This window comes from Mizuhopecten yessoensis, unplaced genomic scaffold, assembly GCF_002113885.1.
Source record: "Mizuhopecten yessoensis strain PY_sf001 unplaced genomic scaffold, ASM211388v2 scaffold10803, whole genome shotgun sequence".
NCBI lineage: Eukaryota > Metazoa > Mollusca > Bivalvia > Pectinida > Pectinidae > Mizuhopecten > Mizuhopecten yessoensis.
In genome coordinates this window covers 152860-224948 of record NW_018408729.1, presented here as the reverse complement: position 1 = coordinate 224948, position 72089 = coordinate 152860, and the positions used below count along the sequence as shown (strand labels likewise).

Below are 72089 nucleotides of genomic sequence, written 5' to 3'. Positions count from 1 at the left end.
GTTTCATCAATACACATGGAACCATACATCAAGTTGTTCTTACTGTTTCAAAGTTATAAAAAGTATACATACAATCTAACAGTGAACACAGAAACACTGGTTATATGATCACAGGCTTCCTTTATCTGGTCGAACAAAATTAAACATATTTATAAAACTGTGGTCAGACCACTGACTCCTGAAACCCTGTGTATTTCAGTATTGAGGATGCCAAACAGAAGTCGGAGCATGATAAGATGATGAAACATGCTGAGGAGAAGAAGAGGGATGTACGACAGAGGATTGCTCACCTCCGGCGACAGTTCAAGACTCTGTTGGAGCAGAATGAGAACCTACCCAACCATCTCCAACTAAAGAAGGACGTGAGTACCTGTTATACTCAGTTTTAAGGCCAGTAACAGATTATACTTAGTTATATTTACATTTGCATGGCATTGTCACTATATAGCCTCTTTGAAAGCTGTGTCATTGATGGGACTTTAATTCCCATGCCGCACGAGACATAATTACCATGCCGCACGAGACACAATTCTTAGCGTATTAATTACAACACTGACCGGAACTACAATATCCAATGTAAATAAACATGACGGCTGCTGAAATATATCGCTGGGCATTGTGAGATTTGATAATGTCATTGTAAATTTATGTGCAAAATAAAAAATAAGATAAAAAACACTTTTATTACAACGAAAACAAGACCAAGGTCTGCAATATCGTACAAAATGCACATCGGTTGAAATCACCAATGCCGGCAATGGAAACAATTTTAACGCTCATGCAATTTATCAGAAATATCGTCTGTTACACTGCACTGATCAACAGGGGTTCGTTACAAATGTCTGAAATACACATATTCTATAGACCTACTGACACATATGTTACAGACCTACTGATATGAGTCACAGCACACATAAACATTCGTCATTTCAGACATTTGTAACGAACCTGTGCTCCGTCGCAAGATCACTCACTTCAAACGCTATCAGTTTCACGCGTCTCGGATCCACGGTTCCTCAGTTTCAGACGACATGTCAAATAACGATGCTGTTATAGAATCTACCGACTGTTGTCGGGTTCCCATACAATCAACAAATACATTCACGCCTGGATTCTTCACAAAATGAGCAAAGAGAAAAGTTCGAATTAACTTCCAAAAATAACTCCCTCGTGGAGGTCAAGGTCCCATTCACGGTGTTCACTGTATTTATCCATGCGCGAAATTTGTTCCGGGGGAAAATCGAAACAATTTCAAATCTAACTTTCAGCTCAGATTTCTATTGAAAAACTGGAATCACCCTATAGACATATCATACGCAATTGTATTGATACTAAATTGTGGAATAAATTTGAAGTGTTTGTTAAAATGTCAAAGTACTACTTTGTTTGCCAATCAGAATGCGACAATACGCTGTTCAAACTATTGAACGAAATTGTGTGGACTGTCGATAAGGCGGGCATTTTTAATTTTAATTATAAATCATAAGTTAAAAAAGAACATAAGAGGCAGAGAAAACGTAAATATAAGTATTGAACTGTTTTTGTATGATATTTATGATCTAAGCTAAGTTTTAAGGCCAGTAACAGAGTATAGCGAAGACAGATGGATACCAAACTATCAAGATAATGCAGGATTTTTTTATGGTCACATTGTCTAAAAGGTTCTACCGCCAAATATGATACAGTTTCTTTAGATTAATTATTGACTGAAGCAAAATCTTTATAACTTATTATTATAATCTCAATCCAATATGTCCATATGTATACCACCAATGGATCGGCTGTAAGCCTGTTGTCCAATCCTATGGCAGTGTAACATTCTTCTTTGTCAATAAAATGTGTTGAAAATAATAATGCAGGATTTGAATAACTGCTACAATACTTGTTGTTTAGGTTTGTGTTGAGATTCTGTATTTACAGTAATGCAACATTTTGCTTAAAAATACTGTCATTGTTTATATAATTACTCAAACATTTTCCAAATATTTCCAGGAATTTGAGATGGACAGAGAAATTAAATATGAACTCCAAAGACAGAAATCGGAGAGGATGGATATTGTGAGGAGAGAAAGAGCCTGGGAGTCGGAGAAACACCGCATAGCTCTGGAAAAACTCCGCAAAAGGTGAGACTTGGAAAAAGAATACATTGTCTTCTAGAAAGAATGATGATGATGGCTGAATAAATTGTTATGTTATTTTATAGCCGCATGGCTCATTGCAAAGACGTCGTGTAAATACCACCCTGTATTTATTCATTTATCTGCACATTGCGATGATTATCTGCTTACTAAATGTATAAAAGTGATTGTAAAGCTTTGTTTTTGTTTCACGATTATAACTAATACTATTATCCATATGTTGTAAAGCGCTTTAGAGTAATTTTACAAATTATATTGGGCGCTATATAAATGTTGTAATTACGATGTTGTATATTATTATATAAGTTTAATACAGCGAGTTTCACTGTATCAAATGCTTCATTTCTATTGTTCATTGTATTTATCTTTCTGTCAAATCAGATCACAGTATTAAAATCGCTCATGAAGATAACTTCCAATGTATACCCTAGTAAAGTTTGTCCGAGTCCAATTTGTGTAGTCTGGTTTATGGAAAGCACAAACATACCTTAACAATTTCAGCTCGGGTCGAATCAGTTGCAGATTTTTTAACAGGAAAAAATAAAGAAGAACATAATTTAAAAAAAAACAATATTTGGAGACAAATTCTTTTAAAATTTATTGTTTTAGATTCTGATTCCAATGAATTCTGTTCTGTTAAATTGATATTTATCACAATAGTCAATGTTCCTCATGTACTGTGACACTCTGTAATATGTGAGGTATGGTTCAGCAGGTTTAAGGTCAATATTCCTTGTGTACTGTGACACTCTGTAACATGTGAGGTATGGTTCGGCAGTTTAAGGTCAATATTCCCTGTGAAATGGGACACTCTGTAACATGTGAGGGGTTAAGGTCAATGTTCCTCATGTACGGTGACACTCTGTAACATGTGAGGTATTGTTCGGCAGGTTTAAGGTCAATGTTCCACATGTACTGTGACACTCTGTAATATGTGAGGTATGGTACAGCAGGTTTAAGGTCAATATTCCCTGTGAAATGGGACACTCTGTAACATGTGAGGGTTTAAGGTCAATGTTCCTCATGTACTGTGACACTCTGTAACATGTGAGGTATGGTTCCACAGGTTTAAGGTCAATATTCCCTGTGTACTGTGACACTCTGTAACATGTGAGGTATTGTTCGACAGGTTTAAGGATGTAGTAGAGTGTGAGAGGATAGTGGTGAAGGCGTTTAACACCAGCCACGAAATAGCAAGCTTCCGCGCGGCCAAACTCTCCGACGACTTCTACACACTGAAGGCGGACTTTGAGCGACGGAGGACACAAACCATGATGAGGGATGACCTCACTCGGGATCCGACCCGTGACCTCATGACAGGTAGGAACCACTCATGGCAAAATCCCAGACATACTGATCAGCAGAATTTTAACTAATCCAGACAGTTAAAGCAGAGTGCTGATCCATCAGAATCTTTTCTAAAATTATACGTAAAGAGTCGCTGTAGATTTGAATTACAACCGCAGGTTATGGAGGCTTACTGAACACTGTTCTCTAATTCGGGATGATTTTCTCAACACATAAAATCTACCACATATAAGTTATTTCTGTAAGTCTCAGATATTGTGTAATTTATTTATAAGTCTGGGTGAAAACGGGAATTCAACTCAGTGGAAATATCCACATGTATAGTAACAATTTAAATGTGAAAAATGTGAAAATTTTTATATCCTGCTTTAACAAAAATGAGAGATATCAGCATTTCTTCATCAGAATAAATAATATAGTTATCAAGTGTAAAGTTTAATATTATAGGGAATTACAATATGAAAGAAACACCTTATACACAAGAAAAATGATGCCGAAAAGCAACTTGTTAATTGAGTTAAGCTTCACAGGTACTAGTTATTACCAGGTGATACTGATGTATGTGTTATTGGTCTGTAGGTCAGACACGCCACACGGACCTGGCTGGTGAAGGAGAAAAGAAGGACGACCAATCAGGGCTCAAAGTCACGACCACCTTGAAGGGCAGCATGGGCGAGCGTATCTCCAAGGCTCTATATAAAGTGGAGGAGAAGAAGAAGAAGCGCGCCGCCAGGAAGGCTCAGGTTGGTCCTGTTAACCTATAATGATAATACTTACAGTGTAGGTCTAGGTTTGAATTGGTGTATTTAAGGATGTGCCTCTATTTGCATAAGGATGAATGTATATTGGAGGCAGTATGTTTGTGTATTTGTGTAGGGCGGATCTGATGCCAACTTTAAGAGTGCTACCTCACTGAAATGCCATGTCGAAGGAACTCAGCATAGAATTCATCTCGGTCACATCATACTGACAACAGGTTACCAGTCATTGTGATTACCCTAAATAGTAAACCTTTAGCATGGCGTAGCAACTACATACTTCTAGAAAGTTGGTATGTCCTGGCCTGGGGACAGAACCTATTGTCTTCATAGTGGGGGTGAACATTTTTGCTGTAAAGCCAAAGGTCAAGGTCAATATTATAACCATTCCATCATATTGTTAGCCAAAGTTATGATTACAGATTTTGTATGGTGAGTGTGATCCTGGTTGTAGTGGTCTGATCTGTACAACACCAAGCCAGATGACGACTACGAGGATCCTGCCGACGTCTCGGCCATTAAGGAGGCCAAGGACAACATGGGTGACTACAAGCTGAAGACTGCGCAGGATTACGTCGTCCCCGACCACCTGAGGATGAACGTGGAGAAGGCACGAGGACGTCTCCTTATCCTCAAGGACATTGTGAGCAGTTACTCAATTTTCAGTACAGTCAACTCTCAGCTATTGGGGAGGTGCTTTCTTTAAGCAAATTCTGGAATAGATAAAGATTGATATTTTTTTTTTTTATAAATCCCATGTTATTGTAGACTGAAAGAAAAACTTTAATAGATGAAGATTTATATTAGTTTGTTTTATAAATCCCATGTTATTGTAAACTGAAAGAAAAACTTAAATAGATAAAGATTTATACTTGTTTGTTCGTTTGTTTTATAAATCCTATGGTATTGGAAAGTGAAAGAAAAACTTTAATAGATAAAGATCTATATTTGTTTGTTAGTTTGTTTTTTAAATACCATGTTATTTGAAACTGAAAGAAAAACTATATTATGATTGGTTAAGTCTGAAATTTTTTTTAAGATTTAGTATAGGTCCTTATACACAAGGTTAAATTTATGTAGATGAGATAAAACTATTGTATAAATTTTGGTGCTTAGGTCCACTTAGAAAGAACAGGTATCAATTTAGCAGGCCTGTCTGAATAGATCTGCACATAGGTTTTGAGCAGTCATGTCTCTCTATATCTGTATGTGTTAACTGATAGAACAACTATATTTGAATATTGCTACTGTCTAAGGTACTCTCATGTTCGGGTATATTCCATTGTACTTTAGGTTAAATTTATTAAGATGAGATAAAATATATGTATATGCCTTGGTGCTTAGGCCCACTTGGACATAGTGAGTGTAAGTTGGACCGGCCCGTCTGAATACGGCTGTACATAGGTTTTGTATCGTGTCTGTCAGTATCTGTATCCTTTTTGACACCAAGTGTATACAATCTCTATCATTAGGCGAAATGTCCCGGGTCGAGTGACGTATGAAATATATAATTTTGTCACATCCTTGTACAGATAAACAATGCCGCACGTTTGATACATACATTGTTTGTTTATGAAGTAAAACTTTGATATGATATCTGTATGTTGAGAATATATTGTGGTGATATTTCAGATCCATGAGCAAAAGTACCACTTCAACCTGCGCCTGCTGAGCCTACGCGACAAGAAGCTCCACGTTATAGAGGAGATTAAAGAGCTGATTGTAAAGTTGGAGGATATCCAGACACACTTACCCCCGGAGAAGTGTAAATCTATTCCTCCAGTCCCTCGTATGTACCCCGTGGAGACACCCGAAAAGTAAGTACCCCATGGAGACACCTGAAAGTAAGTACCCTGTGGAGACACCCGAAAAGTAAGTACCCCGTGGAGACACCTCAGAAAAGTAAGTACCCCATGGAGACACCTGAAAAGTAAGTACCCCGCGGAGACACCTCAGAAAAGTAAGTACCCCGTGGAGACACCTGAAAAGTAAGTACCCGTGGAGACACCTCAGAAAAGTAAGCGTTAGTTCCAACTTAATTTCGTAATCAACAGTTTCAAAATGTGTTGGAGGTCTCACATAGAAGTTGTATGGTGTTTGTAATTAGTTTGGAATGCAATGTCCATTTTGTATAGTAAGTCATATTTAGATGTTATAAAAGCTAATATTTATAAAAGTGGTAAGTACCCCATGGAGACATCTGAAAGTAAGTACCCCGTGGAGACACCTCAGAAAAGTAAGTACCCCGTGGAGACACCTGAAAAGTAAGTACCCGTGGAGACACCTCAGAAAAGTAAGCGTTAGTTCCAACTTAATTTCGTAATCAACAGTTTCAAAATGTGTTGGAGGTCTCACATAGAAGTTGTATGGTGTTTGTAATTAGTTTGGAATGCAATGTCCATTTTGTATAGTAAGTCATATTTAGATGTTATAAAAGCTAATATTTATAAAAGTGTTTGGGGCAACTTTTATCTTGTACCTGATTCATTGAAAGAATGGTTTTTAAACTTTAATTTACATAAAGTATGTAATTTATAAAAGACAACCTTTAAAATTAATTATAAGAATTTTGAAGTGCTACTTTTCTTGTGAATCAGTTTTATTCTTTATGCTGTTTCATTAGTGCTAAGATCTTTACATTAAAAAAAACACTCAGAATATATATTAATTTGAAAACGAATGTGCTGTCATACCTGCCATAGAGACCACCTGTCTTTTTCTATTACCTAATTTTGGGTGGGAAAGACAGAAAAAATGAAAATTCTTGTAAAATAGTAGAGATGACTTTATTTCTGCTTCACAGGAAACTGGAGTACACAAGAGAAACACTGGTAGCCTTTAAGAAAGAGAAGGACGAGGCTGCAGCAGCCAAAAAAGGAGGAGGGGCCGGAGGATTCGGGGGTTTTGGAGGAGGATCTGACGACAAGAAGGTGAATGTCGGTCTCCTGGACCCGTATTCATGAAACTGTTCTCATACTCAAGCGTGGATTCTGTGCTTAAACCAACTTTCTTGTAACTCACTTAAATCATGTCTAACGATCTAAAGGTCAATTCTAACCATTGAAAACAGTATTCAGCTTTAAGTCTCATTAATTTTTTCCCAAATCATGACATAATGATATTTTATTATAATCTTATAGCCGAAACAAGACTTTAGGCTTGAGCACAAAATCCATGCTTGAGCACGAGAATGGTTTCATGAATACGGTTCCTGGTGTTTCTTTTGTCTCCAGTGAGGGCAGATGTATGGTCTTGGTTTTGTCTCCAGTGAGGGCAGATGAATGGGGCTGGGGGCCCTGGTGTTTCTTTTGTCTCCAGTGAGGGCAGATGTATGGGGCTGGGGGCCCTGGCGTTTCTTTTGTCTCCAGTGAGGGGAGATGTATGGGGCTGGGGGCCCTGGCGTTTCTTTTGTCTCCAGTGAGTGCAGATGTATGGGGCTGGGGGCCCTGGCGTTTCTTTTGTCTCCAGTGAGTGCAGATGTATGGGGCTGGGGGCCCTGGTGCTTCTTTTGTCTCCAGTGAGGGGAGATGTATGGGGCTGGGGGCCCTGGTGTTTCTTTTGTCTCCAGTGAGGGTAGATGTATGGTCTTGGGGCTGGTTCTCCTAAGTTGTTTTATTGTAGCATGGTCACTTGACCTTCCTCAATCGGGCGTGAAACGGTATTTGGCCACCTGCCCGATCACGTGGGTTTTCTCCAGGCATTCTGGTTTCCTCCCATATTACGACCCCCTGCATGCTTCCATCAGGGCCAACAAGGATGATTTATATAACTTGGAAAAACTGATTTCATATTTAACTGTTATAAAATAAACAAAGTTTGCTTTATAAGGTTCTGTTCCGAACTCCCACAAGTGTGTTGTGTGCTGTAATTACATACGTTGAAGGGTACACATACTGTTCTGTTTTCTACTTTCTAACTCTATATAACTTTTAATAATTGGTATCATTATCTGGTTTGAGGGAATGGTAACTTTATATAATATCATGTATGTTTGTGTTCTGATTAACACACATTACCTTTTGAAAAACTGTTGATTATAAATCAATCATTTAAACCAGTCCATTCTGACCTGTACATATGACATCATTTGTTACAGGGAGGTAGACCATCCCCAACTCCGGGTCAGAAACACGCCGCCTCGTCCAGTGACGTGAGCAAGGGCAAGTCCAGCGAGGATGTCACAGAGGGTGAACCAGAGTTATCTCCCCTGGAACAGCAAATGATGGTGGCTGAGGAAATCATGTGAGTTGATTGGAAAAAGGAGTTTTTTTTACCCAAACCCAAATAGATTTGATACTGTGTGAATATTGCATTTTTGTGTCGCCTGCAACGGGAGGCGCCATTATAGGTATTACTTTGTAGGCGCCATCGTTGGTTGAGTCGTCCAAAGCAAGGCTTCTGTGCAATAACTTGAGTTTCCTTTGTTTGATTGAACTCAAACTTCGAACACATATTGCATACTAATAAAGCTCAGATGACTTCGCATTTCAGAAGTTGACATGCATTTTTGGTGGAGTTATGCCCCTTTTATTGCCAAATAAGGTGACTGTATAGTGAATGCAAGATTTTTTTGATTTTTTTTTAATCAATTCTTTTAAAATTTTGTACGGTAATGCTAGAAACAATAATGTTCGACTTATATTACTGGTTTTTCTGTCAAGTTTCAACTTTTTGTGTTTTGGCATATTACACTTGACATAGCAATGCTGTTAATCGTTTTTGACGTTTATTTTTTCTTGTTTACTCGATAACTCAAGCCAAAACACTTTCCTTACTTAAAGCACTGAGCAGGTGACACATCATCCTCGATATCCAGGGGTTACGCTCACTTTCACTCTCTAGAGAGCGTAGGTGATCGTAACCCCTGGAAATCGAGGATGGCGACACATCCACTCCTGTGGAACTCTTGTATCGTCACTGTTCTTATTTTTCTATTTTTTTCTGTGAAAAGGAAACCTAGCAAAAATATTTTTGATATCTTAGATTTAGTCTAGTTTCCTGTCAAATTACATATAGGAAACTGAGAACTGGATCCTGTATAATAAATGGAGTGCAGATCTAACAAACACTGAACAAAGAAACCAATTTACAACCTTGCCTTGTCTTTGACACAGGATGCTGTATAACCAAGACTACCTGCTGAAGAAGATTGATGAGCTCCTCAGCGACTTTGATGCGGAGCTCCGACTTCTCCGACACGACAAGTTCAGACTTGACATTGTGATGAAGAATGCTGATCTTAGGTAGGAGATGTTTTTTTAACCGAAAATACGTTTGTGAAGTCATAGCAAGGATTTGTTTGGAATTACCTTACTTTTACAGAACTAACTTACACATATTTATTTTAGGAAGAACAGATGCCTGTATAAAGGATGTTTTGTTTTTCAGATTTTAATGGACGGCAACTTAATGAAATTATTTTGAGGTACAATTAAAAGTGTTTGATAGCCAACAAGATCTTTAACTTCTGGTTTATTACAGAAATGTGATCTTGGTTGACATTTTAATTTATAGACAAGTGACATTGATTAAAATATTTTCTTACCTAAAATGTGGGTTGCGGACAAATAACATCAGTTAAAATTTTGATTTATGGGCAAATTGGTTGACCTTCTGGCTTGCATACAAATGACCTCAGTTGACATTTTGACTTACATTTACCTGTTAATTGTGTTACAGATATATGACCTTGGTTGACCTTTTGACTTATCTGGGTGTTTTTTTACAGACAAGTGACCCTATTTGAGGAGTTTGTGTTGCTGAAGGAGTTTGAGAAGAGAGAGGATGTGCTGGCGGCCAAGGTCACAGGAAAACAACAGGAGAAACTGGACATGCAGCTTAAGGTGGGTGTTGGTGGACCATTCGTCTGGCAATATTCTTTATTTATATTATTATTTCTCACAGGTCTCTGCTTCACTCATTAAGTGAGATAAAAAATATACTTGAATCTTTAATAAAAAAAATCTTATATTTCAAATATTTGAGTGTTATACCCAAACGGATGGCAATTGGTAAATTATTGCAGTACAGTATAATTAGGCTATAACAGAGATGAACATTTTTCAGCTGTTTTGCTGACTTCAGACTTTTTTCAGAATTTTAATGTAATACAGAACTTGACTTTTTCCCATAGAAAGGATTACAAAGTCTGATTTCCAGGATTTCTGTTTGTTAATAATTTTTTGTCTCCACTGTGATGTAATATGACTGCTGTGTTGTTACAGATCATTGATGTACAAGGCAAGCTGGAGGCAAAGAAGAAGGAGATAGAAAAACTGCTGGAGAAAGAACGTTCACTCAACATCACCTTCCATGGATCGCTCGGCGACAACAACAAATTCTCTGACTACCTCTCTAAAGTCTTCAAGAAAAAAATCAAGCGTGCCAAAAAGAAGACAACAGACGAAGGTTTATAACACTGTCAATTATTTTTGGGGATCCGACTCTTTTGTCTGTGGTTATTGTCTAAATTGTTACTTCACTCTAAAATCATTGTTACGGTAGACTGACCTCTGTCTGTGATTCTTATCTGAATTAACTCATTCACCCCTGAAATTTCATAATGAACTATTCCAACCATTGAATTGGAGGAGTTCAAATGTGTCTTCAGGGATGAATAAGTTCAACTTATTCTCTGATAATAAATTTGCTTTAAATGTATCAAGTTATTATATTATAATATATATATGTGATACAATCAGAGGGTGGACTTTTTTGTCACCAACACATTAAGTTCTGAACATGAATCTGAAATAGAGTAAATAATGGATTATTCAAGCAGTATCAATTCTCATGTGAGTATAATAGGTTTATGTTTCTGTAGACAAAGAGCCGGTAGCTCTCTTGCTATAATGAAGTTGATGATGCCATTAAACTTTTAGAATTAATTTTCAGACTTCTGATTTACTGCTAAAACAAGTGATTTTACTGTAAAAAAAACCTTGATTTAACTTTAAAAATAAACATTCCTGAAGGATCGGACGATGACAGTGATGAAGACTCGAGCGATGACGATGATTGGGATGAGGACGAGGATGACGAGGACGAGGATGCTCTAGGATACGACCTTGACATCTGTCCGTCCGGCTGTGACCAGAACCTCTACGACAACACCTGTCAGATGCGTGAGAAGCGTTTAGACATTGAGGAGGCGTTGACTGAGGAGAAGAAGAACAACGAGGCCCTGAAGAAGGAGCTCGACAGCTTCAACAGGAAGGCCAAGGTCATCGATGCTGGACTCAAAACGGCAGCCAATGACTTGGAGGCATTCCAGGTTTGTGTTTATTTATTGTCGTCTTTGAATGTACAACAATTCTTTTTGGATGCTTTTCAGTTTTGTAGTTTTAGAGTTTAATATAAATATGGTATAGTGTCACTACTAATTGATTGTTTTTCTATGACAGCTTGAGAAGCAGCAGAAACTAAACGAGTTGGATGTGATTGTGACGCTGAAGCTGCACCAGATCCAGTACATGTTGAACGGCCAGCTCCCTCAGGACCTGTCTCAGACCCTTGTGTTTGAGTCCAACGGTGTCGTAAGGCTACAGCAACGCATCAAGGAACTGGAGCACGAAAAACATGCTCAGAAGAAACATATGAGGTGAGTCAATCTTAACCCTTTCACCCCTATGTCACTTTAGTAGACTCTACCATGCATTGATCTAGATGAGTCCATTATGGTCTACAGTGAAAGGGTTAATGACCGTGAATTTAGGAAACGTGTGAATATCAAGGTTTTCTTTTTACACAAGCAATGTACATACCAAATATGTCCCAATGTTTCAAGACCAACTGGTCTCTTCGTCTGACTGAGTAAGCGATGTGTATTGGTGCTCACTAAGTCATTGGTTGACCAAGAGACCAGTCGGTCTGGAAATGTTGTGACACGTTTGTTACATGTTTTGTTTGCGTAAAAAGTTAAACCTTGATTCATACATATTTCCAAACAGATGAATCTTGTTGAAGACAGCATGTGAGTTAGGTCAGCCACCAGTTGGTTGTCATCTGAGGGAATGGAATAATATATACCGAGGGTATCACTGTCACACTCGGCTTCGCAGCAGAGATCTTCTCTGTATCTATCTTTCAAAGACATGTGATAGCTGTGATACTAGATCATATACAGGGGTATATTGTGTGGAATGCTGGAAAATTAAGGTTTGTTGTAGAATGTTACAGTAGGCCATTCTTCTGATATAAAACCTGGTTTTCTGTCTGACAGAGAGTCGAAGCGGAAACACGTTCAGCTCATCAAGGACCGTAAAGTGTTTGACAGTAAGATCGGGGAGATGGAGTCGGAATGTGACAAACTGATGGTAGATAAGTTTGGCTGTATCGTGGACCTGGAGAAGTTAGAGACGATAACGGTGAACCGACAGATAGAGGAGCTCAAGGAGAAGCTACGAATCACGGAGATACAGTGTTCCGAGGAGATAGAGGAATGGAATGTGAGTAGGCCCGGGAATACCTTCATGTTCAAAACCCCAACATAACAGATATACGTCGCCTGGGAATACTGTCATGATCAAACCCCCAACTTAACAGATATACGTCGCCTGGGAATACTGTCATGTTCAAACCCCCCAACTTAACTGATATAATAAGTCGCATGGGAATACTGTCATGTTCAAACCCCCAACTTAACAGATATAATAAATTGCCTGGGAAAGCTGTCATGTTCAAACCCCCAACTTAACAGATATGATAAGTCGCCTGGGAATACTGTCATGTTCAAACCCCCAACTTTACAGATATAAGTCGCCTGGGAAAACTGTCATGTTCAAACCCCCAACTTAACAGATATCATAAGTCGCCTGGGAAAACCGTCATGTTCAAAACCCCAACTTAACAGATTTATGCTGTGGCTGGGATATCCTTTACAAAATTGTACTCAGCAACAAAACCGCAAAACAGCTTTTTATGAAGGTTACTTGAATTTGGTTGAATAATGCACAGGAATTGATGACACATAAAAGGTACACCAGAATCAATGACATTGATAACCTGATCATTTTGAATTATTTAGAGAATGACAAAGAATATTTTCTGGATGTGCTGTACAAAGTTAAATCACTGGAAGATCTTTTCATTAATTTGTGAAGTTGCTTATACAAAAAATGTACAGTAGAGTCCTTCTTTCTAACTTTTCTGCATGGAGTTTTCAGACATTTATAACGGTTCATAACTGTTACAATGTTAAATGTGACTGCTGTCTGTTTTTGTAGGAGAAGATCGTTGAAAGGAAGGACAGAATCACGCACCTGATCCGAGACAACACCCGGAGATTAGACCAATTATGTGTTTTACTGAATGATAAAAAAGAGTACGAGTCGTCACTGGATGTCAGACAGGAGAGCTCGGTAAGTTTATGATATGTCAGACAGGAGAGCTCAGTAAGTTGAAATGTCAGGCAGGAGAGCTTGGTAATTTGATATGTCAGACAGGAGAGCTCGGTAATTTGATATGTCAGGCAGGAGAGCTCGGTAAGTTGAAATGTCAGACAGGAGAGCTTGGTAAGTTGATATGTCAGACAGGACAGCTCGGTAAGTTGATATGTCAGGTAGGAGAGCTCGGTAAGTTAAAATGTCAGACAGGAGAGCTTGGTAATTTGATATGTCAGACAGGAGAGCTCGGTAATTTGATATGTCAGGCAGGACAGGTCGGTAAGTTGATGTCAGGCAGGACAGCTCGGTAAGTTGATATGTCAGGAAGGAGAGCTTGGTTAGTTAATATGTCAGACAGGAGAGCTCGGTTAGTTGATATGTCAGGTAGGAGAGCTCGGTTAGTTGAAATGTCAGACAGGAGAGCTTGGTAAGTTGATATGTCAGACAGGAGAGCTCGGTAAGTTGATATGTCAAGTAGGAGAGCTCAGTTAGTTGATATGTCAGACAGGAGAGCTCAGTAAGTTGATATGTCAGGTAGGAGAGCTTGGTTATTTGATATGTCAGACAGGAGAGCTTGGTAAGTTTATATAAACAAATCAGATCACATGTTACATACAGTAGACTTATTTAATAGTCTCCAACACTTGTACGAGGTTAATAATAGGATGTTTAGAAGAACTCACTCAGTTTTTACCTGTTAGACTTATAGTCCTGAAAATTTATATGTAAATTGATAATCATGTAAAAGTCCTAACTTTCTCATCATATAGCATTTAGTCTAGATTTTATTTCCAAGATTAAAGTCATATACTGGCTTCCTTCACCGAAACAAAAAATCAATGAAAAAAAGAAGTTGTGCACAGTTCTTGCAGTCTATCAGTCACTTACACACTGTTTCCTGATGTTCCAGGGTGAAGAGTACAGTGGAGCACGGAAGGCAGACATTCGTGAGAAACAACGTCTGATACAACTCGTCCAGCTGCAGGCTCAGGAAATAGATGCTCTCAAGGAAGAGATTATGTTGCTGTCGAGGAAAGGCGGACACATTCTACCTCCCGCCCAACCCCCGCTACCGCAAACTCCACAGAACGTGCGAACTATCAGTAACTAGGCCTAGTATCATTGACAATGTGGTTATGCCCGGTATGTGGATGTGATATAAAAAAACAATTTACGAAGGAACATTCTGTTCTACAAAAAAATGAAATGGATGCATAACCGTTTTTATACCATTTGTTACACATTCAGTAGGTTGTAAAGGAAAAAATCTAATTTATGAACAAAATGTTCAGATCAGAAGCAAAGTTTTGTTAAAAACTTTTGAGTTTACTACAAAATAAGTTTCTACTTAAAAAGAAAAACCCTTCCAAAAAAAATCAAAACTGAAATTCAGTTACTCATATTTTCCTAAACATTATCTGTACAACTTCACTCCATATGGAGACTTAAACAGAATTACTATGAACACATATAGACTCTGTCCCTATTTCTGCTTTGATATCAAATCCGTCCATTTTAGTGTTTATAATTTATATCTTTGATCAGACACAAGTACTTCTGTATATTTCATAAATATTTTTGTTGAAATATTACTCAAATTTATATTTTAACAAAGAATTAGCCTCCACAGAATACAGATTTTACTGACCTAGAAAATGTCATTCAACTCATTTCATGTATAAAAGACAATATCTATATGATAATGCATACTATATGGAAAACGAAAGTTAATTTGCTTTTAGCATTCCAACCTGACTGTGATATAGATATGTACTGTTGATACCACATATATCTCTTTGATGTATATGATGTCAATCACCTGCAGTTTATTTATGATATACATTGTACTTATGATTGTGCTTAATTATGTAAAATAAATGAAACAATAAATTAGAATTGCTTTGTTGATATTATTTTGATTTCGTTTCAGATACTAAAATTGACATTTATGCTCTGAGAAATCTGTCAACCTTTCCAATTTAGACTTATTTAAATCTTCTATGTTATCTCCTCTTTGGGAGAGAACAGGGTATTTTATTGGATCTGTCTGTCTCCACTAGTACCACGGACTTAGATAGATCTTAATGGCGGGTTTGAAGCCATACAATAATTCAAGTTGGCAACGGTGTAGGTTCACTATAAACTTTAGCAATTTGAGACATTTAACTAGTATTTGACACAACAAATATGATAAAAATAAAGACAGAAGTAAATCAAAAATCAATTACTTTGAACTCTGGTAAATGTTACGGTACAGGATTCCCCAGAATGTATAACTTTTCAAAGGCAATAAATGTCTACGATGAACCTATGCGGAAGAGGCAGTTGCCCTTTAATCTAATTCCGTGCTAGTACTAACTGTTTTATAGATTTCCGTAATCCTCCTAACTGTGGTCCAATTTTAACAAAATCCGGTGTACACGTTCATAGGTGTAATTGTCAGTCTAAGTTTGACTGATAATCTTCATACTTGCCAGGGGGNATCTACACCCTAGGGGAAATAACACTTGTAAAAGATGACAGCTTTTGAGCTTTCAGATGTAATCAGCAGAATTTAGAAAATAAGAATAGTTAATTGAAAATGCTTAATTTTAGAATCCAAAATCGCGAATCTCCTTCCTAAATAGGATGAGTTGGCAGATATGAATATAAGTCGCCCAAATTATGGTTCTATTTAACAAAATTCGATGTATGTTACCTATGGTTGAGTTTGCTAGCAGCCTCCACAATTAATGAACACTGATAGTATCTACACAGCAAGCCAGTATAGTTCCCTGGTATGTCTGGGTAGAATTCTCCATCCAATCGGACTTAAAGACTGAAAACCAGTTTATGTTTTGTATAGAAGTACTTAAATACTTTTCAAAATGTTCCAAAAATTTCATTCCGTGCTAACACCAAACTTTTCTCCAACCAGCCACACTGTTGGAGATAGATAAAACTAATTACGATGGAATGTTCAGAAACATGTTAACTCTAGTGTAAAATATACTGTATAATGTTAATTATAATATCGACATAACCTGGCGTACCTATTCATATGTAATTAACCAGCAATGCTTTCCACGTAACCGCGCAGCCTAGTTGAGAACTGCCTGTTAGAAATACCACAGAATCACGGAGATGCGATTCCTCCGTGGAAAGTTCTGGAAGAACTCCATGTAACAGTCTGCCAAGTCTCCCGCTACACCGAATAGTAGGGTGTCGGGGAATCGTCAGTCAGACACACGGGGTCTAGTATTCTTTATCACTAAGATTTCTAAATGATAGTTTTATTTACGAGATTTTACACAGAAAGTGTCTTAACAGTCCTTTAAACGTCGGTATTTTGCTGGTGTATCGTCTGGCGGGACTTGTGTGCTAAGGATATTTACGCTGTGCATGAAGACATATTCAGAAGGAATTGAGTTTGATCAGAGACGCATATGTCTCTGATTTGTTATGATTAACTAATTATTTTGAAGTAGTATTTAAGACATAATCAGCATATATGCGTGTGGTATGGTAAAAAAATATAACGACGATTTTAAAATACAAGATTTTTTTTTTAACAAAGGCCTCTTTGGGCCATGCAGCGTTTTCGAATCCCGATTTTGTTTGTGGTATACATTTTTCCTTCATTTAGCGTTGTGTTTTTAAATTGGCGATTGTCTGGTGATTAAAACCCACCACAGTATACAAAAATATGTTTGATGACATGAATAAGAAAATGTCATTGACTGTATCGTCGTGTCTACTTTAAGACGTTACAATGATCATCTCGCCAACAAACCGATGTCACAAGCGGACCGAGTTGTTCAAAACACTGGCCTAAGTTTTCCACGGGATGAGATACAGTCATTCCGGATTTATCGTATCCGGAATTTTTTGGCAACATTTCTTGGAAGTTCGGGATGCTGCTATATGTTTGTGTAAGTGACAAAAACCGTTTCCCCTCAGGTACAGCAGTTGACCTGGCCCAATGAGTATACATTGTGTAGTTTGGACAAAATGCACTATGCATTTTAGGGTTGACGCTAATTTTACAATTTTCTTTGATCATATATGCGCATTGACACAGTCAGTCGTGCCGACTAATCGGTTCGTCATGCCAGAGCACTGTCGGTGAATTGAAACAGTGCTTTCTATGCATACTGTTGGAGGTCATCTGTACACTTAAAATTGATTGTAAATTTTGAGCCAAATGTATACCCGCTGTGTAGCGGATTATCATCTCGATTACTAAAGCCTCGTTTTGAGCAGCCATGTCCAGGTTGCTAAAAAAAACGTTAACGTCCACCACGTGGTTAGTGAAAAATTCAAACTGTTGCCACTAAAAACGTGGTTTCAAAGCAATATATGCTCAAAATTCATCATTCTGATCTGACATAACAAGTCTGTAGCAGTGAAATGATGTCAGATGTTTTTGATTTTGTTGTATTAGAATACAAAAAAATCCCCCTAACCATTGTTTAAACTCTAAGCGACCTTTAACAAACCTGTATACTCGTCACCATTTTTGACGTTGCTTCAGTGGTCATGTTGTGCCAGTTAGACATGGACATATGTGAAAACGTTGAGGTGTGTAGATGTACATGTATTCCTGTACCTTCACTCTACTAAGCCGATTCGTCCAAGTGTTGTTAAATCTCCGGCAGGGTAGAATCTGTATTTTGTTGTCTTTAAAATATATCAAGGAAGTAAGTACTGAGCAGACAACGCTTCTCAGTTGTTTGTTTGTTTGAGTGGTTAAACGTCCGCTTCACTACCCAGAGGTTAATCTCCACAGATCGTACAGCGATGGCGTTATAGCAATTTTATATGCTGACGATGCTGTATTCTCCTTTCTGATACACGATAACAAGGAAATTAGTCCTGAGCAAACGATCGTACAGTGATGGCGTTATAGCAATTTCATATTCTCACGATGCTGTATTCTCCTTTCTGATACATGATAACAAGGAAATTAGTCCTGAGCAGACGTCACCTTTCAAAGATCGTACAGTGATGGTGTTATAGCAATTTAATATGCTGACGATGCTGTATTCTCCTTTCTGATACATGATATCATGGAAATTAGTCCTGAGCAGACGATCGTACAGTGATGGCGTTATAGCAATTTCATATTCTCACGATGCTGTATTCTCCTTTCTGATACATGATAACAAGGAAATTAGTCCTGAGCAGACGATCGTACAGTGATGGCGTTATATCAATGTAACATGCTGACGAAGCTGTATTCTCCTTTCTGATACACGATCATTTCCTTACTATATGTATCCTCTGTTAAGGTAACATTTAAAACAAACTCATTTGTTTTCTATTCCACTAATTGCATTCTTTGACACGTTGGTAATTTTCTGACATTGTTCTGCTGCTGATTTGTATCGAGAGTCCATCTTGGTATACTATCTGTCTTGTCTACCTGTTCAATGTTTTTGCCCCATGTATGATGTACTTGTTGTAATACGACTGTGAAGATGGTATGAAATCAAATTGAACTGTCTATTTGCCAGCATTTTCCCTTTTGATACGCCCGTCATATTTTGACGGGAGTATTATGGTATGGGGTCGCCCGTCCGTCCGTCCGTCCGGCGTAAACTTTTGTTTGTCCGGCAATCTCCTCCTACATTTTTCGACCGATCTCTTTGAAACTTGGTATAAAAATTATAATCATGATATGAAGTTGTGTCTCCCTTAAAAGAATTTTGATTCGACAATTTTTCCAAAAGTTATTGCCCTTTGTTTATTTCAGTATTTGATTTTTTTGTCCGGCAATCTCCTCCATCATTTTTTAACGGATCTCTTTGAAACTCGGTATACATTATAATCATGATATGAAGTTGTGTCTCCCTTAAAATAAATTTGATTCAACGATTTTTGCAAAAGTTATTGCCCTTTTCATTTCAGTATTTGATTTTTTGTCCGGAGATTTTCTCCTACATTTTTTATAGCATGTCAGCTAACCACTCTTAGAACGATGCAGATCTTATTTCAATGTAAGAAATTATATAACACTATATGGTATTCGACGGGCGTATATTGTTCCGCCCCGCGGTACTTTTGTTGAGACTATGGTATGTCATATAGTTGTGAAGGTGTCATTGAAATGACACAACAGAAACATTATATTAGGACAATTGTGACTTTCACGTAGCTGCACGACTGTAATGTTGGCTGGTAGATCCAAATTACGAATGTCAACACGGATTCCGTTCCAATACATTCGACATTTCATTTTGTGTCCTCGCTCACGTTGACACGCGCATTTTGATGCTTTGCCATCCATCTTTACAGTCCCGAAGTGAAAGTGGGAGGTTCTTTTAAGCGATTAACATCGTCAGACTTATAAAACTACCTGGAATGACTATCGATTCCATACACATTATTGATGCTTTTGTTGCATAAGAAACTTACGAATTATCACCATTTAAAATGATGCTTCATACCTGTAAACCAATTACCACACAGTCACAACTAACAAATCAATTGGTACACGTAATTGCATTTAATAGAAGTGTTCATGTACATATATACAATTCAAATGGTACAAGGGTCGTTCTCATTCAAGCGCTTTATAATGATACCCACCAGTAAGACCTCCGCAAGCGTACCCTGTGTCACGCCGGTTACCTGTCGGACATTACTCTAGTTCCATCTGCAGATAGATTTACCTTACAACAACCTTCACACTTACAAGCACTAAGGATGTTGTTTAACAAATAAATCTTTTAATTTCCCTTAGCCAGCTTATTATGTTGTATAACTCATTAACTATTTCGAAGCTCGTTTATCTTATTTAGCTGTGGCACAAAACAATCAGAAATCAGCCGACCTTCATAAACAAACGCTGAATGTCCGCCAGCATGACGATACTAGCTAGTTTAGCAATGTAAACAGACCTGGCGCTGCTAAATCTAATGTGTATCGTTTTATGGAATTTGGAAATGATATGTATCGACATGACAACATTTAAACTTAGATTGGTTCTTCGCCAGATAGCGTGAATTAACATAGTGCCCAATATCCCCATTTACATGGCTTGCTTCTCATCGTTATACGTGTTTCCGTCTCTGTACGATAAGGCCCTACCAATAAACCGCGGAATATATATGTTACACAATAAACAATGTCCAAAAAGATGAATTATATATTTACAACTTAAAGGCATTCAAAGCTTCAACAAAATCACACCCTTCTCACAAACGTCTCTCACCCCAAACACATGACACGTCACATATATCAAACATTTCTCTTAAGCAATTTGTCCTAAAATTGTCTCTGTATCGAAAAGTGACCTGCAGGTACACCAATTATTCCCGTAATTTGACAGGCGAGGTGAGGGCCTGACCTGTCAGTTCAGTGTGACCTATTGTCCTCCTCCGTTCCCCGCGTTGTAAGAAGTAGATGGAGTATTTCGTCGAGATTTTCGCTTACAAAATCACTGCACCTGCTTTTGTAGTCTATATTGTTGTTATACTCATTATTGCGTTATTATGTATTATTTTTATAATATCAAATTATACAGCTGTCTTCTGGAATCCTAGAAGTATCAGAGTTACTCCATAAGTGGCCTCACGGTAACCTGGTTTGTGTTACCTTACTTAGAATACGTCTACTCCATGTTTATATTCAGGGCTCATCCGGAATAAATGTCGTCATTTAAATTTCGAACTTACAGAAAAAAACTATTTATAGAATTTCTTTGAACTTTGTTGCCAAAAATGGAACAACGCAGCTAATCTCGAAGGGTGTAATTCTAAGATTATATTTTTGTTCTTGTTGCCGAGACCGAGAATGTTTACTCACTACTAGGATTATACGGAATGTTTCCTTGTGAGAGATTCGGAAACTAAGTCATTGGTTACAATATTACAAGGACCATGCCGAACGTAACGTTTTTTTTCTAATAATTCATTTGTTTCTAAGACTACTTTGTCTGTTTGTTTACTACCGTGATGAGCCCTGGAATGCTCGGATTATATTGCACAATAGAGCAGACGATTGTCTAGTAGTACATGTCCTCCGCCATGTCCCGGACACTGATGTCGGCAATGTGCCTTGTGGCGCCAAAACCACGTGAGCCAGCCTGACTTGCGCCCTTGTTGGAACCATACTGCAGTCCGATGATTCCTGCGCCTTCCTGGGAATAATCGTCCGCGCGGATGTCGGAAATGTGACGTACCCCGCCCATGGTCATGCCGCTCTGGCTCGCTCCCTTGTTACTTCCGGACTGCAGGCCGATGATCCCGTGTCCCTCCATCGAGCAGTCGTCAGTGTGAATGTCGGACACGTGACGGATACCGCCAATGCTCATGCCGGTCTGACTGGCGCCTTTGTTGCTGCCGGCCTGGAGACCTATGATGCCGTGACCTTCCATTGACGAATCCTCCACCCTGATGTCAGATACGTGACGGACAGAACCCATTGACATTCCTTTCTGACTTGCGCACTGGTTTGTTCCAGCCTGGAGACCCACAATTCCCTGACCCGCCTGAGACATGTCGTCAGCTCGGATGTCTGAAATATGGCGTACAGCTCCCAGAGACATTCCTTTCTGACTTGCGCACTTGTTGGTTCCGGCCTGTAGACCAATGACACCGTGACCTTCTTGTGACATATCATCGGCTCTGATGTCAGACACGTGACGGACTGCTCCCATCGCCATTCCCTTTTGACTTGCGAACTGGTTTGTACCCGCTTGACGACTGACGATTCCCTGGCCTGCTTGCAACATGTCATCGGCCCTGATATCTGCAATATGGCGGACGGCGCCGATTGACATTCCCTTTTGGCTTGCGCACTTGTTTGTTCCAGCTTGAAGACCAATGATTCCCTGTCCTGCTCGCATCTGATCTTTGGTGAAGTGGACGACGTGTTTCGTGGTGGGTTTAGCTCCGGTAGTTGGGCCGTTGAATTGGTGTCGTTGTGCCTGCATAGCAAATATAAAAAGTCAATAATATGATACTCGGATGACCGTTAAGAGGTCAGAAATAGAGTAATGTGTGGGAGAGTCGACTTCCTCTTTATTATTCTCACACAAAGTAACGTCTTACATTAAGGTTTATTGGTGGTTATTCCCCTTAAGACAGTGACAGCGGTGAGCATAATAACGGGTGTGATATAAATATTTCAATATGTTTTTTTATATATAATAAAATAATCTTGTTCTGGAGTTAAAACAACGTTATTTGTCCATTATCATATCTAAATGGGTCTTAACTCATCACAGTAGCGACATTAGCTATGCAAATGCAAGTAGATAGTATTATGTCAGGGTCGTCAACGTTAACTCAATGTAAAGCTGCTTTTTTGTTTTAGTTTATTATCTCCAATGAGATGTTTAAGCTGATATAATTACTTTTGTCATTGACACCGAACAGTGACAGGCAGCAGTCTGACCATTAACAAGGCCTCAACATCGCTCGGTCATTATCTTAATGTCAGTTTACAGTCATATTTAACATCATACCTCACCAATCATATACAAGAAGTATGTCATAATTGAATTACCACTAATCAATATTTCTAAAAAAAAAATAAAAAAAACATATCAATTATTAATTTCTGATATGATGTTGTATAGATATGTCGGGCTATATAAAGTAAGCCATGTAATTAAATTGTGAAACTTTGATATTTACGAAAACAAATAAATTTTCAAAACCTATTGTTCGATTGTGATTGGCCTAACTCGTATCACATCTAGCAATGCTACATAATAATTCCTGATTTATTTCGTGTTAGAGTGTTCTATAATTCCAGATGGATATATTTGACCCCTGTGCAATCTTATCAGAGGTAGATGATAATTAGATATACATGTATATATTGTTAGAGTGAGAGAAAGGACACACACACAACACAAACAAAACCAGAAGTGTCTTCAGGGATAACCACTGCTTCTGCAATTAGCATGCATATAATTATAGGAGAAAAAAGCCGTCAGTTTGCTTGAGCTACTGTCTCTGTCGTGTATACGAAACCGAAACGCGATCAACAAAGCGCTCGATTATTTTACGTATCCAACAAAGCGGAATACAGAACGAAACTCGACCGAACAAGACTCACCAGAAAGAACGGCACTTTTCATCTTCATCCAGACAAGAAACGCAACATGATCAGACTCACCAAAGAAAACGGACGCTTCCCGCCATCACCCAGAATAAACCTTACCAAAGATATGGAGGCTTCCAGCGATCACACAGAATAAAACTCACAAAAATAACGGATATTTCCTTCAGTCACCCAGAATAAAACAGATATGTCCCACAATCACACAGAATAAAAAATAACCGTTATCAAATTCATACCAAGATGGATGGAAATTCCCTAACACCGTACTTGTTTTTTCTAAAATTCATCACATTTACAATATATATTTCAGTAGGAAATTCACACTTTTAAAACTAAAAATGAGCTCGACAGGAATGCGTATTTATTTCACAACCTGAATACAGATTCGACCTTAGTTACCAGCAGGACTAAGATCTCGTCTGTGTCCTCCTACATTACAAATGTCGGTAATGTATTGTAAAACTCTCCAATACCTGTTTCTGATTCTCATACTCACCTGAACTCAATCCTGTTTTTAACTTTAGTGTCAGCATTTAATTATGTCATTTTGTATTTAATCAAACATTAGAGTCTACCAAAGCGTATTATGAAAAGAAGTTTGAACATTTTATGGAACCGATACCAGATCCGCCATTTAATTCAATAATTCATCATTAACAACATATATGGGGCGGACGAATACACATATTGTACGTCCCTCTGACTGCCTACAGTATTCGAGTTCTATTTGGCGAAATATCGCGATATTTGCTGACAGCCGCCTTTGCTTCACTCGGCACCTTGCTGTTTAGTGTGTTGTTTCAGCGAGTAGAGTCGAGACTCGGGTCAAACAGACGTTTTCTAAAGCTCACTAGAACGTTTTCAATTGCTGTTTGTGTCCAAAAAACAACTTAGCATTTTAAAAGTATAACTGTTTGACAAGCAACCAAGACAATGGTGTTAACGGCACAGGACAGGTAATGATAAACAAAATAAAAATAAACAATCAATAAGACGTAAACATAATGTATTTGTAAAAGCTGTGTAGACATCACGTTTGATATACAAATGAAATATAACCTCTGTAGGAATATCATATGAACGTTCATTCCTGATCAGGTCATATACGAAAAATAGTATAAATCTGAATTTTCGTATAAGAAATATCAGATGTAATACAAAAGACTTGAATGTTTTTTATTACAATAAATATAATCATTCAAAACAGTTAAATAACAACAAATGTCAATCGGCTGAGAAACTTCCTTTTGTTCTCCACGTTTGTACTGACGTCACCGGAAGAAGTGAATGCTAAGCAGGTCAAGTTTTCATTGAAAGTTCCGCAACACTCTTCCAAGAGCTTCAATGTACGACAAAAATGACAGTCGAGATAAACAAGACCAAGAGTAGGCCAGTGAACAGCAAACAGAGGTGTCCTTCATCAGCGGACGGAAGTAGAGCTAACAGGAGTTGGTAGATAAAGGATGCTGAGCTTCCATTGACACGTGGCTAGCGAACCTCTGCTGAGACAATAGACATTTACATGGAGAGATCTACTTAGTTTCCTGCCTTCTTCATGTCCTCCGCGAGATCTTCAACGTGAATATCCGAAACGTGTCGAATAGCTCCAATGGCCGTCATTCCTGCCTGACTAGCGCCGTCTCTGTATCCCATATCTCCACGAATCACAGCCGCGCCCTCTAGTGACAAATCATCGGCAGGGATGTCCCGGACGTGACGTATGGCGCCCATTGCAGTCATTCCTTTCTGACTTGCCCATTGGTTGGTACCGCACTGTAGACTTAGTGTCGCCTTGCCCTCCTCACTGGCGTCGTCGGCTCTGATGTCGGAGATGTGGCGCACAGCGCCCATGGCCGTCATACCCTTCTGACTGGCGTAATAGTTTGTGCCCGTCTGCTGATTCTGCATAGTCATAGATTCCTTATCGTATACGTCGCAACGAATATCGGCTACATGGCGCACTGCGCCCATTGAGGCCATTCCCTTCTGAGAAGCGAATTTATTGCTTCCCGCCTCGATGGGAATCATTCCACATCCTGACTTAAGTTGCTCGTATGTGAAATTGCGTTTTTCTGGAGGAGCATGGGCCACTGACCCCGCGGTCGGTCCGCTAAAGCCGTGTCGTTGTGCCTACGATAGAGAAGTATAAATCAAGCTAGACATTGATCATATTATTCTTTGGGTTTAAATTATGAAAGATTTCAAATCAATTTACTAAAGATGCGTTGTGATACGTTATTACTATAAATTCATACCAATCTGTACAAAATAGGATCTGTTTACATGTAATGGTGTAATTCCGACAGTTACAAATCAATCGTCTATGTAAATATTTTGATAAGATCAATTAAGTTAAAAATAGACATGTGATAGAAAATATATTTAAGAACAAATATGTTTGTACATACAAATTGAACAATAAAATGTATTAACTGTAGCAGGGATGTTATTTTAGGAAACACAGGAATGTATAGCGGCGCTCAAACGCACACAGCGTGTCTCACAGAACAGCAAAATAGACACATTCATGGATCATTATTCGTATCAAAATGAATATAAGCACACACAACAGGTTTACGACGTTATCGGCGGGCGAGTTTGATGAAGGACTATGTATTTTACTTTTAAACTTATTTTGATTGGATAATTTCGTGTTTAATAAACATGAATGTGCCTTCAGTGCGGTATACGCGAATTGATCAATCAATTAAATCGGCGAAATATCGGCAAACCGTGTTAATATTGTAACCTTAAACAGCAGCCGTAACAACACAAACAACGACATTCCACTGGAGCTTAGAGAGGGTAGTTTACCTTAAACATCGCTTACTAAGATAAATCTGTCCTAAATATACGTTTACTTAATAAGATCTGTCCAAAACATTCGCTTTCTTAATAAATTTGTCCAAAACATTGTCATACTTAATAAATCTGTGCTAAATGTACGCTTGCTTGATAACATCTGTCCGAAACATCGTCTATCTTATTCATATGTCCAAGACATCGCTTACTTAATAAATCTGTTCTCAATGCACGCTTACTAAATACAATCTGTCCAAAACATCATTTACTTAATTAAATCTGTCCAGGAGATTCGCTTAATTAATACATCTGTCCAAACCATCGTTTACTAAACTATTTCTTTCACAAAACAAGAGTCTATTTATTTAAATATGTCACAAAACATTGCTATCAATTATGTCCAGAGCACCGCTTCTTAATATAAATCTGACCAAAATATCGCTGTCTGTATTGAGAATAATGGTTTCTTACTTTCGATCTACTTCTTTTCTCATCGTTTACCAGAAGTTAACTGTTTACCTATCTTTTATTACCGGTTTGGGTCCCAACAACTTTTGTCTGTTGTTAAGAGGTTACCAGTATGATGTTACAGAAACAGACGGCGATTTAGGCCCTATGTAACTTTACCGTGTCGTTAAGACGTTAACATCTTTCACAGCAAACCACGCTTTATGCCCCATGAATTTTTCTGTGTAAATATTTTACAATATTATAAAAACAAGCGACGTTTCAGGCCCGATACGCCTTTTCTGAGTAAGATGTTATGATCTGATTAGCGGTTGATCTGGTGTCTTCGACAAAATAAATAACTTTGTACGTCTCGTCTCATTATCATGGAAGGTTCGATACGTTAGCCTTGTTTTACATTCCATTGCAGTCAAGGAAGAATCAATATGTTTTTGATATTGGGACCATAGTGTATATCACTTAAACACAATTCAAACGAATATCATAAAAACCAAATATTAAACAGCGGTTATTTTTGTCATCAAGAGAGGGAAAACGTTGGTATTTATTGCATAATCTCGAAAGACAGCTGGGATAACGAATTATTATTTTCCTTTTAGCCAAGACCTACAACAGATTATTAAAACTTAGAATAGTATTTCATGTAAACCAAAATGAATTAAAGGATAAAGCCCTCATAGAGAGGACATGAGATATGCTATTTAATTGACAGTAGGACACATCTGTAAGAATATGACGGTATCAACTTCGAGACATTATCTCTTTAGATAAGGCAGGTTGTGACTACAGGTAAAGCATATATTAATAGTTTTTTAATCCACAGGGTCGAATCAATTGTGACCAGAAAACGCCGTCAACAGGACAGGTTCGTGCGTTACTTATGACAATTGTAAAGTCAAAGTCGTTAAATTCAGAAATGGTCTGGTAATGAGATGACCATTATTGTCATACTGTAAATAGATATCATAGAGTTTGGTAGTGAGGTGACCATTATTGTCGTACAGTAACTATAGATATCATAGAGTTTGGTAGTGATGTGACCATTATTGTCATACTGTAACTATAGATATCATAGAGTTTGGTAGGGAGGTGACCTTTATTGTCGTACTGTAAATAGATATTATAGAGTCTGGTAGTGAGGTGACCATTATTGTCGTACTGTAACTATAGATATCATAGAGTTTGGTAGTGAGGTGACCATTATTGTCCTACTGTAAATAGATATCATAGAGTTTGGTAGTGATGTGACCATTATTGTCGTACTGTAACTATAGATATCATAGAGTTTGGTAGTGAGGTGACCTTTATTGTCGTACTGTAAATAGATATTATAGAGTTTGGTAGTGAGGTGACCATTATTGTCGTACTGTAAATAGATATCATAGGGTTTGGAACTGAGGTGACCATTATTGTCGTACTTCATGTTAACGTCACAATGACAATAAAGCTAAAAACTGGAGATGAGGAAAATTTGATATCCTTTACGTATCATTACTTCATTCGAAGTCAAAGCAAAATGGTAAAGAAACATGAGTTTTATATCTTTATATCAAAATGACCTGTTTGAGAAACTGCCGTTGTATTTAGGCTACTGGGTTGTCTATCGTCCATTAGTTGTAAGACACACATTGGTTACATTGTTAGAATGTGTGTTGTAGGGTGATTTATCAGGATCCGATACGTACTAGTATTGCCGTAGTAACGTCAGTGGACCAAAACGGGAAATTATATTTCAATTATAATATATATAGGCTTTTCTGACTGTTGATTACCGTTACTCGCACAGTATAAGGTAAGAAGTAGTTTAGAAAGTATAACACTTTTCCTAATTTACGGCACGTGTGGCGATATCCATTTTGAAATTATTTTCAAAGACTTATTTTTTTCAAAACTAATGCAAGTTTGGAAATGAAATTTTAACTGGACCTCCTTTTAAGCTTCAATATTGGACATATGTGTAAGTATCTGCTATTAGCAACAAAAACAAAGTGTTCTTTTTATGGTACACCTTGTTAAGAGCCTGCGTGACCCTGATAGCATTTTTTGTTCTATCAACTTATAATGACAAAAAAATGAATGACACCATTTTATCAAAAATTAAAAAATAAATTAATTGGGATTGATACCGTGGAATATAAAATAAATCATTATTTAACTGAAAAAGGTCCCGTTTTTGGTACACTGACGGTAATAATATTAGCAGACATACTGGTGTGGTTTGGGAGAGTTTATCTTTTAGAACTAAGGAAATGGTGTAGACCTTTCACAACCATAGCGTGGCATATTTGGAACGTGTGCAATGACTGGTATATACAAAAACAAAATAACGGTAAAAGTTATTATACAAAACTGTTTTAGGTATTGCTGAGAAGAATTTGCCTTTTTTTTTTATTACATTCAAGGTAATATTTAGCCCGAGTTTCCTCTAGCCCTAACTTAGACATTTTGACCAAAAGATGTCTTGTGTGTCAAAAGCTCTTAGTCTGGTGTCAGGGCCAGCGGGAACTCGGGCTAGGTAATAGTTTGTTTCACTTATATTTGTGTGTAACACAGCTTGCACACCTTGTCTAAATATGTCAGCCATGCTAGGTTCCCATATATCTTACCTTCACAGTGAACTCCACGTATCTTTCATACTGATCAGCTGGTTGAATTCCGATACAAGAGATCTCACATTCCGAGGACAACAGCGATAACATGACTGTGATGTGATCGTTTATTTTCATCTGGTTTCATACTTCAATTATCGATGTTATTGTATCGTTGTAAATGATGTCATTGATTGTAGATATTTTTAAACGACCATTCTGTACGATGTAACCAAGGTTCATTTTGTACACGTTTACCTTTATGTAACGCTGGTATGATGGCATGTGATTATAGGGACCCACTCTGAAACTATCTTTTATCTTACCCTACCTTCAAATTTGTGCACTATTTGCGATTGGTCAGTTGTTTCTAATTTTAAACTTCTTTTACGTTCATTATGAAACAAAAAAACCGAATCGCGGAATGTTGCAAGCATGCTCGCTGTGAGCTCTTATTCCTTTTTTGACACTTTTGTATTAATTCTCTGCATGAAAATGAATCGTGTTTCCCCTTTCTACATACCTCTCACAGGTAATCCAATAAACGTTGATGAATTTATATGAAACTATGCAGCTATATTATCGCCCTAATATAACTTATATATAGTTATATCAGATAGACGATTTACGAGGAGAACGGCGAGGTAAAACATGTCATCCTACACCCAACAATGCCAGGTATAGCATGATTTTATTTGGTTAATTATGTAACCAGGTATAGCATGATTTTTTTTGGTTGATTATGTAACCAGGTATAGCATGATTTTATTTCGTAAATTATGTGGACAGGTATAGCGAGACTCGTTCGCTTACACATCAACAATAAAACAGGACTCGTTCGAATGTACATTTATTGTATCTCACGGCATGATACACGTCACACAAATGATTATTTGATATCGAACTTGATAACTTACATCGGGGCTAGAAATCAACGGTACTCCGCCACGAATATATTGTAAAGCCTGATTTTGTCATCGCCATTTTTCTTTTTAAGTCTAATAAATCTTTCTGTAGTAATGTAGTATTGATATAGAATATTCTTTTCGTATTTTCAAAACCATATTAATAATGTCATCAGCGAAGAAAGAATGCAACAACATTGACTTTTCAGTTAATCAATTGAAATTAACTTAACATTTCTAGGTACCATGTTATTTTTCGGAGTACCAGAGTAGGAAGTTTAAGGTGTCCGTGTGGAGCACGTGACTTTTCCGTTAATTTCTAGCCCTGTCCCTTCCGTCTGTTACACCTAACCCGGAATGATCTGTATTGGCCTCGTATGGTAACAATATGACAAAGTACATGATATGGTAAATAAGCTGGCATGCGTTTTAGTGTCAGAGTTATCACTTTAAAAAATATATATATAATACTTCATTATACTAGCCATATTTAACTACTAACGCGAAAATGCCTAGAACGTTTATCATTAGCTACCCGTTTCATAAGGAGATTTTATGAAAAAATTCATCACATCTATCAATTTCCCGTTTTCATTATCACCACGGACAGTTAAATATTACACTGGATAGAACAAAAAGGCATTGCGCATGCGTAAATACAACATTAAATTGTCCTCACATATCAGATGCAAACGAAATCCATTTACATTAATAAACAGTTACGATGTATGTCAAATGTTCAACAATATCTCGAAATAATAAAGAACTTGTTGTATCTGTTCTTGTATGTAAGGACAAGTGACCAGCAGTCCATTCCATTATTGTTTTAGTTGTTCCTCCGCTAGATCAGTGACTGCAATATCCGAGATATGTCGGACGGCACCGAACGCTGTCATTCCCTTCTGACTTGCATGTCGGTTTGTCCCGCACTGTAGAGGCACTTCAGACGTAGCGCTCCGGTCAAGGTCATCCGCACGAATATCAGCAATATGTCGGACGGCTCCGAATCCCGTCATGCCTTTCTGCGATGCATGCTGGTTACTTCCGGACTGAAGAGATACCATCCCTTGACCTTCCTGTGACGCATCGTCGGCCCTGATATCAGCAATATGGCGGACAGCACCCATCTTCATTCCCTTCTGGGAGGCGAATTTGTTAGAACCACTCTGTAGACCAATGGTTCCGTGAGACGACTTCAGTTGTGCGTAGGTGAAATTCCTTTTAGCGGATGAGCAAGGTCGTGAGCCAGCCGAAGCACCATTAAAGCCATGTCTCTGTGCCTACAAGGAAATAAGCATCACCTGAAACGTGTATTCCTCAGATAGGGTGTAATTCTATGACCATTACAAAATAGGTAATCAATTACGATCTGTTATGGTTTATGCATGTATCTATCAGAAAGCAAACAGTGGCGAGGACTAAGTCTTTCCATACACAAACAAAGCTACCACTAGGCGACAAGATATTCAGGAAGATGTCATTGGCAGTACTACAAATACTTCTGGCTAGTAACATAAAACACTCCATCACATAGAAAACTCTTCACATCTACTTTACGAGATGAATTCGTAAATCTTTCAGAGAAACCAAGTTTCCGGGTTCATGCGCATGAACACATTCTAGACAAAGAAAAGTATACCCAGAAAATGTTTACGATGATGCAATGTAAAACGATCACGAGGTAATGTTTATTAGAGAATATGTAATAACAATTAGGTACCACATATAATAAGATACAGGAAACTCAATGAGTGTTCACAATAGAGTGATTAACATTGATGTGTGTCAATAGTTTTTGTTGATATTATGGCATTAGTGTTCGTCGGGACAGAGAATATACTCCGAAAAAAATATATCCTCCTACACAAGTACTGTATTACTTAACGGTACTAACTCCTACACAAGTACTGCATTACTTAACGTTACTTACTCCTACACCAGTACTATATTCCTTAACGGTACTAACTCCTACACAAGTACTATATTACTTAACCATACTAACTCCTACATAAGTACTATATTCCTTAACGGTACTAACTCCTACACAAGTACTATATTCCTTAACGGTACTAACCCCTACATAAGTACTATATTCCTTAACAGTACTAACTCAAACACAAGTATTATATTACTTAACGGTACTAACTCCTACATAAGTACTATATTCCTTAACAGTACTAACTCAAACACAAGTATTATATTCCTTAACGGTACTAACTCCTACACATGTACTATATGTATAAACGGTACTAACCCCTTCACAAGTACTTTATTCCTTAACGGTACTAACTCAAACACAAGTATTATATTCCTTAACGGTACTAACTCCTACACATGTACTATAATTATGTATAAACGGTACTAACTCCTACACATGTACTATATGTATAAACGGTACTAACCCCTACATAAGTACTATATTCCTTAGCGGTACTAACTCCTACACCAATACTATAATCATTAACGGCACTAACTCCTACACATGTACTATATGTATAAACGGTACGAACCCCTACATAAGTACTATATTCCTTAGCGGTACTAACTCCAACACCAATACTATAATCATTAAAGGTTCTAACTCCTACTCATGTACTATATGTATAAACCATACTAACTCCTACACAAGTACTATTTACCTTAAAGGTACTAACTCCTACACAAGTACTATATTGCGTAAGGGTACTAATGTCTACACAAGTACTATATTCCTTAACGGTACTAATTCCTACACAGGTACTATATCCCTAAACAGTACTAACTCCTACACAAGTACTATATCCCTAAACAGTAAGTACTATATTACTTAACCATACTAACTCCTACATAAGGACTATATTCCTTAACGGTACTAACTCCTACACATGTACTATATGTATAAACCATACTAACTCCTACACAAGTACTATATTCCTGAAAGGTACTTACTCCTACACAAGTACTATATTCCTTAATGGTACTAACTCCTACACAAGTACTATATTCCTTAAAGGAACTAACTCCTACACAAGTACTATATTCCTTAACGGAACTAACTCCTACACAAGTACTATTTTCCTTAAAGGTACTAACTCCTACACAAGTATTATATCCCTAAACAGTACTAACTCCTACACAAGTACGATATTCCTTAAAGGTACTAACTCCTACACAAGTGCTATATTCCTTAACGGTACTAACTCCTACACATGTACTATATGTATAAACCATACTAACTCCTACACAAGTACTATATTCCTGAAAGGTACTTACTCCTACACAAGTACTATATTCCTTAACGGAACTAACTCCTACACAAGTACTATTTTCCTTAAAGGTACTAACTCCTACACAAGTACGATATTCCTTAAAGGTACTAACTCCTACACAAGTGCTATATTCCTTAACGGTACTAACTCCTACACAAGTATTATATCCCTAAACAGTACTAACTCCTACACAAGTACTATATCCCTAAACAGTACTAACTCCTACACAAGTACTATATTCCTTAAAGGTACTAACCCCTACACAAGTACTATATTCCTTAAAGGTACTAACTCCTACTATATGTATAAACCATACTAACTCCTACACAAGTACTATATTCCTTGACGGTACTAACTCCTACACATGTACTATATGTATAAACCATACTAACTCCTACACAAGTACTATATTCCTTGACGGTACTAACTCCTACACATGTACTATATGTATAAACCATACTAACTCCTACACAAGTACTATATTCCTGAAAGGTACTTACTCCTACACAAGTACTATATTCCTTAACGGAACTAACTCCTACACAAGTACTATATTCCTTAAAGGTACTAACCCCTACACAAGTACTATATTCCTTAAAGGTACTAACCCCTACACAAGTACTATATTCCTTAAAGGTACTAACTCATACACAAGTATTATATCCCTAAACAGTACTAACTCCTACACAAGTACTATATTCATTAACGGTACTAACTCCTACACATGTACTATATGTATAAACCATACTAACTCCTACACAAGTACTATATTCCTGAAAGGTACTTACTCCTACACAAGTACTATATTCCTTAACGGTACTACCTCCTACACAAGTACTATATTCCTGAAAGGTACTTACTCCTACACAAGTACTATATTCCTTAACGGTACTTACTCCTACACAAGTACTATATTCCTTAACGGAACTAACTCCTACACAAGTACTATTTTCCTTAAAGGTACTAACTCCTACACAAGTATTATATCCCTAAACAGTACTAACTCCTACACAAGTACTATATTCATTAACGGTACTAACTCCTACACAAGTACTATACCCCTACACGGTACTAACTCCTACACAAGTACTATATTCCTTAACGGTACTAACTCCTACACAAGTACTATTTTCCTTAAAGGTACTAACTCCTACACAAGTACTATATTCCTGAAAGGTACTTACTCCTACACAAGTACTATATTCCTTAAAGGTACTAACTCCTACACACGTACTATGTTACTTAATCGTACTTACTCCTACATAAGTACTATATTCCTTAACGGTACTAACTCCTACACAAGAACTATATGTATAGACGATACTTACTCCTACACAAATACTATTTTCCTCGAAGGTACTAACTCCTACACAAGTACTATATGTATAAACGGTACTAACTCCTACACAAGTACTATATGTATAAACGGTACTAACTCCTACACAAGTACTATATGTATAAACGATACTTACTCCTACACAAATACTATTTTCCTCAAAGGTACTAACTCCTACACAAGTACTATATTCCTTAAAGGTACTAACTCCTACACAAGTACTATATTCGTTAACGGTACTAACTCCTACACAAGTACTATATGTATAAACGGTACTTACTCCTACACAAGTACTATATTCCTTAATGGTACTAACTCCTACACAAGTACTATATTCCTTAACGGTACTAATGTCTACACAAGTACTATATTCCTTAGCGGTACTAACTCCTACACCAATACTATAATCATTAACGGTACTAACTCCTACACATGTACTTTATGTATAAATGGTACTAACTCCTACACAAGTACTATATTCCTTAACGGTACCAATGTCTACACAAGTACTATATTCCTTAACGGTACTAACTCCTACGCAAGTACTATATTCCTTAACGGTACCAATGTCTACACAAGTACTATATTCCTTAAAGGTACTAACTCCTACACAAGTACTATATTCATGTCTACACAAGTACTATATTCCTTAACGGTACTAACTCCTACACAAGTATTATATCCCTAAACGGTACTTACTCCTACACAAGTATTATATCCCTATACGGTACTAACTCCTACACAAGTACTATATTCCTTAAAGGTACTAACTCCTACACAAGTACTATATTCCTTAACGTTACTAAGTCCTACACACGTACTATGTTACTTAATCGTACTTACTCCTACACAAGTACTATATTCCCATCGGTACTTACTCCTACACAAGTACTATATTCCTTAACGGTACTAACTCCTCCACAAGTACTATATTCCTTAACGGTACTTACTCCTACACAAGTACTATATTCCTTAAAGGGACTAACTCCTACACAAGTACTATATTCCTTAACGGTACTTCCTCCTACACAAGTACTATATTCCTTAACGGTACTAACTCCTGCACAAGTACTATATTCCTTAACGGTACTAACTCCTGCACAAGTACTATATTCCTTAACGGTACTAACTCCTGCACAAGTACTATATTCCTTAACGGTACTAACTCCTGCACAAGTACTATATTCCTTAACGGTACTAACTCCTACATAAGTACTATAATAGTTAACGGTACTAACTCCTACATAAGTACTATATTAGTTAACGGTACTAACTCCTACACAAGTACTTTATCCCTAAACGGTATTTACTCCTACATAAGTACTATGTTACTTAATCGTACTAACTCCTACACAAGTACTATATTCCTTAACGGTACTTACTTCTACACAAGTACTATGTTACTTAATCGTACTAACTCCTACATAAGTACTATATTTCTAACAGGAACTATTTAATCGTAGGTACTAACTCCTGACAGGTACTTTACTCATTCCCGAGTAATTTACTGATAGTCAAGTACAATACTCATCGCAGGAATTATCCTTCTATACATTTTTTTAAAAAATAATACTCATAAAAATATAATTTACTCATATATTTGAACTATACTTTTAGGCTAGAACCTACCCCAAGATAAATATCCTTATCATATACAGGATTTAATTCCTTAGACAAGCACTGTACTATACTCAATGGAGATATATTAGCGAGGTCTCGATGTTACGAGGGTTTTCCATTGCCATACCAACCCGGGGTCCGACTATATGTCTAATGTAGCTTTGATCTTTAATTGTGGAAACCACGAATAACTTAAAGTTGTACAATCCTATACTACATAATGTCCCTCGAAGGATAATGGTATATATATATATAACAGTATACAGTACGTTCACTCAATATTCGTTATTCTCGCGAATTGGACTTATCATCTCATCGCCTGCCTATGAAACGTGACAAGTTTCCATGATGTTGACAACAATAGAAGTGGAAAGAGCAATGCAAAATTTCTGCAAACGAGCCACAATTATGTCACAACATCAACAGTAGATGTGGGCGGAGTTAACCAAGGCTATGCAATTTTCAGGCTGTTACATTTATTGAACCGAACGCAAGATATTTAGATTTGCAAATGAAATTTGTGTCCCCGATCTGAATAATGCGTTTACAGAGTTTTTCTTACTAAATTTTCGCAAATGTAAAGGATCATGTTGCGCAGTTAATTGCGAATACAACAAACGCGAAAGTGATTTCACAAATATTTGGTCCATACTCAGAAGTAGGACGTTTCTCTATGAAATATCATTTTGTCTGCCTTTTTGGGTTTTTGAAATCAGCAATATTTATAGATACTGTGATTTCATGACGTTTGAGATTAAATATATATACAAGTAATCCTTTGCTCACTAGTAGTAAACCGTTAATTGCTTTTCATTTATCCATCAAATGATCGCAATATTGATATAAAAACATACATGTATATCATTGTAACAAATAGTTCTCATTTTTTTTATTATCATATGTATAAGTTTATAATTTATTGTTGGAATATTGTTTTATACATTATATCAATTTCTTTTGCATCATAAAGACGCATCATTATGAAGATACATGTCAGTAAATTGACGTAACAGAAATACACTGTAATATAGAAAATAAGGTCAATTATATACGCATCATATAAAAGTGTACTCTAAAACTATTTGCATGTCATTTGCATATTGTGTCGTACACCACTGAAAGCTACGTTGACTAGCATAATGTCACGTGTTAAGATATTGTATTGCTATCGTTCGTGCGCATGCGTCTATCAGAATCAATACGACGTTTGATTTGAACATCATATGTATAGTGGATGTTTTGGAATATTTACCTTCATTTCTATATTTCTTCTACACAATACATGTATATTAGTTCAGTTAATATTTGTCCTTTTATGATTAAATCATAATCAATAATAATTTACTAATGCTTTGTCTTCGGATACTATTTTTAGATTCGGTAGATTATAAGAAACAATAGTATAGAAGAGAAGAGAATGAAAGAGGTGTGATTGTGTAGAACGATTCAAAATGCGAGTACTAGTTATAACTCATTATTTATATCATTGTTAATATATTTTTATCAGTTCCAAAACAAATTGAATAGACAAGGTTTCATCTTTATCTGTGTCGAGACTTATTAAATTACAAATATGAATCTTAATCTGTGTCGACACTTACTCATTTACAAATATGAATCTTTAACTGTGTATACACTTACTCAATTACAAATATGAATCTTTATCTATGTCGACACTTACTCAATTACAAAAATGAATCTTTATCTGTGTATACACTTACTCAATTACAATAGTTAATCTTTATCTGTGTCGACACTTACTCAATTACAAATATGAATCTTTATCTATGTCGACACTTACTCAATTACAAAAATGAATCTTTATCTGTGTATACACTTACTCAATTACAAATATTAATCTTTATCTGTGTATACACTTACTCAATTACAAATATGAATCTTTATCTGTGTATACACTTACTCAATTACAAATATTAATCTTTATCTGTGTATACACTTACTCAATTACAATAGTTAATCTTTATCTGTGTCGACACTTACTCAGTTACAAAAATGAATCTTTATCTGTGTCGACACTTTCTCAATTACAAAAATGAATCTTTATCTGTGTATACTCTTACTCAATTACAAATATTAATCTTTATCTGTGTATACACTTACTCATTTACAAGAATGAATCTTTATCTGTGTCGACACTTACTCAGTTACAAAAATGAATCTTTATCTGTGTCGCCACTTACTCAATTACAAAAATGAATCTTTATCTGTGTATACACTTACTCATTTACAAAAATGAATCTTTATCTGTGTCGACACTTACTCAATTACAAAAACGGATCTTTATCTGTGTATACACTTACTCATTTACAAAAATGAATCTTTATCTGTGTATACACTTACTCAATTACAATAAAAAAATCGATTCTTTATCTGTGTCTTCACTAACTCAATTACAAATATTAAAAAGTTTTAAATATAGATCTATTATTGTAAAACAATCCATTTTCTGCATATCTACGACTTACAACATTTACCTTTGTTGTTCAAAGTACCCGGATGTTAGTATACGTTATGTAGATACATAGGCGATAAGTAGTAGTAATGAAGTGATGCGACCAGCCGGCTCACGACACCGTCAGACATATACACGTTAAAACATGTCACATTTTTATATAGATAATAGATTTTAAAAATGTGTTAAAAATATACCCTTCATTGGCGACCTACTTCATTAAATTTTAATTCAACATTATGTAAAACTGCATGGCAGTAAATAAACTAAAGATAAAACGTTAAACAAATATATACAGAAATAATTTTAAACACTTTTTCTTATGTGAAAAATTTGGATAAAAGTTAATACGGTTGCACAATATTTGGTATAATACAAGTACAAATTTTGAATGGACACCTTCAATATTTACCCCATACCTGATGTTCTAGTTCGTATCCTCCCCGGTATATCTTCACACGCCGAAAACTCACGCGTTGTCTGAATCACAAACCATTATTTGGTGTGACCTGTATGATTGGGTAAAATTAGTAAAACTAGTGACCTACATATTTGTTGTTTGTAAAATATATTTAATTACTCGGGCATGTATACATCATTCGTATGTTGTCTGGGGATGAGCTGCCTCAGCTACAACTCATATTACTTTTTTTTTTCTTTTTTTTCTCATATTCCTTATTTCTTAAAATAAATAATTTTTCATTTTTTGCTCATTTTTTTCACACTCGTGACCTACATATTTCTGTAAGATTGTGAATACATCGAATAGCAATATTTAACATGTATACTCATAATGACATTTCATCATGTTTTGGATTTGTCTGTCGGACAAACCTGCATTTTTGATGCAATGACTGTAACAAGGAATCTAAAATGTGAAATTTATCTGTAATGAGGAATTTCTAAATAGAACAGAAGACAATATCGACACGTTATCACCCGGCACAAGTTTATAAGACAGACGTATGTTAGCAGTATCAACGCTTTCCATAGACTCAGCTCAATAGTGGTAGTCCGAGTAACGCACCAGCAGATGTTTCAATCTTCGGAAGTGTTCGACATCTGTCAGCTTCCGCATGAATAACGACTGTTTCGCTTAGATATTTGTGAGGACTTGTTTTCTTCGATTATTTATTTATCAGCACTTGGTTTTAAACATACAGAAAAACACCGAACAACCATTGAAACATGTACATTTTCTTTATTCACAAACACAGCCACGTTGACACGTTAATAAATAATAATAGAATATATGTAAAAATGTAAAAAAGTAATTGAGATTTCATAAGATCTTGTACGGATTTGAATGAACCAATTTTACATATTTTACAAAATTATCCTCATTCGTTCTCATCTTTGTTGAACTGCACCATCTAACACTATTTATTTAAATGAAAGAATTTTCACATCTCTGATACACAGTGAGTAATCTTCCCCTTGCTCCGCCAGAGGTCTCTGTCTCTGACGCGTCACTGACAATGTCTGTAGCAGAGCCAAAGGGGGAAATAGCAGATGCACTTGCAATTAAATGGAACAGGGTCCTACAGATACTTTGGCGTTACAACAATCCAGGAGGGGAGGACAGGCATTTATATCATCCAGATCCAGAAAGAGACAAGATGATCCAGACGATTGATGTACAGAGGGAAGTCTCTGAAAAGGACGGCAGGAGTGGGTATTGAGATTTGGTGTCTTAGTGGATTTTTGGGTAGAGTTGTGCAGGTCGGTTTTTACAAAGGGGCGGGAAAGTACTGATGAGGTCCATTGTTCCGTATAGAGCTCGACAGACAAAGCCAACAATAGCAAACATTGCTTAGATGTGTACACGTACATTTCATGTGACAGACCACATGATCAAACGACGTCGTTTGTGTTGAGTAGCTTTTGTTGGTCGTAGCTAATGCGCATAGAGAAAGTGTGTCCTGCGGCTACCTTCATACTTATCCTTTCGAAAGAGAATATCTCACGATTGCTGAGTAACATTTTAGTTTTCGTCAAATGTTTTCTTGAAAATTGAATTCAATTTCTTCTTTTGATAAATATCTATAAATCAAGTTGTTCACATATCCATTTCGTGGGGACTGTCCATGTATGACGACTTTGGTCTCGAATCCTCGGCCAAATCTCTAACTGGGATATCAGACACGTGCCTCTGGCTTCCCATAGGGTACATTCCCTTCTGGCTGTCAAACCTGTTTGTGCCGTACTGAAGCGAAGTAGTTGATGTTGCTTCTCTGCATAAATCATCGGCCCTAATGTCGGAGATATGGCGCACAGCTCCCATGGACGTCATTCCCTTCTGGCTCGCGAACTGGTTTGTACCCGACTGCAGCTGGATCATAGACTGGCCCTCTTTGCAAGCGTCGTCAGCGCGAATATCAGAAACGTGACGGACAGCCCCCATAGAGGTCATACCCTTCTGTGAAGCAAATTTGTTTGTACCAGACTGCAGACTGATGTCGCCGGCAGACCGCGGATCGAACTGATCTGCTCTGATATCGGCAATGTGACGAACAGCTCCCATAGCCATTCCTTTCTGGCTGGCGAATCGGTTGGTTCCAGCTTGAAGAGTGAGCATGGACTGGCCCTCAGGCACCTGATCGTCGGCACGGATATCAGAAATATGACGAACTGCACCCATGGACGTCATACCTTTCTGTGAGGCGAACTTGTTTGAGCCACTCTGCAGACCAACGGTTCCATGGCCAGACTTGAGTTGTTCATAGGAGAAGTTCCTCCTGTGAGCAGTGGTCGGCTTTGAACCAGCCGTAGAGCCGCTGAATTCATGCCTCTGCGCCTACAAGAAGCAAACAAAGACGTCCCCTGTAGTACATGGATACATGGCCGGTATGGCTGGTGTTAGGCGTAGTATTACGTACAACCGGAACAAGCGGCATGTGCGTGCAGAACATCGATTTCATCGGGGTCAGAATCTGGGTCAGAATCTAGGCCGGGGGCTCCCCATCTTCTAATCTTCTATCAAAAGGAACGCGTGGCGCGTCCATTGTTTTTCTGTTTTTTGTTTTGTTTTTGTTCAAAAATAATGTAACTAGTTTTAGATTTTAGCATGACTTTATTTCTCAATATTGACTCCATTATTTTTGTTATATAAATGTTTATCTTCTAAATATATATATATTCCTAACATATCTGAGTCTATACTGACAGAGGTAGACATGACTATTGTTTCAGTCTAAGGTACACTATAAAGGATATACGTGTATGCAGCTAAGATTACTACTGGCCAGTGGATATAAAGGCTACAGTTTGACCACGGAAAGCTCACTAAGATAGTAAGCTAAGTGATACACTTTGGACAAACTCCCGATGAAATCTGAGCAAAATAAAAACCACAAGCTAGATTCAGAGTCAGATTGTTCAATTCATACTTAAGAGGACTCATGCAAAAATAATGAAAAATAATCGAAAATGAATGTTTTTTTCACCGATTTTTCCTGTTCGTCAAACTTATGATTTTTATTATTATCCAATCAATGTTAATCTTTATACTTTTCTTTCAATTTTGTTCTGCTTTTCATTCTGTTTAACCATTATATACAATTTCCAGATATAGTTATTGTATCCTGTGGTTAGTATAGGTTGAGCAATCTGACCTTGACCCTGTCTACGTACTTACACATATAAGGATGCTTGCGCTGTATACTACGACAAGTAGATCTCAACAGCACGAAAGCACGAACGTAGAAGCACGGAAGCACGAGAACAATATCGGCTCAAGCATACTGATGACCGAAGACAAGAAAACGTAAAACTTATAAAAGCAAACTGAATAGAGAGAAAAGATAATTATCATAAGCAAAAGAAAGATATATATTTAGCTTTGAGTATGATTAATTTGCATCTATATTGACATTTGTGCCATCTCATAACCTCTTTGATTAATAAGGCCGTAGATCAGTTAAAACATCGGCACCAAATACGGCCGTATATAAGTAAAAGCACGGTATATACATTTCACGATTACTAGTAGCAGATATTCCGCTATTTTGTTGGTTGTTTTCTATTTCTTAAACCAATTTTCAACAAATCAATTAAATTGGTTTTTTTCGAGAGATAGCACAAATGATGTATGAAACTAACAGACAACAGCAAGCATTCACATACATGTTACAATGCAGCGTTAGTCTAGATAAGTGCGGTTTACAATTGAAGCATTCCAAAAGGAGGAAATCCACCTACCTCAGTTCCTACTTGCAGAATGGTAGCTATAACCATGGCCATGTTTCGACCCTCGTACAGGTCCACTGTCTGGAATAAACTGTTATCCGTCAGCCCGTAACACTTGGCACCTTTCAGGAATTTTTCAATGTTTTCCATCTGTAATGAAATGTAATCCGCATAAACACAAGTCCACAGAAGGTAGCCAGTTTTTTTTATAATAACAATGTTGACTTTTAAAAGGTTTATTTAATCTTTGAAGAAATATTTCTACAGTTCGCCGATAATTTTTATTCACAATTAACACGTCATTGTTTACGTGAAAATAGCTGTAACACGAAGCCCGAGCTTTACGTACAGCATTTACAATCTGGACATCAAAGACATCATTAATTGAAAGAAATCTTCATAATACTTCACAAAAGATAAAAAAAACAAAATCCTACGTATATGTAATTTTTGATATTTTGATAGAAATTTATCATAACAGACGGTATATTCAGTCACTCTAGGGAGTTATGATATACTAAATAAAAAGCGGCAGAATTGCACGTTTTCCTATCATTAACAGGTGTTTGTTTGCATCTGCTACCAAAGGCAATGTGCTCCAATATACATTTGTAAATGCATTTGAACATGACAATAGCTGACCCCATGATATATATATATATATTTATATTTATAATACATCAATATTTTATTTTAAAATATGAACTCATGAAACTTGACCTATTGTGATATCCTCAAATTTTCAAATAAATACGACACGTGCTTCAATATTAAAACATGACGTCACAAAGAATACAATGGAGTTGCAGCCAAGATGGCGGAATTTCAGAATGACCATAAACAACGTTTTTCTTTTTATCAATAATCCCAAATATTCTTCATCATGTAATAACGAGGATTTTTAATTCGTTTACATTCTTTTTGAGAGTAATCAAACTTGCCACAAATTTTCGAATGTATCTCGTGAGTGTTTTTCTAAAATTAACAATTCTATTTTTTTAAGTTCAAATAAAATATAATTGATTCTGTTCAAATACAAAAATTGTATACGGATGTATATTGTGGTAATTGTTGAATGAGCTCCCAATACCTATCTAGTACATACCTGCTTGAAAGCCACCTCTGATTCGGAGAATGAAGGTTTGAATTTCTGTGCCTCTGGGGGGAGATTTGGTGTTCCTTCATATAATTTTATCAATAATCTGAAAATAGAACAACATTACATAAGAAATAATCCGGATCAGTCCACGTGTATATATAGCATATGTCAAGTGGCTATGTGATTATTGTGTGTAAACTGAAAGTGACATCACAAATTTGAATAAATATATAATACATTACATTTAGCACGCGCATACTGACATTTCCGAGTGTTAAAACGTGATCTATTACACTAATCTGTGACCTGAACACGATATTGACTTATAGTTTTTAGTTTGGACATTAAAACATCATTTGTTGAAACAAATTTGTGTTGTACTAAACATTTGATGAACATATTTAACATTTGGTGTTGTGATGATGATCTGAAACAGCACTCAGTGCAAGTAACCGAACTTTTTATTTGTTTGTTTGGGGTTCAATGTCCTCAAAACAGCTAGTGCCACGTGAACACGGAGACATCTCCGTACACGGGTGACACAGAGACATCTCCGAACACGGGTGCCCACGGAGACATCTCCGAACAGGGAGGGTAAAGCTGATGGAAAGGAAAAGATATAGATCCAAAGTATTAAAATGAGGGCATCAGACCGATTCTGGTTTATCTTTAGTGTCTCCTTCGTAGAGGACACACACGAAGCCAAGTAAGTCACCTTTCACGACATGCGGTTCGATACAGCAGGCCTACTTTTTCCGACACATAATTGAACTATATCTTATTCTAGATATTTTGATAAAATATCAAAGCGAGGACCGGCGTATTGACAACGAAACAACAATCCACACGATTGACCATAATCTATATCGACAACGAAGCAACAATCCACGCGATTGACCATAGTATGTATTGACAACGAAGCAACCCTCCACACGAATGACCATAGTATGTATTGACAACGAAGCAATGCTAAACACTAATGATCATAGTCTGTATTGACAACGGAACAACAATCCACACGATTGACCATAATCTGTAATGACAACGAAACAACAATCCACACCAATGACCATAGTCTGCATTGACAACGGAACAACAATACACACGAATGACCATAACCTGACATTTAGTTAAAGTGTATGCCTATTCTATTTTCAGTCGATATATATTTGAAATGTTCATCGATGTATAACTGTCATTATATATCAAATGGTTAATATGCTCCTCGATTCAAAGTTATGTGATCGGATCGAATAATGATGTTGGGTGCCTCAATCATGGTATTTCAGTGAGGGAGCACTCTAAATTCGGTATCAGATCCACGCTGTCGCAATGAGGCATATTTACCACCATACCCTGCCTCCAGAACGCCTGCATTATTGACAAGGAGGCACGTCCTTAAATAACCCTAGCCGCTGATAAAACGTTAAACCTAATAAAACCAAATCCAATCACATCTCAGTAGTGAGATATGGAGTCGCTGCGCAGCACAGTACAGAAGTAGGCAGAAGAAGTACCCTGAGATGAAACATCATGACGATACTGTTTTAGGCGACAAAGACCGGAGGAAAATACTTAAAATGACAGAAACTTACTTGTTAAGGATGATTCCGTTCTTTAGGGCTCTCTCCATATTAGCGGGACCTTCTTCGATAATGTCACCGGTAACATCCTTAATCCAAAGCCTTACTTCCTGTTCAGACGAACTGTCGTACTTTGCTCCCAACTAGAAAATGAAGAAATAGAAAGGTTAATGTTTTATTTCTGTATAATTTCTATATTCATGTGAATGGAAGGTAGTAGGTGTATGTACTTTAAAATTTTATGAACGATGTTTGGGCTGGGCTCTCTTTGTAGCGCTAATGTCAACTTACCTGTTAGATTTCGATATTGGCATCGGGAGTGTTTATGTAGGTAAGTACGGTAATGTCAGGGAGATTTGTTCTCAACACTATTTCACTGATTATTATTGTCAACGCAAACACGTGTTGCTATTGACAACAAACTTGTCGTTTCGAACAATCTTGTTGTCAAGGACACACCAATAAAGACAATGCCAAATCTACTGAAGGATGGCAGTGTTTTATATAAAATTCGTTGTATACATATACAATTATATTCTAACGGGTCTAGGCCAGGCACTATCCCGATATTTCCTTAGGGTATATTGCATGGGTATTGCAAAATCACCTTAAAAGAAGCAACACTAGTTTTATGTTTCAATGTCGATATATACAACATTAACATAAATACGTTTGATTTTTCAGTGTAAGCTTGGAGGGGGAAGTCAATTTGTGTGTCCCGACACGTCAGTATTATTTCATATTATGGAACTACTTTATGTAGACATCCTGACCACACATTGGCTTAATGATTACTGACACATCAATTCCATACATATCTCTGTGGATGAACTATTTCGAGAAATCACACACATGCATGATGTTTCAACTTCATTATTTCTAATATTAATGCTTAACCAAAAAACCTGGAGACTGAATAGGGACAATTGAAACTTTCGTCCAAATCAAATGTTTGGACGTAAGTGAAACAGAGCGCCAGATAAGGGAGATAACCAGGACCCGTTCGGCAAAAATACTAAGAAATATATATTGAAATAGCATGACTATCTGAGCTCGATTTGTGTATAAACATAAATAAACTGAAACATCGTTATATTATCGTTTATGAGAATATCACATTCATTTTTTCTCATAGTTAGATTTGGTAAACAAATTTAATTGATTTGCGAACAGAGATGCCTCAGACATTCCATATTAAAATAAGCAGCAGGATAGGTAGTTTGGGGATCACCTGGCCTGCCTGTCTGAGTGAGGAGGGCCTATATTTGGGTGGCGTGTTATCTGGAGGCAGGCTACTGTTTCTGTGCCCTAGCGATAACAATGTGGAGCGGTGTGGGAGATATTTGGCTCGGAGCCAGGTATGTACAGGGCAGCCTTGTGTGGAAGGAGAGATCTTGTTGATATCGTTGGGAAGTGGAAAAAATATACTGACATGTTACAACGAAATATACAGAATGTTCCAGAGAAATCTTGGATATTAACATACAATCAAAGTCTTCAAATGTTTTCTTTGTCGGCCGGTAACAATTAAAAAAACTACGCCTCTTGAAGATGACGTAGTTTTTCTGTTGTATCAGCAGATCATCGTAGTAGCGATTAGGCATTTTCAGACTGTCCTATCGATTATTATTGACACAAGTATCTCACACCGAACAGAAAATATTCATGTTCGCATAGAGTACATTAAGTATATTTTATCCGATAAGAATACAGGCCTTGGATCTGGTAGTTGTCAGTGTAGCGGTATACGCTATGATATAGCATAGTCTGTTACCGCTTTCATTACACGTTTGTATTATAATCCCTTTGACACATTATAAACATGAATTATTAGTTATATTACAAACAAATGCGATGAACGAATATTCCGTCTTTGCGTATTGCAGAGTTATCTTCTCTTTGGAGCAGGTATTGATTGTTACGTCATTGGGTTGTGTGGACAAATAACGTCGTTTTCTCAAACACTGATGACGTTACTCTCACAAATAAGTGACGTAACAATCAATACCTGCTCCCAAGAGAAGATAACTCTGCAATACGCAAAGGCGGAATGCGATTACATATGACGACGACAATTAACTGTCAAATATATCAATCAACATCATTGTTGCACAACTACAGCAGTTGTCAGGTAATGAAACGATACCATAACATTTTAAGTAATAAATGATTGATGAAATGATGAAATGGTGATCAGCATTACAAAATATGATGTATTAGTAGCAAGTCTACGTGATAACATTATGTACAAGCAAACGTAGCGTAAATAAAATTGTTGCACTGACAATCGTAAAAGGCAATCGATCACAAAATGATATATTTCGTGAGTTTTATTTTCGGGCAGTGAACAAGGAATGGGAATAAAATATGATAATGTTTTCGGGATTTCAAAACACTGCAATTAAATCTATATAGGCAGTATTAACAAAAAAAGTAAATGTTCACGAATTGGAAGTGATTTGTAATCATCATGGCACAGGGTTGAAATTGTGCTAGGATGTTTTTGAGGCTACGGAGTAATAAAGTTTTACGGTGAAAAAAAAAATGACGGGATCATACAGTACTACGGTGAAAAAAGAACAACGGGGTAATATAATGTTAGGCTATTTTGTATTCTGATGATAATAGTACGACTATAGCAGTACATAAATATATATATTGATACTTAGTATTATGGAGACACGTATTACACACAAAAAGCGAAAACATCTCTGATTCCTAGAAAAGTATTAAACTCGCTTCCGTTATTGTACGGATTATACTTTCTGTTTCACCGCCACAAGCAAAATTCTACACTACTTATATTTAACTAATTTGCATAGATATATACTAACTGTGTTAGTACGCATGTTCTAAGCCTAATAAAGCAGGTGTAAGAACTGAAAATAAGTTAAATTTTTGCGACTTTACCGTAATTATTTTCAGGGCCATTTCATCTTTTTTCACTTCACATTTACATCTTTGAAATTTACGTCTTGAATAATATCGTTTTGAAAATATTATTTAATGATATTTAATTTGCGATTAATACCTAACGCAAACGTACCCGACGATAAATCTGAATGGAAATGTATTTATTCTGCAGTAAGGTGTAGCCCAATACATAAGTAGCTATGATTGCTAACCTGAATGATAAATTATATACATGAAATTCGAGCTTTCTTCAGATTATTTCACCGAAATTAACTGCCTGCCTATTTAGCGTAAGTGTAATGGAATATTTTCACAATTATCGGTGGAATGTTGGCTATGCTTGGAGAACGGTTTTACACTTAAAGATTGCTAACAGTATGTACATAGCCGTTTCATGGTGAGTCACTCTCATAGAGATGCATTATATCCCTCAGTGACGTCATACGTCAAGGAATGTTACGCACTAGTTGATGGGCAGCTGTTCAGATGTATAAACAAGATACGATTCCACTCAAGATAAATGTCTGCAACTCTTAATTTAGATTGAGATGTAGTTTGCTGTGATACGCTGACTATATGAACTTGATATTTGAAAATTGGAAAGCAAAGCATGCGGTAGTTTTTCTATGCTAAATCATGCAGTTGAATTTTAATAAATACATTTTGCAATTGTGTCTTTCGGGATGGCCAATTGATATATATGTACATTAAGGAACAGAGTTAATTTTACACCATTGTTATGTTTTTCTTAATGAGTTACTAAGTATGTTTTTTTATGATGAAAACATTGTATTATATTGAAAGAATTCCTTTACAATTATTAAATAAGGCAAATAGAACAAAATCACGTCTGTACCGTGACGTTATCAAAAATTCAATAAATATTAAAAAGGCAAAGATTGACTCTACTCTAGTTCTTATGACTAATAGAAGCATGGCTCTACGAGGAACATGCTTCCTCCAGACCCGCCTAATAAAGATTGAAGTATTTTGTCTACCGTCACTCTCTAACTCTACTTAAATACTTCACCAAAAGTACATTTAGTGACGTCATTTTGGATTCTGGTTACCTAGGTGATTAACTACTCATATATCTGAGTATTGCACATGCGTAGTGTGCATCAGGCGTATACCCTTTTTGAAGCAGACATATCTCGGTGGAGGGAAATGGTTGATAAATTTCGTCTCGAATTCTGCCGTTCAACAACCTTTTCAGTACCCTGTCAGTAGAATTGTTCATAGAGACAAAGGTTAATACAGGGTAGTGGAATCAGGACAAGAGTTTGGTCGACTTAGATTACACGTCCCCTAAACATTAACCACTGACAGTAACATCATAAACCGCATATAAATGACAGTAATAACTTAAAAGTATTAACATTTCAATTATAAAAAAAAAATCAAAAAAAAAATCATGATACGTTTTGAAAAAATGCTTTCGATCAGTGGTTAGATAGATGTCACGTGTAAAAGTAAAGTCGTTGTGACAAGGATGGACTCCAACTAAGTGCTTGGTTTGTAAGCATGAAACTTATTTAGCTCAGTTGCTGATTAATAAATATACGACAAAATGTTAGTAAAACATTAACGTGAAACAAAAATAACTGTAAAAATAACTTAAAATTATCAACAATTAGGAAATACATAAAAAGCAATTCAAGTAAGCAAACCCTGTCAATCAAAACAACAGCAGTGATAATGGAATGGTCAAATGAAGTTACATAGGTAAACAATGAATCAAATATGTATCAAAACACAGCTGAAACGGAAATAGTTGACACCTTTCCACTGTAAACATGGTGAAATAGCAGTTGTGTTTAACGTAAGGATACAATATGAAGATAAATAATATACATAGAAATGTTCACATCAACATAAGAGTATGTTGTTTTAAACTTATGTTATATGTGCAGTGTTTCTGATGTGTGTGTACGCCATCATAAATGTCGTTTGTGTCTAAATAACGTAAAACTGTGTTTGATAGCTCTACATATATCATAAAAACCTACACGATTGTGCGGGCTGTCTTCAGCTGTCGATAAACACTCGCTCAGACAGTAAGATAACCATCTGAAAGATGTGAAGAAGAACTTTCTCAGCAAGATCCCCGTCTCAGTATTAAAAATCACTTAAAAATTCAAATATCAATATGTGCATGTTACACACATATTGTTTACGATCTTATAAACAGAATTAGCGGCGCGTGAGTATCATATACATTGTTTTTTTGAGGAAATCGTGATATTTTAGATTACTGAAACAAGGATATCAGGACGACATTCAGTTAACGGAATAGACATGACTGGGTCAAAACATGCGCCAAATTTATTGGTTTTTAATTTGGAAAGGAATTTTTGCATAATTTCGTCAATTAAGTTTGAATATTTTTTTTAATCCAATTTAAGCTACGAGTTACACGCAACATCATCGATCAAATGATTATCTGATTGTGTGTGTGTAAAATGTGTACATATATACACATACGTATAGCAACTATGTGTACATAAAAACACATACGTGTACTAACCATGTGTAAACGTGTACATGATACATACACCAGTAAATAAAACAACAAAAGAAGAAATGCTTCGACAGCTGAAACAGAGCTTGACCCAGTTATCTCTACGTAGAAAGCAATGAAAAGCATTGGTTAAACGGAGGGCAGCCTAAACACCATTGTAATATTCCTTTGTCAGAATAATTCTGCTAATTAAAATGTTATTCGTCGTCCTCAGAATATGAGGTGTTCTTATATTAACTACAATGGTATTTAGAACCTCTACATCAATATTAGCTTTATTATACAAAACCTGTTTTGCAGAAGAGGCAAGAAAAGAAGAACGAGAGCATTATTATGTCAACAACAGCCTCAATAAACATATGCATTGGTGTTATTCATGATATACACATAATTAGACAGTTACAGAAATGAAAGTTGTAATCGGATTTATTTTGTTTTCATTTATACTTTTTATGTTACAACACGTCCACAACAGAATATTTAAAAATAAATTTAACTCATTCACTCCTGAAATTTCATAATGAAATAATCCAACCATTGAATTGTAGGGGTTCAAATGTGTCTACATGGGTGAACGTGAACATCAGGAACCTTCCCACATGTATACGTTACTACCCCTTCCTCTGGTGATAGGGTCAAATCCACAACAGAATATTTAAAAATAAATTTAACTCATTCACCCCTGAAATTTCATAATGAAATATTCCAACCATTGAATTGTAAGAGTTTAAATGTGTCTTCAGGGGTGAACGTGAACATCAGGAACCTCAAAGAAATAACAATAAACTCATATTTCCTTTGTTACGTCTGTATATTCTTGTAAAGTGGTTGTGGACGTGTTATGAAGCATACAGAAAACGATAAAATATAATAACAATTCGACAAAAAAAACTTGCAATACAGATAAGCAAGGAAACTCGTAAACATAAATGTTATATACATTTACACATATATAGTTCATACATGTACATACGTTGGACTGCAAAAAATATGTAGTTACAGCACATGTATATTGTACATCTTGGTAAGGTTGGGTCATGCACGTGCAACAGGACAACACTGACACTGGCTTATATCGGCTGTGTCTGACACTGAGACAGAATATGATTAAGATTCAGATAATACAATTATGATCTTACATGTGATTTAAAAACTGTGTTACCTTGTTTATTATTATAAAAGACTTTATTTAAAGACTTTGTTCCGTTATTTTTATTTCATTATTATCAATATTGTTTAAAATTTCATTTCTGTAGACCATAACAAATCCGATTTATATCGAGAATTTCAATTTAAACTTCTCATATTGTATTTATTAATCTGAAGCATAATACAGCGGAACCAACGAGGACGAAAACACTCGACACACTTGAGAGTGACCAGGATCTATCATAAGGGATGTGAGACGGATGGAAAGTTTGGGGTGGCACCAAGAGTCAACTACACTTACTATCAATCAAATATTATTAATCTATAGCATACTTTATTCTGTATTTCCGTAAAACGTAAAAGCAAAATTATTCAAATGAAATTTTCTGATACTGAACATCAATTATTTTTTCACGTGACATTATATTTAATTCACCTTGCACAAGCAACGGTAAATATATATAAATAACTTAAAAAATGAAGAGCTTCATAATTGAAAGCTGTTCATTACACTGTTAATATACAACACAGTGATTTAGTTTTATTGGACATATTTCTACCGGCTTATCAACACAGCAATGCAGTGCGGAACTGTATGGTAAGGTTAGCTGTAGTATTTGATAATGGGGTGGGTGATGGGGGTTGTGGTGGGGGAGGGACACTCACTTGGCACAAAGGCAGTATATTAGTTCGACAATATACTGATATACTGGCAATTGTGCGCAACATACCATGGATAGACTTATCAAAAAGGATGTATTGCAATGTGTTTGCCATTGGAAAACTTAGGAGGTTGGTGAGAAATCGGGGAGAGGGCCTCACTACCACTCAAACAAAAATATAAATCGCAAACTAGGATCGGATTTTATTAATTTAGGCTACGAGGATATAATAATCTACATGGTACGTTTCTCCATCAGAGGGGATGGCTATTCAACGCCTATGTAATTATAATTGTGATAACTGGGCTTGATTACGGTGAGGACGGGTGGGTGGCTACACGCCTCCTGCAGGATATTGTGGACCAAGGATCGAGGAGGGGCGAATACACTCTGTTACCTTCTGTCTGATAATTTTTATCGCGTATAGAACCTGTGTCTCCTGTAAAAAGCACAAAAAAAACATCAAAAGCAAACATCGACATATTTTAAGACATAGTAAGCTTACATGCACCATTATACACCCATAGCTAACAATGGTTAAGCTATAGCTTGCAGACTGATAGCGAAACAACAGCCTAAATTAGGATTTTAGAAGATAACGATTGCACGTTTTGACTGTGTACGTTTTCATGTTAAATTTGTAAACATTATTGCAAGTCAAAAAAGAAACGTGAAAATCAATGATTTATCAAACGTAATATTGACGGTTCTCTCGGTTTTGCAAAAAATCTTCAGCAGAAGTATTATCTGAATAAAATTCAGTAAATGTGACGTGCTGGCTTTAATATCTTAAGAAAACCGTCAATGAAAGGGATGAGATTTATTATTTTGGTAAGTTTGGTAAGTCAGTAAAAGTTTGTTTTGAACACAAACAGTTATTTAAAACTGACAATGAACGTAAACGTAGCGTGTTTGAACATTTTCTTTTTTGACTGGTCTTTGCTACAACGTTAAGCTAGTTCTCCATGCATAGAGTACTGCCACATAACGTAGAAAGTTGATTCAATCAACCCCTAGTGCAGATAAGGCGAGCATTGTCCCGTCCGTAATGTCCACTCCTAGCAAGGACGACCTTAAAAAATTTTGTGTCAATATTTCATTATTTTTCTTTATTGCAATTATGTAAATACTAGCAACCAAACAGTGCCTGTAGTTATCACATTTAACAACAGCAATATCGATATCTATACAGGCAATTTTCATTTTGTGAATGATATGGCCGGTACATTTTTCGAACAAAATTATTAAAAAATAACATGAAAATGTTTTGTTTATTGTTTTAAAATATTTTACATATTTTACAACCCTTGAATTTTAATATCAGTATTGTGAACGGGACAATTTAAACTCCCCACAGACACAAGAGCTATAACAGCCGAACATACCCACAAACACATATTCTACACAAAAGAAGCGCGTATATTAGGTCATTTTACGTCAAAGAAGCACGTTTATTAGATTTTACATAATAACAGCCAACTTTCTTTATTGAAATCGTCGCTTGCCAAATGATGCCACATACTGCATGTCACTTTTAGTGAGTGTGTGGTGAGTTATTCACAACCGTTAGATTGCGAAGTCTGAACAACAGAATTAACAGAAGCCAGCTAGGAGACAGGTTTACGGTAGAAATAAATGCAGTATGTCGCTATTGATGTAATTAAGATTTATTTTATCATTTCATTTCAATTTTGTAAAGGTCTAACGATAAATCCACTAAAGAAAGTTGGCCTGACATGTATGAAATGTTCATCACGCAAACACGAAGCAACCATTCTCGCAAGCAGCAGTGCGGTCAGTTCTGTAGAACAATAAACTAATAAATAGTTATAATGGTACGTAATAATTGTATTAATAACTCACATCTAACTAACATCATGTTACTGAATGACTAAAGGTCCACGTATGTTTATATTTATTGAAATACATATGCAGAAGTAATGATAATGTATACATATGTTGTCAATGTGAATATGCAAGCTTGCACAAAGGTGTGTTATGTTTCTGATGAAGATAATGACCTTCACCTTGCCGTGTACTGAACTGATGTATATCTGTGTCATGTGTTGTCAATCTACTGTACAGTACCACGCGCACCCACCGGTACGTGCGCGGTGGCTGTAGCGCGTGGCAGATAATTGAGTGTATAATTCGTGATTATGTTTTACACGTGTGTCCAATCAAAACAAAAAGGGGGAGGTCCCATTAATGTCCATACAACTCAACAACTGGTGCGTGTGGGATCGGTGCAGGGGCAAACAGTATACTCGGTTAAAGTTGTCCGGTGTAATTTCTTTAATGTTTTAGAGAGAGTCGTCACATTGTATAAATTAGTATAAACGTTTATTAACACACCCGTATCTGATCATTAACATTGCACTTAATAACACCTGTCTAATGAGGGTCGTCTTCATATTATTTTGACTTAGTATTGAATATTTGGTTATGACGAAATTAGAACGACCTGGTACATACTTCTGTACTAGCACTTGGTAAAATAACTAATTTCGTCGTAATAGCGGTTTGTGGTTATCGTTCACGCCAATTTGTCAAGCTGTGTTTATATAATTAGTTGAAATGTATTACACTATAATGTATGTTAAATGATAGTTAGCAATAAAACGCTATAATATTGGTTTTGATGTATCGTGAGAATATTTTATATCTCTCTTGAGTGATAGAACAATTTAGTTTTGTATTTACTGTAACGTGTGTGAGAACAAAACCGGGTAGAATTATGTAACAGTGAACTATCCTATGTAATCTAAGTTTTCTGGGATGATAAACAGTTGTATTATCTCCAGATGAGGCATGTATCTCAGAACCCCGTACCTCCCTTGGTGTACCAAATAGCGAACCACAGAAAACGTACTACGTCAAATTAGATTATCGCCCCAAAACAAGAAGCGTGAAATTGTATTACACGAAAGGTCAAATAAGGTAAACCGAAGAGGAAACACAGAGTAGATAATGCAGACTCTAATGTAAAGCTTTGGTCAAGGACATGTATAAGTTTAATGTAATCTAAACGTGTTGTTTTTGTTTAATGTTTTCCAGACATGTTGATGAATGTTTCCACATGCACAGAAGCATTAATTTGGCTTGTTTGTGTGATGACCGAGATAGGCCAGTCTAGCGGCGTAAACAACATGGACACATCAACAATACTCCCTTTGTCCCTTTTATGGTTTCCATACAAAAACAGATACTAATGATAAAGAATATTTTTGTATCTACTATGACCTCGCGCAGTAATATGTTTCTTAACAATTTCACCCCTGAACTTTTATAATGAATGATCCCATTCCTTGAATTTGAAGAGCTTAATTGTGTCTTCAGAGGTGAATGAGCTAATGGCAAAAATATGTTGGAATGTAAAGTTAAGTGCTGCGTTTGGACACTAATTACGTTGTTAAGATGCCTTAGTACTAGTATACAAAAAAAGTGTTTCTTATGAATGAATACATGGTGTTTGTATCTGGAAGTTTCATTATTCACTATGTGCAAGGGTATTACACAAATATATGTGATGTCTAAATGGTTTTCACGGATATATTCATAAGACTCGAACACATCAAGTCATTTGTATAAGATTTGGCATCAAATGTTATACGACAGAATCATAACTATACGGTTCTGTCATGATTGTTACTAGAACGTTCCAAAGTCTATCTATCTATCTATACAACAGCTGTGTAATGTAGAGAGATGCCAAAAACCACGAATACATTAGCTGTGTACTCTCTTTACCCGTGGATTCTGTTTCTCGTTAGTAAACATTGATTACAGGGGTACCTAAGGGTGTCGTAGAGGTGCAGTTAATAGAATAAAATAGAAATATTTTTGTAAGCATTAACTGTGATGATTATTACAATTAAATACAAAACAAACTCACTACGTGATGAAGAGTTAGGAATATATCAGGCCAATTAAAGACGCCGGTATCCCTAATCGGGCCCCACTATGGCTGCAGGTAGGAGAGATAAACCTGTACTTGTGCTGACAGCCAACTGATGTTGTGTATTACCCAGAATACACCTACAACATGTACAGTTGGCATAACGATACTCGTTCACGTAGTGTTTCCATGGCAACAGAAAGTGTATATTTCATCTGCAAAGGTGCTGAGTCTACAAGATATATATTTTACCTTCAAAGTGCTTTTAACTACCATGTTTCTTTTACCGATAGAAAACCAAGATATGATTAGTTATATAGGATCTTTCTTCCAAAGTTTTTTTTGGTGTTTTCTTTGAAAATTCATAGTGATGTGGAAAATGGTTACTCTGTGTTCACGTTAGTCGTACATATTGTTCGTAATGATTTTAGGCTTAAATATTAATAACTGAAAATGATATTAAAAAATAACTGGCTAAACAATCGTATAATGTTTAAAATATTAGCTATTGCATGAAGGTTTTCCAAAAAATATCTTTAATGTTCCAATGTGATTGTTTTGAGAATGACGGTAAATTTATGATGTCCGTGCACTGTGTTTTTGTATACATGAATTTATCATATATTCATTGATTCATTTAATGCTGGGGGTAGATATCTTTGAGGAGTCATTACTTTGTATGGTGAATGTTATAATGAAATACACTGTAAATATACGGAGAATGGCCGTAAATCTAAAATATCCGTGCATTGTGTTGTTTATACATGAAACATTTAATGCTAGGAGTAAATATGTATGTTCGGTGATTATTTTGTATAGTAAATATTATCGTTGTTATGATTTAGAGAGAAATATACTTATATAAGTAGACAAATTATACTGCCTCTACTATATTTTTATTTTTTTTGGGCACAAATTATGTTTGAGGCGGTCTTCGATCACTCCTATGTTAGACTAGCGTATCGTCAATTGGACAAGTTTGACATGGGAACACAAGGTAAAAAAGACAAGTTGAACGATTGTAATTTATCATGTATACTTAACTAAACAGACAGATCATAGCGTAATCAGTGGAAAACAATAAGATATATGTATACACCGATATACAGAACAACACGTGTTTTGTGTCGCACCACTGTGAAAAAGCCGTGGAGAAACCTTTAAAGTATTTCATCAGGAACGGGATAAGATCAAATAACCATTGAATTGTTTTAATTGGCATTAAAATGACATATGAATGTCAATTGTGCTAAGTCAAATAATTGAAACATGTTTTAAGGTTTCAGATAGTATTTGCCGAAAGCAGAACAACACAAGACTTTTGCAGAAACAATGGCGCTGAATATATTTCAACATTTAGGCTAACAATTTTCAGAACTGCAACGTTTTCATTGTCACAGTGTTAAGATGGATGAGCTGGTTATGTGGGGGTGATATCCGTTACCAATGTTCCCTATAAAGTGTAGCTTTGACATCTTTGGCTAAGTAAGAAGAAGTTCTAAAAATGGACTTTATATGAAAAGATTGATCAATGCGAAGTTCGCTTCTAAGAGGGACGTGAACGAATTGGCGTCTTAGAGACAGAGCGAGATTGTCTTAACAGTTTTTTATTCTTTGCAATGTAACACAATGTAGCTGTCAAAGTTTCGTAATGACATTTAGTATTTGGATATTTTAGAAATGTACGATGTTGTTTACTGTTTTGATGTATAAAGGAATGTACATGCCGTCACTGTTTTGCTTTCTATAAGAAATTTACAATGTTGTGAAGTGTTTTGATATACTACCAAACATGTATAATTTTGTTTAATGTTTTGATATAAAGCAAATCGTAATATTACTTGATATCTTGTCTTGTTAAACACCGACTTGCTACCTAATCTAACGACATCAACACGATAAACAATATATCTTATTTAAGTATCTATAATTGACCAGAGTTGTACTTTACACGTTAAACAACGTGTTTTATTTAAGTATATATAATTGACCAGAGATGTACTGTTGTTCTATATATAGTATGCTGTACCCTCGTCAGCTGTTAAGTGGTTCCTGTGACGTAGCCTAACGACTTTGTCTGTTAATGATAAGTAAGTGGGCTGTTTAGGGCAATCATGGTTCATATCATTTGTTTATCGTAAAACGAAGCAAATAAGTTCATTAATAACATGAACTATTATAATTAAGGTTCGCTCTAGTGAAAATATTGGTATGAATATCTTTAGAGCCCCTATTTGGTACAAGCGAGTGTATTAATCTAAAAATAGTTTCTTGTATGTGTGCAAGCGGAAAGTGCTGAGTATGAAATATTCTAAGAATGTATCTATATAATCCCCATTAATCACCGATATATGTTGTACCTTGTAGTTCTATCAGACATTACGAATCCGGTTATCAAAAAGACGAAATCATGAAGTTTTAGAAAATCAGACAAAAAGTGAAGACAGGTAATATGATCGTGGTGCCCGCAACGCTCGCTTCCATTGGTAGCACGCGCAGCCGTAGTCGGGGACTATTTTTAGGAATGCGCGAGAAGGCAAGGGTAATTTGCTAGCCTTGATATAGATACATTCTGCTATCAGGTTACAAAGAAAGTCTGTGTTTAGATATTTCCGGGTCGAAAACTGACACAACACCGCTCATGAGTAATCCTCGGTGTCTTCTCGAAATTGCATTCCGATAGAGCAACAGCAGGTTGGGAGAACGTCGGACTTTCCCCAGTCTTGGTCAGAACAAAGAAAAGTCGTCAGCTGATTTTGCTAATTAAATATGCACGTCAATCCATGTTGTCTAAATGTTTTCTCTTTAATATCCAGTAACGTATACCTTATACAAAGATTAAGTGATCATACGGGGTTTGGGGGAAGGTTGGTCAATATACCGTATATAGTAATCGAGAAAGCCATATGATTGGAAGGTGAGAAATTAAAGGAGCTTTACTTTTGTTTGTATTTCATTAGTAAAACGAGATAAAATTGTCTCTTGAATAAGATGAAATGATTATGTATGATAGGTTATGCAGAAGAAGTAGATATAACGTATGAAAAAGTCCCGTAGTATCAGACTTCTCATAATAATCCGAAGTGTTTGTTTATGCAATTTCTGCCAGCGCGGAGATTGAAAACGACACAGACCTTATACAGTCCGTATTTATGATACAGACGTTTATATGAAAAAGATGCAGACGTTATATAATTCGTGTATGTATACAATCACTTGGCCCAAGGGATTTTTGAATGCCTTAAGTGGCTGTAGTGTAGTGTATCGGGTTACACCCGGAAGTGATCGGGATTGTACGTATAATTATGTATGTAGTCATAGTGTGATTGTACGAGTTGTAAAATATGTGTAAGAAAAAAATAAAACTTCGCTTTTGTTCGTGTAGATAATCTAGTTTGTTAACTTGACCTACTTCATTTCTGATTAGATATGTAAAATATATATCATTGTATATAGAATATATATCATTGTATATAGAATATATCGCTGTTTATAGTCTACACGTACTAATTGTGATACGGCGGTAACTTTGGTTGTGAGTAAACTACGATAGATATATATGTATATTGAAACTATTAAAACGGAGAACGAAAAATAAAGAAACTTGATTTGATTGATCCTTTATCGCTGAAACGAAATTTACTGCACAACAAAAATGAAATAGTCTTGACCTGTAAGAAATTCGTCCATAGGAATTAATAAAACAAATGAAAACGATAAAAGCGCATTCAAGTGTAAATAGCAGACGAATTAAAATGTTTCTTACAGCTAATTAACATAATGAAATCAATGCTTACCTTGCTGGTGAGAGCACGGTCCATTCCCATGGGTTTCATACGATCAGACATGATGAAAGGTTTGTGTTTTCTAAGTTACACAAGAAAAGTGAAGTATAAACTAAATAGCAAGGCGGTTCTGGAGCCGGACTTTAGTAACTACTGAAGGACTACGTATCCTTCCTTTTATACAGATCGGTGGTATCCCCCTGAAGCAGATGGTGAACACTAGAGGAAATGTGTTGGTGCAGACACAGAAATCCCCTTGTGCTTTAACTTCCGACCACCAAGCGTACACTCACACACTGCAGTAGAAAGACTGGGACGAGTTGAGGGGTGATGCAGAGGCTGAGTCGTTACCAAGGCATCAGTTACATAGCTAGGGGGCAGCACCGGTACCTGCTGCTACATCCATAGCATCCCAAAACATCTCTTACACCAACGCTATCCGATTTCATTAACGCATGCCTTGTCCAAATTTGTACACAACTTTAGCCATGTGATTCGGTGCTTGGGTCGGTTGCTATGGTAAAACCAAACTAATAGAAAGTTTTAGCCAATCAGCGTTGGGGATATCTTTTTTATTCTAAGTATACTCATTATTTCCTGATTTTCATTTCTCCAAGTCGGTATGGTTCTCAGACTAGGTAAGTGTTTCTTACACTTTGTGCCAACAGAGTCGGAGAATTGAGACCGGAAAACAAGTCGGTTTTTAGTTAGTTAAGGGAAGTGCATTCCACTAGGTGTACGAACATGTACAGTATCTGATACACAGCTCGGCCCACGATGTGTGTTGTTCTCATTGTTAATTCATTATTCAGCTATAAAGGAATGTATTACGGAAACTGGTGTGATGTAGTCAAACTATTAATCTTTGGAGAAAAATACCTCAAATATCTCTGATGTGTGTTCATATTGGACAACAATGCTTTGAAATAACGATAATAATACTTTGTTTAATCAACAAATAACAGGACAAACCACTTTAAGTCGCTTGTGTACTGTCTCACACAGTACCGCGTCAATTAATGTACTGTGAATTTAAAAAGAACGTCATTTAAAATAAATTTCTCTCTGGCTCGAAATAACTTTTGATATTTCAAGGTTAAAAGTATTGTCATCTTTACATAAAGTTATGATATAGAAAGCTCAAATTGACGACCAAACATCAACAACAAGTTATAGCGACCTAAACTGATGACTTCAAATTATAGTTTATGCCTTGTTTATCATTTTTATTATACACAGTTAATATTGACTTTAAAAAATCAAATTTGCATTCAATTAAAATTATTTTTTGTAATTATTGATAGTGTATCAGTTTTGTAAACAAGGTCTGAGAATAGGACCTCGGTAATCTGAACACACTAACTTTCGAGGAAAACATGGAAATTACGGTAAACACATAAAGGAACCATAACTTCAATTAACGTTATCCCGATTAAAATTAACGATTCCGCTAAAACGATTTTCTCGATAATCGGCGCCTTTTATTATAAATTGAATATGTTTTTCATCGCCTATTTTCGATCATGTAGATGAAACTTCATATAACAGTTCGATAGCTGTTAATTCGAAAGGGTAAGGGTTCAAGACACCATTTAATAAGGCCAATTATATACAGACGTAGTTACGTCATAATCCAATCATACATAGATCTGAGATGTCACTTGGACCGATATAACACAGTAACACGCCGAGGCAGATATTATCATGCCGACTGTTACGTCACATCCGGTAGATAAAGGGTACCATTCTAAAGATGGCAGTTTAAAAAAATGCTACACCGTTAACAACGAGTAAATAGTTTATTATCAATTGCAAGGTAAATATCAGGTTGACAGTTTTAGAATGGATAATACAAAGTAAACGGCAGATTAGCGTTTCATTATTATTTTGATTTAAAACAAAAAATAAAAAAATCGAAAAACGAAATTGTGATAAAACATGGGAAACAACCTAAAACGTTCGTTTTATCCCTGTATAACAACACAGTGATACAGACTGTGATTAATTATATAAACGAAACAAATGATTAGTGAACTTGTTATTGAGCTAGAATTTCACATGTTTATAAAGAAACATATTGAAGAGAGAATAGCTTCATAGGACGAGGAAGTGTCAGAATGTAGATCTTCGAACGTCGGATCAATTAGTTGAAACTGTTATTTCAAGTTGCCACGCAACCACTTGTTTAATTGTATCTAGTTTGTTTTGGTGACAAGTATTTTGTCATAATGTTCAATAGCTTCGTCACAGGATATCCAATAAGAGTATGACCAGGCGAAAGAGCATTTCAATAGTTCATTTCAAAAGTCAAATTATATGAAAATCGACCTCCTCGATAAAAAAATCTACTAAAACTCCCATATGAGAAACACAATCCTCTATAAATGTTTTTTTTCCCTTTTAACGTATTCGATTAGTATTGCAGTTATCCCCGTTATTTGGTGATAAATTCAAACACTCAGGTTGTATTCGTTTGAGTTGATCGTCAGAAGTGACGTTTTCAATGATTATTGTGTTTCGCCTATCCTTTTATCGTTATCATTACTTCCACGCTCTATAGTGTAAATATATGGTGGTATGATTGATACATACCAAGCGGAAATGATAATAGCATAGGCAAATATTACACAAACTATACCGGACGGTGACGTCATAGGCCAATTATATACAGACGTAGTTACGTCATAATCCAATCATGCATAGTTCTGAGATGTCACTTGGACCGATATAACACAATAACGAGCCGAGGCAGATATTATCATGTCCGACTGTTACGTCACATCCGGTAGATAAAGGGTACCATTCTTAATAATACACATGCGCCCTCTTTATCTATATTGCAATCATCTGTAGGTACTAAACAAAGATTTAATACATGTATATTGCAACAGGTCATAAAACATTAGGTTATTGTGACAAAAGACACTATACACATGTCAGTTCTCTGCTCTGTGAGTATGGACCGTATTATCGAAATTCGTGAGCGCAGACATTCATCAAGTCAATAATTTTTATTTTATTTTTTAATTGAACATTTCAGCCTCTCCGACCTTATATGGACATCGTTCCACAAATCTTCACTGTCCTCCCCCACCCCCCCGAAACAGCTGTTTCCGTAGGCTGCAGTTCGATGTTTGGAACTCAAAACAAGGATTCAAACTTCTGACCTTCTTGCTTACCACTGGTAGCCTGTTAAAGATCATTATAGGCCCAAACACAAACTTAATATGGACATATCATTATAATGGTGAACCTGACTTGAACCCACACAGAACGACACATTGAGGGTTTTGTATTAAGAACTACAATACATCAAAGCGCCATCAGGACAGAAACTAGATAAGCTTTATATGTTATGCATTACGTATGTTGATTGAAAAAAGCAGAGGGCCAAGAACAGAGCCTTGTTGCACACCCGTAGTTATTGCTTTGAAAAATGATTGTTCATTTTAATAACCAAGACTTTAAGTTTTTCTACATCCAGGTTTTTCATTTCAAAATATTTTATTAAATCCATCAGATTTAATGGGAATTGGGCAACAGACAAAGCCTATACAAGCCCTCTCCCAGGAGGTACATCTCAAACAAAAGCAATATAATGAACTATGAATATTTACAAACATGGTTAGGAACATAAGAATTAGATCAGTATTAATGAAGCTAGGAGACACCATACATACACGCATGCATACATCCAGGTTTAAAGTTTTCGAGTTATATCCTACGATATTAATTTAGTCAGAATACCTGCGTTCCGCCCCTATCAAAGGATTCGGAAGATTTTATTTTCGAGAGCGTCACAGACTTTGTATTGAATTTCTTTAAGATCGTGAAGATTTTTGAATGACCTGTCTGAAACCTTAATAAAATGTATGCAGCAGTGACTTTATTATAAATTAATTGGGAGTTCTACGGCTAGTTTCAAGTGTATTCTTTAACTAAGATTTTTATTGTGATTACTGTGAATATTATACAAATGCTATCTTTAGGACAATGCGTATAACAATGGATGTGTGACGGTTTATATTATTATTATTTATTCATTTATTTACTCTTTGCACTTCTGATATTTTATATCTCTGCGAATGTAAAATCTTTCGTTTAAATGGATTTTTTTAAAAACAAAACGAACAGACGCCCAACTCGATTTATTAGAATAGAAATAGTTAAGCCTGTGGTAGGTCGAAGCTGTGATAGCTAATGGAAACACTGGAGATAAAAATCTAGATCAAAGAAGCGTTTTGATTGTTTGTCTCTTTCGTTTACGAGCTTAAAACACAACAAGAAAATGGCAAATTAGACCTAAGCGAAACACTATCGAATATAAACTTATAACCCTACAGACAGTAAGTTTATAGTCACTCCTACAAAACAACACACTGCCTCCCGTCAGTCTGATGTACTTCTATTTCTGGAGTGAGGCAATCCAATCGTCTATACCCTGATATACCTGATCACACGTCGGCGAGCTCTAGTATAGCAGTGGCGGATCCAGATTTGTTTTTAGGGCTTCAGCCCCCCCCNACCCCCAACCCCCCCACTGGAAATTTGGAAACCCCCCAGATAGTCTCTGGATCCGCCACTGTATAGTAAGTTTCTTAACAGAAGCGAGTTGAGGCATGTTCATCAGTATTCAGTAGGCACCATGTGATTCAAACTTCAAACCTTTTTATTTAGCTCAACACCTTTGACGTACAATGGTATACAGATATGAACCATGATACTATGATATTGTATCCCTCTGTATAACCACGCATGCTCATTACTGTGAACAGGTGTTTACAGTAACAGAGGTGTACTTGAGATATTAACAGACAGAATTAATATTTTTGATAAAGGTATATAATTTATTTAGCATTGCTTTTCTTTAGATGTCTTTATTACTTATATTAGCAATAATATACTATGACGTGTAAATTGAAATAACTAAGAAGTATATGGTATATGGTGAGTTAGGAAGGTATCCCCCTAGAAATTGAAATCAGTGTTAGAATGGTTATGTTCTGGCATAAGCTTATAACGGATGGATCGAAATTATCTAGTGTAATGGATAAGTTAATGTACAATTTGCACCAGAATTCTGTATTAAGTTTTAAATGGTTAACGTATATACGAGATATCTTAAACAATACTGGATTTAATAATTTATGGACTTTCCAAATATCATGTACAATTAATAGACAATGCTTGAAAACTATCATTTAGCAGAGATTATGCGATCAATTCATTCAAAGTTGGTTTCAAGATGTTTAAACCTCCTCGCGAGGGCAAGTTTACTCCTTATTCAAATTTCAGTTTAATATTGAACCATATCTTTTAAAGCTAAATCGTAATGAACGAAAAGTAATATGTAAAATTTCCTATAGAAACAGGAAGATGGAATAGAGTCCCACGCGAGGAAAGGTTATGTCCTCTATGAAATAACTGTGTTGGGGACGAATACCACTACTTATACCAATGTACTAATGTATCTGTTGTAGCTATTAGACAACTTTATATACCAAATCATTATTATGCCAACCCAACTTATATCAAAATGAAAGGAATGTTCTCAATTTGTTACACGGTACTTTTAACAAATGTAAGTAAATTTATACAAAGAGTAATGAAGCAACCTAATATCTAAAATAAGTTAGCTAAAAGAATTATTGAAATGGGTTGCTATTGTATGAATTGAATCATGTGTCATATTATGTGTGTACTATGTCCATCAATGTATACTATGTAATATGTGTGGCGTGAGTGTAAAAATAAAACTTGAAACTTGAAGATAAAATGTCGGACGCTGGTTTGATAAGCACATGTGAGGTTTAAAAAAGTAACTGAATTATATAATACGATATAACGTGGATTTTGACTGTATATTATGATTGTAACAAAGTCCCAACACTGTCAATTTCGGGCGCGTGAGGTAAAGCTAAACTGTTTCGTGTCACGGGATGAAATAGATGCCTTCTGCTGGGGACATTAATTGGTCTCGTAAAGTTGATGAGGGATAACATGAGGGATAACATGGTGTCCACCCTAAAACCAGGACTACATTTAATTACATGTAAACACTAACTAGACCACAGTATCATCACCAAGAGAAATCGTGCACAAACTGGCACTATAAGTGTTGCTTCTTTTCACCGCTAGAGGCGCTATCGTCAATCAACAGCACGGATACTGTGAGTGATGTTGGTTTATTCGGTTATGTCCTAAAACCAGTTTTGATTCTCGAAAGATTCAGAAAGAAATGAAATATTGAGCTCGTGTTCGCCCAGCGATATATAGTATCCACTAACGACGCCTGCAGGCTATAGGGCTTTATTGTAGTGGTTTGTTTACTAACTATACACTGAGTCCGTGTTACTGCGAGAAAACAATGTTACTTTTTAGATTTAAATTGATATGTTTGGCCACGGAATTAGATTAGTTATCTAAGTCCATGGTTTGGCATTGAAACTGATAATGCTCCATAACCTTTGCCTCTTCCCAAACTCGCATACTGACCTCCTAGTCTTACGAACACACACTTAGACGTAGGGGGTATGTCATGTAATTGCCGTGACCCCAGTTTGATAAGAATAATTCCTAGCCTTGAACTTTAGTGTAAACAGGTATTGAAGAGCGTAACAAGGGGATAATTAGGAACCAAAACGTTTCCTGTCATTTCTCTGGTCGTTTTGAATATATACATCCCAAAACGCTAGCTTCATTTATTTTTAGATATCCATACTTGTAATTTTTAGGAAACCTGTCGTTAAATCATATCAACTGACGTTCAGATCGGTATCAATCAAAATGAATTCGTCCACAAGCCGGAGAACGTACACATATTGATGTATTTACACATATAAGTTCTACTTTTACAATTGTACACCTGTAATTTATACTATCTTGGTATGGTATCTCAGAACTAATGTTAGTGCATTTCTGTTTTAGGCAGACATCCTCCGTGGCCCCTTCCTGATATGCTGATCCAGATCGGCTTATAATCCCCTATACATGTTTACCATTACCGAGTGCCTGGCAACCCAATCCTACTCCAAGACATTTTAATGGGGCAACCATGCCATTGATAAAATGAGTCAGTTTCCCCCCTCCGCACGTGTTTCACGTCCGTCGTACGGTGAGGGATCTGTGAAGTAATCTGTTTACTCGGATGCCTCTGGGCTTTATTATTGTAATCCGAGGTACTCCCGGATAATGATGAGGATACAAGTCCACGAATTTGATTTGCAAGGAAAGTAAGGGATCTTGTGTCCGCACGTGCAAAATATAGAGACACCGGACGTGTTTAAAAAGATGTTGTAGCATCTAGAAGCTTGACTTTCATAAAGATATTATTTATCATCATATTTGAGGTACTAAGTGAGGTGCCCTGATCTATCGGATACCCTCGGTTATATAAGTTAAATTCGAGGTACTCCGGTATCGCTGGTACCGGAGAGTATCCCGTGGTTGTCCCTATCAGCCACTGTATCTGTGTTTGAGCCGCTTTATCAATGGACGTAGATCTAGATCTACATCTTATGTAACGCCCTAACCTATCCTTCTAATCTTAACCTGTACAAACGTAATGTTCGGAACATTTCTCTGAACTGTTTAAATGGATTAGTCTGTTTTTCCGTCTCTACGTAACAGGTTTACACGGAGAATTATTTACTGATGTAGATAAAGGAAGGGTTAAATTCTCTGACAAGCTTTGATAGATAGCAGTCAAACGTATTTCTGATACAGATCAAATGACAACGATCAAGCTTCTCTATCGGACAAGCTAGGAAAGAGAGCAGTAAAACATATTTCGGATACAGATCAAATGACAACGATCAAGTTTCTCTATCTGAAAAACCAGTGCAGAGAGTATAGTAGTCAGTTGTTCCTCTGAAACAGATCACAGAACCACGATCATCGTCAAGCTGAAATACATAAATTTCTGTTTACAACATTTGAATAAATATGTTAAATTATAACATTGTTCTTTTTTTCCCCTTTTCTTCTGCATCAAAAAATAAAGACAATATATTCAACAACAGTACGCTGATTAAACCTTAGTTATACTTACTATTTCTTACAGTTTTACCCGTGAAATTATTAGTGGGATACACACATATCTTTACTGAGATAAACGAAATGTTATAACATCACATGTAATGTCCAGTATCATATGGAATTACATTCTTTCTTGTCGTATATGCCTGATAACATAATGCAAATAAATGACTCTACGTTATAACCTACATATTTTACATCTTGCTGTAAGGTGTGAAAAACTCACGGGTAAAAAGTATGCTATATTTTTTTTTCTGTATAAAACTGATTAATAAAACATATTTTAATTGAGAAAAAAGAAATGCAGGAGAGTCGACACATTAAATGAATGAAATTTCAAAATATATACACCATAACATTAGTACAGAGCCAGGCTGTTCGGCCTGTTAACCGTTTTCTGTGTAAGGTCTGTATCAGTCTATATAGTTTGGGACGTTAACATCATTGTCGGGTTAGTAGATGTAACGGCTTTTCGTCAAGGTATACAAACTTCAATGTTAGTGCGTCTCTCGCCTCTTTTTCTGTATAGGAGACAAAAACGTGTGTAGTTGCATTGCCTGTTTTCTCTAACTAGAGCGGGCCAAAACAATCAAGAAAGGGATATTTTCATAAATGTTCATGTTGTTCACAACTGGTTGAACCAGACATCGTAACATTTCCGTCGTTTAAGGTTTTTCTACAATAACGCTTTGTAGTCGGAAACTTCGTTAAGGAACGGTAAATAAACTAAGAGCAAACAATAGAATGAGAATACAAATTGTATATTAATATACTTATAACGACATCATCCTTATCCTTGATTCGCCTCATTGCTATATTTACATAAGTCTTGTTAAATCTCTCAAAGTTCACGTGTAATTGATGTACCAGTCAATCAGAACATGGACAGCCTGAGATCACCAGTTTAGGGGTTCCCACTTTTCTGTACTAAAGCAAGTATTATCCAGCCCTACTTAACCCATGTATTTATTTTACTATAAATTCTGTGGATATAACGGTATCTGCAGTATTTCAAGTTAGCAGTGACTTCAAGATACAGATCTGCCTTATTTCGTTTAGCTGTTAATCTTTATAATCTCAACAGCCCGATGATAACTCCAAGTGTTTCATACTAAGTGGCTATAGAGCATGCAATTAAGTTCATGTACTGACGTCACGGATCACTTCAAAACTGTATTACCCCCCCCCCCCCCTTATTTACCCTTTTCTTTTCTCTGTCGTCAACAGACACGTGTTTCGTATCTGTTTATTTCAGATACCATTATCTTGAATTTTTACACATGATGTGTCAGTTTTGATATTATTTTGAGGTTTTTTAAGACAAATTGCTGAGCATCATTATCATTACCCCTTAACTATGAAGGCCAGGGAATACTGTCTCGGTGTGGTAAAAAGATGTTATTGTTTGCTCAAATCGCCTTCTTATTTATATTGGCGGTAAACACCCCACTGATACTCACAAACAGCTATATATATATATATTTGTTATTTGTTACCCAAAGAACGTTTGACGAGGTGGACTCCAGGCTTTTCCTACTTTCCTCGATACAATCTTTACATCTCAATGTAAAACGTAGTTCTAAAACAACTATGTGTTTGTATCTTGGAGAGTGAATGTATAATGTCCGTGTCCTGGTCACGTCATCGTTATGATTACCACAGTCGACCAGGATGTATCTGGTAATTAGCCCGGAGTTACGACATCTTATATTACTCTTACAATTTTACATATGTTATATTATAGATTTATAATTATTATGGTTAATAACCAGTGTTACGTTTTGTGATATCCCACCACTGCCGCCAGTGTCACGTTTTGTAGTTTAACCCACCGTGTTACTTTCTGTAACAATCCCACCGCTGCCACCAGTTCAAATTAATTGAAGTATTTTAATCCGTCATAGAATAAACAAGTGTTCACCATTGTGAACGCAATCTCTCCACTCCAAGCGAATCTCCTACTATCAACTGTAAAAGTACACAGACCTAAGACTATAACCAAAACTACTATTCTTATTAACTTCCCAATTCTCCAACTTTCTTATTCTCCTCTATGTCTCTAGACCTCTCAACTCGGTCTCCCTAACTCAACCTTCTCTATCCAACTCCCCTACTCTACTCGGCTTGAATTTAATATAATTTAACATAATTTACTGTCTCAGTTGGTACAAATGATCTGGGACAAGTTTTAAGATTACCACAGTCGACCAGAATATATCTGGTAATTAGCCCGGCGTTACGACATCTTATATTAACATGTGTATACTGCTATACAATTATTGGGCTTGGTTGTTGGCATAATGTACTGCTGGTACAAACGATCTGGGGCAGGTTATTACAATTTAATTAAGATGATACCATCTTCTATAAACATGTCAGTAAAAGATGATTTCATAGACAGACAATATCAAATCTGTCGGCAGAACGTAACAGAAGCATCGCAAGGTCACGACTTCATAAAGAAGAAAGGAATTAAAAGTTTAAAAAGTAGTTCAATTTTGTCATGAAAATCTTAAATACTAATGAATATTTATTATTGTCTAATTAATATCTCACGATTCATATAAAACATAATTGAAAACTTGAGTACAAAACAAACCGCAGTTTGAACATTAAATAGACAGAACTAGGGCACACTATTACCCAAAGTAAAGAAATTCCACTTAACATCAATCTTAACTATGAAATTGAAGAAAGAGAGATAGATACTGGTCCTATCAGGAAAGAGGAAATTACAAAAGCATTGAAAAGATTTAAAAATGGGAAATTAGGGGGTGTAGATGGTATAACAGCTGAGATCCTCAAAGCAGATACAATAACAACTACCAAATAATTGCTTAAGTTGTGTATAGGAGAGGAAATACCAAAGGAGTGGAGTAAAGGTCTTATTGTTAAAATATTTAAGAAAGGAGATAGAACAGTATGTGATAACTACAGAGGCATAACACTACTATCTGTGCCTAGTAAGGTATTCACCAAAATCATAATACAAAGGATCCAGGAAGGAATAGATGAAGAGCTAAGACAAGACCAAGCTGGCTTCAGAAAGAGAAAAAGCACTATTGAGCAACTCTTCACTTTAAGAAACATCATTGAACAATGTTCTGAATGGAATGCTCCTTTAGACATAAATGTTGTAGACTTCGAGAAGGCGTTTGATTCCATCCACAG

At 36.3% G+C, this 72089-nt stretch overlaps 1 protein-coding gene and 1 pseudogene across 4 annotated transcripts in view; one reads left to right on the top strand and one right to left on the bottom strand.

The window, feature by feature from the left end:
• Positions 1-15477, top strand: part of LOC110462556 (cilia- and flagella-associated protein 44-like) — a 37205-nt gene extending 21728 nt beyond the window's left edge. For all 4 annotated transcript variants that reach the window (XM_021516546.1, XM_021516545.1, XM_021516544.1 and 1 more), the window contains 16 exons: positions 200-362; positions 1993-2123; positions 3268-3458; positions 4026-4189; positions 4659-4847; positions 5837-6021; positions 7008-7134; positions 8301-8446; positions 9319-9447; positions 9933-10047; positions 10429-10612; positions 11179-11477; positions 11608-11804; positions 12426-12651; positions 13429-13563; positions 14498-15477. In XM_021516546.1, the coding sequence (XP_021372221.1) occupies positions 200-362; positions 1993-2123; positions 3268-3458; positions 4026-4189; positions 4659-4847; positions 5837-6021; positions 7008-7134; positions 8301-8446; positions 9319-9447; positions 9933-10047; positions 10429-10612; positions 11179-11477; positions 11608-11804; positions 12426-12651; positions 13429-13563; positions 14498-14698 (2782 nt within the window). In that variant the 3' untranslated portion in view covers positions 14699-15477. The remainder of the gene's footprint in view (positions 1-199; positions 363-1992; positions 2124-3267; positions 3459-4025; positions 4190-4658; positions 4848-5836; positions 6022-7007; positions 7135-8300; positions 8447-9318; positions 9448-9932; positions 10048-10428; positions 10613-11178; positions 11478-11607; positions 11805-12425; positions 12652-13428; positions 13564-14497) is intronic.
• A 4578-nt stretch (positions 15478-20055) lies between these two features.
• LOC110462554 lies at positions 20056-61158 on the bottom strand (annotated as a pseudogene).
• Positions 61159-72089: the final 10931 nt, after the last annotated feature.